Here is a 72,089-nt window from a genome sequence, read left to right on the forward strand (position 1 = left end):
TTTAGTTCTTTACATCTAGCCAGAAATTCCAGTCAGCATTTGGGTTCATATTGTGTAAATAGTGGCATCTAGTGGAAAATAGCAGTAGTTGCATCAGTGAGTTCTTTGACTTTAGTGTTTGATTTCTTTTGAACCAATCAGTGTCAGCCACTATAATTGCTCTACAGTTGGCAGAAAAAAGTATCTTTCCCAAGTAGTCTTGCCTTGAGTAGAAAAATTATATTGGAAAATTAGATTTTCTATTTTCTCTCAATTTGAGAGTTTTGTGGGAGCTTTGTGCAGACCAGAAGGGAATTCTATGTTCAAATTCATACTGAGCTATTACAAGTCCAGTATGTTTATGGAAATTCTCAATCATCCAGATCATGATTATCCCAATGGTGTTTTTCAGAAGGCAATGGGCTTTCTTTTTTTCCTCCTTGAAAATGTTTTGCTTCTCATCCAAGAAGCTTCTTCAGCTTCTTCAGTTCTTCTTCAATTCTTCTTCAGTTCTTCAGAACTGAAGAAGCTTCTTGGATGAGAAGCAAAATGTTTTCAAGAAAAAAAAAAGAAAGTCCAGTTGTTTTATAAAAAGTACCTTTAGTATACGTTCAGTAGTTGGAAACATTGGACAAAACCTCACTTGTCACCATAATTTGCCTCCCAGGTATATTGAATTGAACTACAACCCTAAAAGATGCTTTTTTCAAGAGGTAACTGGACTTTCTGGTTTTGAAAAAAAAGCATTTTTGGGACAACTATGACCTAGATGACTGAGAATCTCCAAAGACATGCAACCTTAGATAGAATAAGAGATCCAAGTGAGGGCACAATATGGAGATACAAAGTGTGATTTCTCAACTAGAATGTGGAAAAATCTTGATATTCCTTCCTATGCTCTGATTCTAAATAATCTTAAATTAGAGATGTGGAATAGCCCCTTCTAGAAAGTGTGGGGGCATTTTTTTCAGAGTCTTTTTTTCAGCTATTTTTCTTTTGCATTTGTTTTTAGTTTTGGGATTCAATGAAAAATTTACTTCTTAAAATCCTACAAATTTCCCACAGATGGACCTGGCCTCACGCACCTTGTGACTTAACTATTGACATACTGCAAAACAACAACATTAATGATTAAATAACAACAAAAAAGAAAAACTTAAAAAAAAAACCTACCACTGTAATATAGTCCTCAAGCCAAGGGAACTTCAAGCCTTCTAACTTAAAGGAATTGGCTGCTTAAAAGGTTACAATAATTTGGTCAATCCTATCCCAAATTGGGAAGTCTCACTATCTCCAAATACCTCTTTTGATAAACAGCTGATCACAATAGACGGCTTAGGGAGTTTGCAAATGGCAAAAAATTCTTATAAAAATGAGTCATTGGGAGAAATGTTTTCTCTCCTCATCTCTGTGTCTTTCTTTCCCTTTTTGTCTCTCAAGATATAAAACCATTAACCTTGTTTGCTTGCTAAAGTATAGATAGCAATGATTTAGTGAAAAAAAAAGATCCAAGGTCTGTTTTTTTAGGAGCTGTTGAAAATATTTGAGGATGTGGGAACAATGAATTTCAGGACCTTTGTTAAGAGTGGTTAATGATGTACCTCCACGTAGGCTCAGCCTGCCTCTACATGTATTAATCTAAATGCTACAAAATCCTATATGATTGCAAGTTGCAAACTCATTGTAGAGGGAGCAAAAATTAGAAATATACCATATACCTAAGGAAATTCTTGCTACTTAAATGTGTAAAAGGGGATAATCTTCCTTTACCTTTTATAGTTATCATAGGGCCGTGATGGCGAACCTATGGCATGCGTGCCAGGGGTGGGATTCACATTTTTAAACAACCGGTTCTGTGGGCATGGTGTAGTTGGTGGGCATGGCTTGGTGGTCATGTGACTGGGTGGACGTGGCTTTGTGGTCATGTTATTGGCTGGGCATGGCCAACTCAATATCACTCACATCGAGGCATGCATCTCTTTGCCTGGCCTCTTGTGACTGTGGGGATGCTGCAACAGTCGTAAGTGTGAAAAATGGTCATAAGTCACTTTTTTCAGTGTCATTGTAACTTTGAATGGTCACTCCACACAAGCAAAGTACCAACGAAGGAGGAAAAAAAAAAACTCCAGAGAAGTTCCTGAGACAGGAAGTCTAGTTCTGCCAAGAATGTAATAAGGGTTAACGGAGAGACAGTTTCTGTAAGCAACACCAGAATGTTTCCTTCCTGCCTTCCTTACAGGATTAGGCTAATAATTTCTTCTAACAACCGGTTCTCTGAACTGCTTAGAATGTTAACAACCGGTTGTAGCGAATAGGTGTGAACTGGTAGAATCCCACCCCTGATGCGTGCCAGAAATGGCATGCAGAGCCACTTCTGCCAGCACGCGAGAGGTCGCCCAGAAGTGCCCCACTGCGCATGCGCGCACACCACCCACCCAACAGCTGATTGTTGGGTATCTGGTACGCATGCACAGGGTGCATGGGAGATGCACAGGGTGCACAGGGGGGTCACGTGTGTATGCACAGGGGGCATGGGGCCCCTCCGCATGAATTGCCTTCTGGGTGCTGGCACTCAAGCATGCGCATATGAGCACGCATGCAATTTTCGAAATGGGAGATGAAAAAGGTTAGCTACCACTGTTGTAGGGGTTTGCATTAGTACCAAAGCTCAAATTTAGCTCTGCAGAGTTGTGCTTGGACAAGCCTAGATTATGAACTAGAAATGGGACAGCCCAGACAGCAGGTAATTTCCCAATCTGCCACAATGTTGGGGGGATTCTGGGAAAGAAGCTAAAAAATAAAGACAGATGTCCTCTATTAGAGTGAAAAAGGAATGAAATCACAGCCATGCCTGGCATTTCATTTAATCTCCCTATAATAGACAATTCCTTCTCTCCCCTCCACCCCATCCTGAATGCCATATAGGTTTGTTTCAACTCATACGTGTGGATATTTTTATGCAGATTTCTTTTTGTGTGGAATAGGTCATTTTGCAGGCTGCATGTTCCTGCCAATGACTGCCTTCCTCATCTGTGAATAGTCAGAGGGTGGGAAAATATTGTCACAAGTAATCTCATTTTCGATATTTGATACAGAAAATGTATTGAATGTATTGTGTTGATAAAAATGGCAGAACTGGACAGTGACAAATCTCCAGTTTTTATACCAGCCTCTGGAGAGATGAAGATGGGGATAAAAGTGAAGGAAAATAAACATGAATCTTGATTCTCCACTGTTAAACATTTAAAGTCAGAAACAGGACTGTTGTCATCAAAAACTGTTTCCAAGTGTCAGAATCCTTTGCTTCTTTTGCACAATTGTTTAATATCATGGTTTTGTATATTCATATCCATTTCATTGTACAGGAAAATTGTCAATGTAAGTTTGTTCACATTGCTTCGGGAAAAAATTAAGAACTGAGCCTGCACACTTCAGTATGTGAACCAACCATGGCCTCTTCAGGTGAAGAACTTCTTACCATGTTTCATAATGGGTTATGAGTGCAGCAAAAATAAACAATTCTCTGAAATTTGGTGCACAAAACAAGGTCCACTGGTGAGTTGCAATTCCCTTAAAACAATATTGACCTTTCCCCACAACAACTCATTTGGCTCATGTTCTGTCTAAAATTCTAGATAACAAACAATCCATTATCTCTATTTTTCAGGATCTCCTGGGTTTTCTGGGTTACAAGAAGCCCTGAGTGCCATCAACCACATAATGCACAATTACTGAATAGAAGTGTTGGGAATTCATGTAAAAAAACCCAAACCATCCAGAAATCTACAGTTTGTCCATATGTATATTGAAAGAGGAGGTGATTGCATATAGATATAAAACAATGTTTGACAATTTAAAAATCATCATTGCAAACTTATTTTTCCTCCATTTTAGGAATAAATTTAATACCATTTACTGTAGTAATACTGGAAAATTGATCGTGTTTTTATTTAGTGCCAGAAATATGCTTCTTCTTTGCTTAGAATCTGTTTCCTGCAAAGTGTTTCTCTGTCAGGAGTCACATACATTCACATTTTCTTAGCTTTCTTGTGGTTCTGAACATTCTCTGGGCTCTTCCAGACTGCTGTGCCAAAGTGTTACTCACTAGTTTTAAAACAGTTCTAAATTGTGCTATCTCAGTACTGATCCCTATTCTACAACAGTAACATGATAGGTAAAAATGGCTGTGCATATCTTCCTATTGTGGATCATATTATGTGTTGGTCTTCCAGAAGAGCACCAAACTTGTGTTTATAAAAAAAATGACATCTATCACAATAAGCACTATGGAATATTTTGGATTCTAGGATTTTCAGGGGAAAGTTACAATATTTAATTTAATGGAAAGGCTATCCAATTTCACAAGTGACTTGGGTTAATAGAGGGAAAGTAAATGGTGATAGATTGGTGGGGAGATTCCATGAAAAATATCCACACAAACCAAAATGATTACATGATGCCTTTGCAGAAATTTGGCTTTTTTCCTGCAGTAAAGTTAAATGATCACGAAGGAATGGGGTAGTTGCCAAGGCAACCTAAAGTAGTGAAAAGAGAGATTGATACATAATAATGCTTAGAAGAGCCCGCACAAGACAAAACCCAGGGGTGGGATTCAAATTTTTTAACAACCGGTTCTGTGGGTGTGGCTTAGGTGGTGGGCGTGGCTTGGTGGTCATGTGAATGGGTGGACATGGCTTGGTGGTCATGTTATTGGCTGGGTATGGCCAACTCAATATCACTCACATCGAGGCACACATCTCCTCCCCTGGCCTCTCGTGACTGTGGGGATGCTGCAACAGTTGTAAGTGTGAAAAATGGTCACAAGTCACTTTTTTCAGTGCCATTGTAACTTTGAATGGTCACTCCACACAAGCAAAGTACCAACGAAGGAGGAAAAAAAAAAAACTCCAGAGAAGTTCCTGAGACAGGAAGTCTAGTTCTGCCAAGAATGTAATAAGGGTTAACGGAGAGACAGTTTCTGTAAGCAACACCAGAATGTTTCCTTCTTGCCTTCCTTACAGGATTAGGCCAGTAATTTTGTTCTAACAACCTGTTCTCCAAACTGCTTAGAATGTTAACAACTGGTTCTAGTGAATAGGTGCGAACTGATAGAATCCCACCCCTGACAAAACCTTATGATAGATGAGAATAAATGTAGCTCAGGGTTGAACTGTGAAGTCCTTGGTGTTCTCTGAGCTTGGCTGGGTTTTTTTGGCAGACATTTTGTTAATGAACTTGAGTAATGAAACAACTACAAAAAAAAAAAAAAAAATCAAGCTCAGAGACCACCAAGAATTCCACTAAACCTTGTATTTGCTCCAGTTGCAAAACTAGTGTCTCATCTCCCTCCCCTTGCATTTAATGGAGGCACTGTTTGCTTGCAGCACTGAAATTCCACAACATCATGTGTGCACCCCTCTACATGGGAAAAGTTGATGTTGTCTGTACATATAGAGGTCTTAAGAAAACATTAGCACAGCAAAGCTGGAGGAAACAAGCTGGAGATTTGGTTACTTTGGCAATAACTTCCTGTTCTGCATAACATCACTGGCCCAGACTTCAGATGAAAAATCTCAAAAGTTGCTTTTTCAGTAGTTCCTTGTTTTCCAACAGGAGGCTTATCTTTACTGATGACCTTGGTGCAATCCCAGCATGTCGTAATGGTGGCTGGCTCTGTGGTTAGTGTCATTCATTCGTTCTCTCTTGCTCTGCCAAACTCCTGAGGGAGAGTGCTGGCCAATGAAAATAGGTCAGAATGTCATTTGTGTGAAGAAAACTCTGGGCCACTTTAATAAAGCTTCAGCTGAATGCTGGCCAAGAGGGCCACAAAATGATTCCAAACTAAGCTGAGCAGAAAATTGTCAGTTTGCCATACTACTGATCTCATGTCCTGCTTGGGGGCTTCCCAAAAACATCTGTTTTAACAGTGGGAGAATAGAAGGTAGACTATGAGGCTTTTGGTCTAGTCTAGCATGGCTCTTATCTTCTGCTTGAAGAAATCAAGCAGACTGGTTTGTAAGGGTGTCCTCTAACATCTACTTGATAGCACAATTGTTTCCTAGAGGTCTGTATCTCACAGTCATGGGAACAAACTCCAGGTAGAGTGAAATAGAGCATTATTTTCTCACCATCCTCTAGTGTCCTTTGTTGCCTTTGCATGATAATGATTCTTAGAATGCATATACATGCTTTGGATGTATCTGTGTCTTACATCTCTAAGACAAACCAACATAGTTAATCCCATTTGCAGATGTGGAGAAAGGAGGAGATGGACAAGCAGTTATCTATTTTAGGGAAAGAACTTGAGCCAAGAGACTAGATTTATAGCTCAGTATATGAATAGTTACACAACTATTGATACTAAGAAGAAGTGGGAAAACAGCCATGAGTGCAATTGGGAAAACTCTGCCTTAGGTGAGTCATCATCCTTGAGGCTCTATTTGGTATATGTTTTATTTGTAGTTTTCCTTTAACTCAGGGGTCCCCAACCACCGGGCCGCGGACCGGTACCGGGCCGTGGAGCACTCTTTACCGGGCCGCAAAGAAAAAAATAAAAAAAAATGGCGGCTTTCTTCGCCTTCGGTGAATGCTGCTGGGATCGGGGATCAAGGACACAAATGAAAGAAGGGGAGGGAGGAAGCAACCGAAGCCTGTCCTGCTCTCTGGCTCAGCTCTCTCAGTCGCTTTCTCGCTCCTCCACCAGCCCAGGAAGAAACTGCTTCAAAGAAGCCGGGCGGGGGTGGCTTTTCCTGTCGCCGCAGCTTCCCGAGCGCCCGTTTCATCCCACCCGCCCGCCCGCCCGCTCGCGTTCAATCCACAGTGCTCCGTTCTGCCTGCCTGCCTGTCTGGTTGTTTAGGAGCAGCTTGCTGAGAATAATAACTATTCGCCTCTTTTTATCAGCCGAAGCTGCTCCAAACGAAGAAGGCAGGCAGGCAGGCAGGTAGAACGGAGCACTGTGGATTGAACCGCGAGCGGGCGGGCGGGCGGGTGGGGTGAACGGGCGCTCGGGAAGCTGTGGCGACAGGAAAGCCACCCCCGGCTTCTTGGGCTGCTGGAGGAGCGATAGAGTGACTGAGAGAGGAACGAGGCAGACACCTGAGGGAGGGAGGGAGGGAGACACCTGAGGGATGGGGCTGAGGGAGGCAGGGCCGGCGCTCCCTGAACTTGGTGGTTTGCTGGCAGACGTTTTATTACCCGACTAGGTAACAACATCAGATGTTACCTAAGTCAGGTAATGAAACGTCTGCAAGCAAACTACCAAACTCGGATTCTCTCCCCGGTCCTTGAAAAAATGTTTCTGCTTGAAACCGGTCCCTGGTACAAAAAGGTTGGGGACCACTGCTTTAACTTAACAACCAATGTTTTTTGTGGACAGGCTGTATTTGTAATGAGTATTGATTGGTCCTATTGCAATGTTGTTCATACTTCAGCAGTGAGATAATCCTCTTTTAAATCTCCCCTTGAGCCCAAGTTTGATGTTTCTATTAGAATGTTTAAAAGAGACATTGGGCTTTTCCTCATGGCTGAATCTTTAACTGCCACCCACCTATCCTTTTCCAGGCAGAAAATTATATCAGCAGAACATTTATTTATTTCATCAGCAATCCCTATTCTGCCATATTGCTCAACTTATTTGCAGTGCACCTTATTTGCAAATGTATTAAGTTGATGAATTCTCCAACTTTGTTTCTCTCCTCACTCACAAAACACCATCAACAGATGAGAAAATAGTCACCAACCAGTATCCTTAACATGAAATAGGATGTTAAGGGTATGGGGAATGGGAAAAGGAATGAGAAAAAGGCAACTGTTGATCAGGTAATACCATTTGTCAAAATTCACATTACTATAGATTAATGCATGCACTTTGTAAGTATGCTCAAAGGGGCATGACTATTAGTTGATATCCTATCCCTCTGGAAGGGGATTAGTGCTGTTTTGGAATAATATTGTTCTGGTATAGCATATATACCCTATCCCAAAGGAATCTGCAAGCCTACATTGAATTCAGAATCACAGTCAATTCTTGGGTTCCTTTTGGACACAGATTTAGCATTATTCTTTTTTTGGTCAAGTTTTTTATTTTATTTTACATATACACATAAATGTGTGAACAGTGTAGCATCTGGGTATCATACATGTTGGTGCAATTAAGAATAATAACATTAATAATATTTGTTACGATATTGCTTCCGGTTTGCCAGGCTTCGGCGGCGGCAGGGATTCGCGATCCTGCGCAATCCCTGTAGCGCTAGCCGTCTTGGTGCCTCTGATCCCGACGGGTCTGGAGGATAAGGCTGCCCCGTAGAGGCAGCCAAAGATAGAGGGGATCCGGAAAGGGTTTGGGGGTATTGCAGACCCCCTCCCCAGCTGGCAAACCCCCCTTTTCTCAAGGCGGTGGAGCGGCGGTCAGCAATGGCCGCCACAAAGAAGCCGGCAGCTGGACAAGATAGTGCTGGAGGAAGAAGGAGAAAGTTTTGAAGTGAAAGTTCTTTGGCTGAACCGGGATCTTAAGATACATCTAATATCCTGAAAACTCTGATTTTTTGAAAGATACTTTGTTTCTAGAGGAGTTTTTTAAAACGGCGAATGGAAGTGCTGAAAGAGAAAGTTTACTCTCCTTCCCTACGGAGTTAACAAATGGACATTGAAAAACCTGCTTTTTTATAGAAGGTAAAAATTTAAAGCTTTTTGTTACAAGTGGGAAGGGAGAGGACAAAAAAAAATTTATATTAAGATCTTGTTGGAGGAGATGCCTGGAAGATTTTGAGACTAGAAGCTAATTGCAATAAGGCTTTAAAATACAGACTGGGTTTTTTTCCCCCAATTGATATTACCCCAGGAAGAGAAAGTGTAAAGGGAAGAACTTTGTGCTCTGTTTGGATTGCTTGATGACTCTGGGACTTTGGGGAACTGTTTTAAGCTTTGAAATATCTTGGTTGTTTTAAGAAGAAGAAGAGGAAAAAAGAAAAAAGAAGAAAAGGTTTATAATGGCTTTAGGTTTATAATGGCTTTAGGTTTATAATGGCTTTAAGGACGCTTTGGAAGAAGCCTTTCACTTTTTAGAAATGGCGCTTGCTCTTTATCAGCAAACACAACAACTGATGGAGGAAGCAGAAGAAGAAGCCATCTTTAATGAATCCAAAATTTTGATTAAGAAAGAAAGGAGAAAGAGAGGACAGAAAATGAAGGACTTAAGACCTAAAAAAACACCCAAGAAAGAGAAAAATAAGATGCAAAATCAATACAATGTTAGAAAACAAAAGAAAAGAGGAATACAACAGAGAGGTGAAGCTAAAAAGGCGGAGGTTAGGAGAGGGGGGGGGGTAAAAAGGCTAGGTGGGATAAGAAAGGAAGGGAAAAGGGGGGAAAAAGCCAGAAAGGTATGAAACAAGATGGGAAAAAGCAAATTTTTTTTAGGGATAAAGGGTAATGTATAATTTTTTTTAAAAAAAAGATTCTGCAAGGTACATAAGATAGTATTGTAGTATTTGTATTAGAAATAGAAAATTAGAATTCTATAAGATCTAAAAAAATATTAAAATATTAAAATGCTTAATAATGATAGATTTTAAGATTTAATAAAATATTAAAGAGAATGTTTAAAATACTTAGTTCAATTATAGAGTTCAATTGACTATTGTGTTGATGTTATTATTATTGCAGCATTTGTCTTTGAAATAGATAATTGGAATGTTACAAGATTTAATATTTAATTATGTACTTAATTATTTTATAGATTTACTATTTTCTCTTTTTCTTAAAATTTAGCAGGTAGAATATACTAAGCAGAATCAGATTGGGAACTAGGTGTTATTTTAAATGTCAATTTAAGAGAACGATAGAAAGGCATCATACTTCGATTAGTGATTTCAGGAGAAATCTTTTTATTTTATTTTATAGGGAATGAGATAAATAGATAATTGGAAAAGAATGGACAAAAGATACAAGTATAATGATTTAAACTAAGATGAAATAAATAAAATAGAATTAAGAAGAGTGAAAAGCGGGGAGAAGCTATATAGAAGATATAGAATGGTAAACAAGATAGGTAATGGTATATAAGATGAGCATGAATTTAATTGAAGTCCATATAAAGAGAGGTAATCCGGGGCCAAGCCACTTTCTAAAAAGAAGTTTTATGTTTTTGTGTTTTGTGTGTTTATGTTTGTTTAAGAATTAATAAAACCTTGGAGGAATGTCAGATGAGAATAATTGTAAACAAGTCAGAGGGAAATATGAATATGATGACTATAAAATGAATAAATATAGAAAAGAAATGTAATTGAATAAGAATAAGGAGAAATAATGAGAAATTTGCTAAAAGATATTTATGTGTCCATATGGAAATGGGATAGATTAGAATTATGTTGTATAAAATAATGTTTTATCTGCCTTGTAAAAATTTATAATGGAAAGAGGTTTTATGTGTTTAATGTTTAATGATGTTTTGTTTGTCTTTAAAATTAATAAAATTTGTCTCAATAATAATAATAATATTTGTTACATTCATTATTCTGTAAGAAGTCTATTTTCAAAAGCTGTTAGATCCACACTTGACTGGCACAGGGAGTTGAACCATGAAAGAGTACAGAGAGCTGGTTTACTTTTGTTTTAATCTCCCTCTACTGGATCAATTGGTGTTCAGGATGAGTCAGGCTTCTCAGCCAGAGACTGGATTGGAGACTTTGTAATACCGTCCAAAGTAGAATGGCCTTGGAAAATAGTGACCTGGTCTGGAAGGGAGGAGATATTTCTGTGTCGGTCTATTGGCCAATTGGTACCAAGTGGATCCTATCCCCTTGAGGTCATGTTTTGAACACTGATTGAATGGTCTCAGAAAAGGTTGCTTTGGGTATGGGTTGGGGATCAGATTGGGGAAAGACCTTTGGAGAATATTATATCACCACAATATTCTTTTGGGACAGAAATAACTGGACTACAGTCTCATGATCCATATTTGTTGCTGGGTAAAGTCTTGCACTCATAGACCATAGAACAATAGAGTTGGAAGGAACCTCAGATGTCTTCTACTCCAACCTCCTGCTTGAGCAGGAGACTTATATCATTTCAAACAAATGGTTGCCCAGTCTCTTTTTGAAAGCCTTCAGTGATGGAGCACCCACAATTTCTGAAGGCAAGCTATTCCATTGGTTAATTGCTCTCACCATTAGGAAATTGCTTCTCTCCTTGGTTAGTTTCTGTTGTTTATTGTGTTGCTTTTTGGTGCTTTGGAAAATAGTTTGACTCCTTTGTAGGAGCCTTTCAAATATTGGAACAGTACTATCGTATCCCTCCAGTCCTTCTTTTCATTAGACTACACATACCCAATTCCTCACATATCACACTGGCTGGAAAGTGACACTAAAATGCACAAAATTGGATTCTGGTCTCCACTTATAGCATCCATGTCTTCTTTGTATCCCTATCCCAGATATTATCACTTGTTGGGTTTTCTCCTCTTATCTTTCTTTCTCCAATTGTAAGAAAAGCTGACTGCTGCACTTACTGCATTGTTTGCTCAGAGAGAAAATAAGCTGTTTTGTTGCTTAGAATGGAAACTGCTAGTAGTGAGGGGAAAGCAGTTCAGTTTTAGCAAATTTTGGGAATATTTTGAAGATGTATGAAGGAGTTCCAAAAAGGAATCACATCCTCCATTACTTACTGCAAATTGCTATAATATAAACATTCAGTTAGTACCCATCCCTTTCCTAGAAGAAAAATATTTTGAGAAATATTAAAAAGGCAGAATATTATATTTCCCTGGAAACATGTTTTCTTAGAGGCAGGAAGCAGACTCACTCTTAATAACTCCCACCTTTCTTAATAGCCCTAAGCAGATATCAGCATTTAAGAGATAAAGAAATAGCTAGCTTAAGCAAATTCCCTGCAGCAAGGTCTGAACAAAGGTAGGGTTAGCACTCAGCCACAATAGGAATTGCCCAACAAGCCCCTTCATTGCATCACACTCCAAACTTCAACAAAACTTAGCTCAGACAACCTACAGAGTTGGTTGACCACATGACCCCTACAACAACCAATAGAACAGAACAATAGCACAGGAACAGGAAGCTCAAGTTCAAAGCCCAAGATAAGGTATAAATACCCCCACTCTCAACCCCAGGTGGTCAGCTGCCCAGAACTCATGTGGTTCTGCTTCATCAATAAATGGACCCTCTTTCCAATCAGCCTTCAGTCTCCATTTTGTCTCCAGTGCCTTTCTCCCAGCTTGGAACTGGATCTGGATATTTATTCCAACACATTTCCTCTGGAAATGAAATGAGATGAGGAAAATCCTGGCTGGTTGGAATCTTGAACTTGAGTTCACTAGAGAGCAACTTCATATGTTCTTAAGCAATAATTGTGTACAGTGGGACCTTGCTTCTCAGTAAATAGGAACCATCCAATCTTTTTGTAATTTGGAAGTATATAAACATTAGGAAATAAATTAAAATCACTAAATAGCCCCAGAGCCAAACTACACTGCCTGTGTTTATCAGCAGAGATTGTAATACAAACTTGGATTGTTAGACTTCTGGTCAGCTCCAAAGTCCAAATCTTGTGGTTCTTACCATCCTACCTCAATACAAGAATGAGAGATAAGAAGAGCAGCCACAGAATAATGAACATCCTCATATACCCAATGCTGACCAGGATGGGATACGAATCCACGCACAATGGATTAGCAGTTCATTACCTTAACCATTCATCCACCTCATCCACTTATTTACCATCAAAGAGATGGGGTGAATAATGCATTTTCAAAAAGCCTCTTTCACTCACCTGGTGATTTGATGGGTAGGCCTATGTAATTACGCTGCCTATGTATAGAAATGGACTTGCCATTGCCTTCTTCCAGAACAATTTTCATTTTAAAACTTCCCAGTGTTGATATTCTCAGGAGGACTAACTAGAGCCAATCCAGGTACTTTCTAAGTCCAGAAAAAGATTAGCCAATTTCAGTAAGATATACAACATCATTTAATTGTTAAAGTGGTTTCTTGAATATATAAAACTGTACGGTTGAAAGATATTGAATAATATTGCTGTAGGAATAATTGTTCTCATGAGAAAGCCTCTCTCCTCCCCCTCCCAGAACAGACAATTTAAAGTAGAAAATCTAAAGTACACAGTTTAGAGTAGGAAGGCTGGAGAGTGGAAAGAAGATGCAGACCAGGGCTATCAAAGGGGAGGCATGGTGGAATCATGTCTTTGAACGCCACACTTTTTTTAGCTGCTTTGTATGTGTAACAAAAGATGCATTTAGAAAAAACATCAGGGCTTCAATCAATCTTGAAGGCACCACACACACACACACACACACACACACACACACACCACTTACTACTTTACAACATTGTTCATTCTAATTAATGTTTTGATTTTTATTAAAGATGTTGCTTTCCATAATTTTAGCTGAACACAGAGGTCACCTTGTATTAAAAATTTGACTTGGAATAATTTTCAGAAGGCTAAAATAAACTGGGTGAATTGTGCCACCTGCTGGTTCTACATTCTGCCTGAAAATTGTTTGGAAAGTCAGAGAGGCACAAAATCATTTTCTATCCTATTCTCCACAAATATAAAGAAATACAATCATTGAGAAGCAATGGCTAGTTTTCAAAATATTCAGACAGTAGCAAACAGTCATGATTTTTCTGTTCCATTGGATGTGCCAATTATAATACATGTTTCAGAGGCAATATTTAGCTTCTGCAATATTCCAGATGCTTTTAGTCATTGTTCCCTCTGCAGCTTCTTTGCAGTTCCTTTCATTTGCAGCAGTGTTGCCTGCCATTTGTGCAAGTGCCAATCACTTGTTCGTGGTGGAAACAAACTCTCCGGCAATGCCCATGAATGTTGCGGCATGCCAAGCTGTCATAAAGGTTCCCCTTTGCTATTCAAAACAAAAAACAAAAAAAAGAAGAAAGACAAAAAAAAAAAAAGAAAGAAAGAAAGAAAGAAAGAAAGAAGGAAGGAAAAAAAGAAAGAAAGAAGGAAGGAAAGAAAGAGGTGTTAATTAGTCTGGAAAGAAAATTTGCAGGAACACTGGGAAAATGATTGTTCCTAGATTGTGCTGGTACTGGTGCAGAACCCAAATTTAACATCTTGTTATATAAAATATACTTGACTGTTAATAGCCTTCCTTGTGACATTCTATGGAAGTGAAAGTTGAACTTTAAACAAGCAGAATAGGAAGAGTATTGATATCTGTGAAATTTGCTGTTGAAGAAGATTCCTGAGAATATTGTTGACAACCAAAGAAACACATCCATGCACCATTGAACAAATCAACTGACAGTTCTCCTTTGAAGCACAAAGGACTAGACTCAAATTATCCCATTTCAGACACATTATGTGAAGAAAACCCAACTGTCTGGAAATGGCTCCAGTGCTGGGAAAGACAATGGAATGGGATGATTAGGCGCCAACCCAAAGCAACTAGCAGCAAAGTGGATGGACTCAATTACTTTGCATTGAATGCAAAGCTTCAATCACACAGTCGCAGTCAATGACTTGACTGTTTTGACCTTCTCCCCCATGGATATTCCTGAATGCAGCAAGAAAGATGGGGATGCAGGATTCTTCCTTCACAGCAAGTGATAGATTTGTTCCATTTAGTCTCAATTGTCTTTTAGCATCAGCTATCCCACGTATTTATAGCAGAGGGTGGAGAAGCAAGGACAAATCCATTGGGTTTTCTCTTCCATTATATGTCTGTTGTGACTTTAAGTGAACTGAATTTCCTTATTCTTACCTTTCCCCAGTTTCTTTTTTTGTAAGTGAAACCTAGTTCAACTAACAAAGCAACTGGCCTAACACCTCCTATGAAACTAATAAAATAAGAAAGCCCATCACCATCATTAATATCGAATAAAAATACAATTTACCTCCGCTATGTCTACCTACTGTTTGTCATTCCAAACCATATCCAGGCTGCAAAACCAGTGGATGGCAAGAAAGCATTGAGAATTTGCTTTATTTTCTGCAGCTCAGTTACAGTGTGGCATCTGATTAATCTAGGGGAATAAATTAGATGTTTCTAATCCTTATTTTACATCTGGAGGACAGAAGAAGCTAGACTAAAATTCTGACCTATTTACCCCATCCTGGTTGAGCCTTTGTTTCTCACCTGGAATAGGCTGGCAGAGAAAGAGGAAGAGGGCCCAAAGCATAAAAATGATCCTCATGTTGTTTTGGATGAATAGAGTCAGATGGTCTTAGCAGGAATGATCATGTGGAGTGTAACTGCTGAAAGCCTCTGCATTTATAGAAAAAGTTGGGGAAGCTTTTTCAGTGATAAGTGAGGAAGGTGGCCAAAACACTAACCATTTCAACATGGATTCAGACAAACATAACCTTTTGTGGGATGGTTTAGTCTGTTGTGACAAAGTTCAAACCAGTCTTCATGTGGATCCATGCCAGAAGTTTTTCCTCCACTTCTGGCTCTGTTTTAATCCATGTAAAACTTTAGGTTCAGCAGGTGAGTTAGCATGCAATGGAAGCATTTATGAAGGTCACTGATGCCTCCTCTGTACCATATGGATTATTTTCTTTTGTTCCCATCTGATTTCTGCTAGTTTTACTGTTCTTTTTGTCTCCTGCTGTTTTTCTTGTTTTGGACATTTTAAACAACATCATTGGGAGGTCAGGTCTATATATGCAACTTGAATCTACTTCCTTGTAATTTCAGCTTTTGGTTCTGGTTCTGCTCTCTGGGTGATAAAAAATATTTCACTTCCTTCTCTTACCTTTAGATATATGAAGATTGTGACCTTATCTCCTTTCAGTTTTCTCTCCTGCAGGCTAACATACCTGTTCCTCCAGCGATTTAAGTTTCTAATCCTTTCATCATCTTGGTAGCTGAAATCTTGTCTAGAACAGTATTCTAAATGGAGTCTGACTAAGGCAAAGTTGAGTGAAACAATTATTTCCTGGATTCTATGTTCCCATTAGTAAATATCCAAATCACACCTGCCATTTTAGCAGCTGCATCACTGTTGCTTGGTATTCACCATGGGATTTACAAGAACACCCCGTTTGTTTTCATATACAGTATGAAATCATCCTATATTTGTGCTTTTTTAGTTTTAACTGCAGATGTATGGCTTTATATTTCTTATTGATGTTCCTCTTGTTCAGTTTGTTTCACTGTTCTGTCTTATACAGATCTTTTTCAATCATCTTTCTTCTAAAATAATAACTGGTTCTAGTTTGGGTGATCAGCAGGTAACATTTAGACCAGGGGTGTCAAACTTGATTTCACTGAGGGCCGCATCAGGGTTGTGTTTGACCTCAGGGGGATGGGGTAGTTGTGGCCAGGGTGGGTGTGCCCAGCTTGATATCACTTGTGTCAGGGGCGCCTGTGGCACGAGCAATCTGCCAGCAAAAACGGAGCTTGGGAGGGCTGCATCTTCACTGGCAGAGGCACCGTGGGTCAGTCCTTCGCTATTTCCCGGGTGGCCCTGTGGGCCAGATCTAAACACCCCGCAGGCTGGATTCAGCCCCAGGGCCTTGAGTTTGACACTCCTGGTTTAGACAGTTCTTAGGCTTTAGGATAAAGCTTAAATTAACCCCGGATTAGCAGTATTTGCTGAATATTCTGCAGAAAAGGAATAATGTTGTTGCTGCTGTTGCTAATGGACAATTCCAGGACAAAGCTGATGACACTCTACTTAATACATTTTTAATCTAATATGGAATGATTTATGAGTATGTTTTGGATGTGGTCATTTATTCAGTTATGAATCCTTCCATTCAATTGTTTTATCACGTTACATTTTATTAATAGAATATCATGAGAAATGTCAGATGCTTTGGTGAAGTGAAAACGCATTGTGGGAATTGCATTTCATGGGTCTATAAAACTAGTAACTGTTTAAAAAAGGAAATCAAGCTAGACAAGGTAGGACTAGCTTGTGATTTCTTAGTTTTAGTTAGTTGCTGCCTTCTCATCCAATATATCCTGCTCCAGAAATTTGTCCAATATAGACAAGAAGTTAACAGGTTTGTAATTTCTGCTCTTTTTAAAAAGACTCTGCATTAGCTCTCTTCCACTATTCATGAGTTTTTCAGAGGTTCTCAAGCACAACAGTCAGCAATTCTGTGTTTACCTCTGCTGAGACCCTATATAATTTTGGTGTTGGTGATTTTTTTGTCCATCTCGTGATATAAAGAAATAGTGTTTCAAATATTGTTTTTGGAATAGTCTAATGTACTGCTGACTGGAAAATTATTACTGAGTTTTGAGTTCATATTGCAGGAGATGGGAAGAAAGGAGAGTTTCTGAATGGGAAAACAGCCTTTCCAATGGCTTCAGACCTCCAAGGTTGCAAATGAGTTAGACTCATAATCAAACCAAAGGAAAATCAGCTCAACTATACTCAGGTGCAAATATTAGAGTGGTGCTGAAGGTCCATATTTTGACCCAACTCATTTCTAGGACATGAGTTATCATTTTTATGCTCTCCAGATGTTTTGGATCATAATGCCTATCATCTCTAGGAAGCACAGAATTTTTATCACCTATCTAAAGGAATTAAAAGGAGTAATTAAGTAGAGAAAACAAAGTAATCTCTAATCCTTGGAGGTAAGACATGACTTATATACAGTTTAACACAGGAAAGTAGTATGAACACACTTGAAGCTACCTTCCCTATGGAATTTTATACAGTATTTATATAATATAATATTGTCTTTGCAAAAGTGCTCAAGTTAATGCCAAGAACAGAGTGTACAACTGACAAAAAGTTCAATCCTTTTCCAAGGCACATGTTGCCCTTGTTTGCCTCCTGACTCAGCTGAGATTAGATAAGAATATTAGATAGTTCAACAATTGAACCAAAGTCCTTCAACTGCAAGGTTTTTTTTTGGGTTGGTGACCAAATTTCATGCACAGGACAGAAGGACAAGTTTGGGGTGATTTTCCTGTAGACAAAGGCAATACCTTTTATAAATACCCTTGCCAACTTTCCCTGCTGAATGGGGATTAATAGTTGGAGAAAAATAATTATCAAAATAATACAAATAAAAATAAGAAGCAGTCCTTACAACTAAGTCTTGTGCAAGAATACAATATTTTGAACGTTTAATTTAGGGAAATTTTACCAGGGGGGTAACAGATAGGTGTCAAGCTGTCAAATGATGGGGAGAAAGTAGGGAGATGCTTTTGTCTCCTTTATAACACTGGAAGCTGGGCTCATGAAATGAAAGTAAAATATGGAAATACAGAAAAGCAAAAAAAATTCTTTCTTCACATGACTTTTAGTTAACAGGAAATTTGGTATCAAAAGAGTTAGTGGCTGTTATGTTTTTAAAATTATTTTAAAAAAGTAGGACTACACAGCTGCTAAATTTCCAATGCAACATAGCAGGGCTTTCTGGCTATTTATTTGGCTACCTTCTGCAGTCTTGCTTCTGCGGTCCTGTGGGTGTTCTGTGGTCAGGCCTGGGAGGGCTGCTTGGGGGATCCTGGGGCTGGGGTGGGAAAGTTGAGTGAGAATTTGTTGGTCCCTTTCCCCCAAATGACAGCTGGCAGGGGAAGAGTGGCTCTCTATCTGGTGGGTGAGAGCAACTGGGCAGGGTGCCATTTATGCATTGAGTGGACGTATTCTGAGTGTCCCCATCCCATTGCAGACTTCCCTGCTCACATACAGAGTGAAGCAACTTTTGAACAGTCTTCTTGTTGGTAATTTTCTTTTGTTATTGTTGGTATTTCATTTGTCTAATTCCAAGGGAACATGGTTGAAAGGAAGAAGCTATTCTGTAAAGCACTATGAAGTGGTATATAAGTCTAAGTGCTATTGCTATTCTACATGGGAAATCTTGCATGCGGGCTTTCAGTCATATCTGGCCCAGTATGCATTTGCTAACTTTTGGTCTGGTCTAGCACAGATTGTGCTAATCTCCTAGATCAGGAGTCCCCAATTCCTGGTCTGTGGAGTGGCACTGGTCCATGGCATGCCAGAAACTAGGCTGTGCTAACAAGTGACGCCCCATCCATGGGGTGCAGGCAGCAATGAAACCCTACCCCCTCTGGTCCGTGGAAAAACCTCTCTCCACAGAACCGGTCCCTGGAACTCAAAATATTGTTTTAGATGGTTTTGCTTGTCTCCAGTAGGTGATGTTTTTGAAACATATATAAATACAAGTCTTCATTGAACTATCATGGCTAGAAAGAAGCTTTTTATCTTTACCATTGAAACAAATGTTTCTATGTAAGAATCAGGATGAATATATTGAATCACTGGTGATATTATCCATGAATAAAGCCAAAATGGCAACAATAATATAAATTACAGTATAGCGGGGACAGTAATAAATGAAGGAATCTTTAACAAATGGTTAATTGCTTTAACTGTTTTGAATTTTATTTATATAGATTTGTTTATGTTATGTTGTTTCCACTTGTTGCTTCATTAGTTTTATTTTAGCTTGTGAACCATCCAGTCATAAATGTAAAATGGATGGCTATATACATTGCATGAAATAAAATAAAACAAATATGGAAGATACAGAGGATAAAGGAGCCATCATGGCACAGTGGTTAGAATGCAGTATTGCAGGCTAATTCATCTCACTGCCGGGAGTTCGATCCTCACCGGCTCAAGGTTGACTCAGCTTTCCATCCATCCGAGGTCAGCAAAATAAGGACCTAGATTGTTGTGGGCAATAGGCTGACTCTGTAGATGTCCTAGAGAGTGCTCTAAAGCACTATGAAGTGATATACAAGTCTAAGTGCTATTGCTTTTGCTATTGCTAAATCAGGTGATAAATATTGCTGGATTAGAAGGGAAAGGAGAAGACCTTTTCCCAGTGGATTCCTTTTTAAATTGAAGATTTGGCATCAGAATGGGCTCAATTGGTGATAAGAAAAATTTAAGTGCTCATTCCCTAGGTAGACTAGGGTATGTCATAGGGATCAGATCAGTACCTGCCACTCTAATTATTTTTTTTACTGGAAGTCCTCCAAAGAAAAAATCTGCAAGCGTGTTTTAAAATTAAATCTTCTCCCATTTTGTAATTTACAATAACCTGAAAGCAGAATCAACAGGACTGGCAGAAGCCTAGAGTTACACAAAGAACAAAACCAGAGGGTGGGAAGGATGGATTGTGTGCTACCTGGAAGGAAATAAATTAATAATCAAGAGGTATGTTGAGAGTCAGTATAGTGAGGTCAGGAAATATTGAGCTACACAAGGGGGATTGAGGTTCAATCTCCATTTATCAAGAGAGCTCACTAGATATATCTGCACACTGACTCTTCCTCTTTCTTTCCTTAGGGAAACCAATGTGAATTTGCAGGCAGAAGATGTAATTTAAATACAATATATGCATTAATGAACAAATTAAAGGGATGTTCAAATCCTTTCTCAAAAAGATATTTAGCTAATAAAATCCAGAGGTTTACATATAGTAGCAAAAATGTGCAAATCACGGCCATCTGCCAGTTATTTTGCAACCTGGATGTGGTTGCTCCAAAAACATCTTAAGGAGGAAGAGTCAAACATCACATCTTCAAACTTTTTAAAGAAAATGGCATGTGCATAAAACAAAACTTTACCAAAACATGTTAGCAAATGCATCACTTATCTATCTGTCCATGGATCTAGTGCTAATTTCTCCAGGTGGCTGTTCTCTGTAGAGCTGGTTTCGGTTTTTTACAACATATTTTTTGAATCTTGGAGCAATTCCCAATCTGTACTTCATTTTCCTTGCAGGTGTTAGTTTCACAGGTTCCACCTCGGAAAAGGCAGCCCAGTGTGACAAAATCCCCTTTGCCTGCATGGAGAGACAACACAACTATTATCCATGTCAGATAACTTCCCAGCAGTCATCAATGTTCTCTCAGTGTCCTTGGAATGATGCCTCCCCAAATTTAATTTAATCAGAATAGAGCTGGAAGGGACCTTGGAGGTCTTCTACTCATCCATGGTATCCTTGTGTTGGAAGAAATATCCATCTGGTTCAGTTCCAAGCAAGGAGAAAGACACTGGAAACATGGAGGCTGATTGGAAAGATGATTTAATGGAGCAGAACCATCAAGCACATAGTCCTGGTGCAGCTGACCACATGTCGAGAGAAGGTGGCTTTTATACCTCCTCTTGGGCTTTGAACTTGAACTTCCTGTTCCTGTGCAAGAAAATGTATTCTATTGCCTGCTGTCAGACTCCCATGGGGCTATGCAGTGGTCTAGCTGAGGTTGTCTGAGATAAGTTTGGTTGAAGTTGCTGGGTGATGATGTAATGAAGAGGCTTGTGTTCTGAAAGGGTGTTGGCCAATTTCTATTATGGCTTAATGGCTTTGTCCTGGTTTGGATCTTGAGTGAGGGCTAATCCCATCACCCTGGAGCTCAAGGTCTTTTGTTTTGTAGATAGGCTGGCCCAGTCCTGGGGCTATTAAGGAAAGTGGGGACTGCTTTCCAAGAGCATGTTTCTCCTTTAGGGAAATATAATATTCTGCCTTTTTAATATTTCTCAAAATATTTCATTCTTCTAAGAGAGGGGTGGGTGCTAACTTTCTACACTTGGGTCTGCTGTGATTCCAATTTCTAATACAGTATTTCCAGGGCTCTCAGTTCATTAATGTTGGTTGGTAATTCTTAAAGTTTTAGTCTCAGTACATTTGGAAGTGGCTGGGTTGGACATGTTACTCCATGATCCCAGGTTTTTGGGAAAACTATGGTTGTGCTGCATTTCATATGAGAAGCCCCTTGTAGAAACCTTACTACAGTCTAGGTAGTTGACTGAAATGTTAGGAGTTTCTTGAAAAAAAATACTGCGTGATTGGGATATTTCTCACCTGAACTGGCTAGGAAAGACAAGATGACACTGACAAAGAATATGCAAATCATCTTCATGGCTGTCAGTCTCTTGACCTGATTAGAATTTTGTATCTAAAAGTTGAAAACAAAACATGCTTTCATAACAGGAATTTGGATGACTCAAGCCAAAATGTAACTGTTCATTTCTAAGCAATCTTATTTCATTAGTGTTGATTATTACAAAATGTTAGTTAGGCCTTTGAAAAAAATGGACTTGGATCAGTAAAGTCTGTTCAGAAACGTGTATGTATATTTCATGTTTTCCCTACAAAAAGGCCTCTTTAAATATAGTGCATAATACAAATTATGGAGTGATTTGGCAGTAAAAACAAAATAGATAAAACGAGTTAAGAAAATGCTTCAATTAGGGAATAACATATACTTTAAAAAGAATATTTGTTTAGTGCAAACAGCTTGAGATACAACTGTCTTTTGCAAATCACATCCAGTCATGCATAAATACCATTGCTAATTGCCACATATTCATGTGTGGATGAATTTATTCTCCTTAGTGCAATTTTGAACTAATAAAATCCCTGTGTGGACCAATATATCTACTTTAGGCAATTGAACAATATTTTAATTGCTTTATTTAAAAAAATACTACTAAAGTATAGAACTGCTATATTACAATTTCAATTGTACTATATTATTCAGCTAAACCAAAAAACAACATACGTTAAAGTATAGTGACTAAAAAAATAACAATAGAAAGGCATGAATTTTAACTGAGATTTGGGGCCAAGCACCTTATTTCAGAATTCTACTGAAGGGGCAGGCAAGAGATGTTTGAGTTCTAAGCATAAAGGACATCAAAGGAAAATGGACAGAGTTAAAAGGCATACTTTGAAGGACACAAGGAAAGCAAATCCTCTCCAGGGTTTAGTGGTATTGGAGCCTGTAGGAAGGATTCAACATGTCATCCCAGCTTATCGGTTCAGTTCTAAATTCTACTATGTCATAAGAGGTAAGTTAAGAAAAATTCCACGCAGAAGGTCTAAACCAGTGTTTTGCAAATATGGTAACTTTAAGATGTGTGGACTTCAACCCACAGAATTGCCCAGCCAACCATGCTAGCTGGGTAATTCAAGAATCTAGCAGATGGAGTCCATACATATTAAATTTGCCACATGCTGGTCCAAATTTAACCATATTATGCTAGAAATCAGTTACAGATGCCGGGAATTAATTAATTACTTCCATGCTACATTTTGGGGGATACTTTCCAGCTCTGACTAAAGCAAGGGTACCTGCACCTACTCCAACTTGCTTCTTTTCACATTTCTTGCTTTGCCACCCAGTACATCTGAGCTTGCCAGATAACTACCCATGTGAACACATGGGTCTGGGCAGCTTACACCATTAAACAAATAAAATATGTACAAAGAGAAATTCAAAATAAACAAGAAGTAAAATACATAGCAGCTGAAGAATTATAAACCTAAAACTTAAAACATAGCATGGCAATGGACTCTGTCACAATCCAATTTTGTCCTGACCTTTTTTGAAATACCTGTTGTAAATGTTGCGGCTAACTGATTATCTAGGCATGCTTTGGGTTGAAAAGCTGTGAAAACTTCAACAACTTCTAGTGATGTGACTTCTCAGGCTATTCCATTGACATTTGTTATGCACTTGACATTGTACAGAATAACACTGGAGATCTTCTAGTCCAATTTCCCGCTCAAGCAAAGTCCGTATACCATTTCAGACAAGCGGTTGTCCAATCTTTTCTTAAAAATCTCCAGTGTTGGAGCAGCCACAACTTCTGAAGGCAAGCTGTTCCACTGATTAATTGTTCTTTTTTAAAAATAAAGTTTTATTGAGTTTTAACAAAACAAATAAAACATCTTATTTGAGTACAGCATGGTTCCGGGTTATCACATTTCCATACAGACACAATTTCATATGCATATTCATCTTATATATTCAGCTTCATATCTTATTACTCTTTTTCCAACTTCTCACTATTTCTCCCTTTACTTCTCTTAATTTTCTTTTATGATTATCTCATTTTCTTCTTATTTAATTGTATTTCTTTTACCTAAATTTCTATATCTTTTTATTCATTATACTTATACTTTCGTCTGTCTTGTTTACAATTTCATTATGTTCTCTTCCAACATTCTTAAAAAGCAAAATTCCCTCTATGATTGCCAATCGGAGTGCAACACCTTTAAGTCTTATTGTTATTATCATATAAAATTTCATTGAACATTAAATTTATGCATTCTAAAATTATAACATTCAAATTTCTAATATCTATTTTATATCATGTAAATCTCATCATTCAGACTCTGCTTGGTACTTCCCCTTAAAAATGTAAAAAGAAAAATTCTAAAAACATAGCAAAAACAATGTGTGTGTGTGTATACACACACATACACACACACACACACACATTAGTAAACAAAATAGTTATTCAAATTCATTCTAGTACTGGTATGAACCTTGTAAATCTTTCACGTTTCTTTTCAATATTTATCAATCTTTGAGAACAGTTAAAATATTTCCCTCCCTTCTTCATTATTACTTAACTGTTAATAAGCATACAATTGGATAATCATACAGTTTTATCTTATAAGTTATTTACTATTAATAAGCAAAATAATTATTCAAATTCATTCTAGTAACTGGTATAAATTTCCTTATAAATCTTTCACATTTCTTTTCAATATTTTATCAATCTTTAGAAACAATTACAATGTTTCCCTCTCTTCTTTATTATTGCATTAATTATAAATAAACATACCATTACATAACAATACAGTTTTATCTCATAGATTATTTACTTATTTCATTTCTAACTCATTACAGTATTCTACTGTCACAACACTATCTTTTGTACCTTTGCAGAATCCTCACTTTTAACTTAATTTAGCCATTGTCTCTATGTTTTCTAGCTGAGCAAATACCTTTAATCCTAGTACGTTTCCCCTTTTTCTTTATTTCCTGTTTTTGTCCCTCATGAGTTCTTTCCCTTTCTATCTTCCCCCCTTTTTCTCATCCCTTTTTTTATACCCTTCTCTCTCTAATTTTCTCTTCTGTGGTTTTCTTTTCTGCTTCTCCTTGCTGTTATATTCCTTTTCAGACTATTTTTCTTTTTGGCTGTTCCCTTTAATCTCAAACCTTTAACTCCTTTCCCCCTTTTTCTCTTTATTACCACACTTTGCATTATTTGATCATTGAAAATGGCTTCTTCTTTGTCCCGCCCTTCTTCTTGCTCTTGAAGCTTTTCCTTTTGCTTTTCATAGTTCAGGATCTCCATTTCAAGAAATTCAAATACGAAGCCAAAGGATCTTCCTCCCCTTTCTGCATCTTCTTTCTGTTTTTTAAGACTCACCTTCAATTCCTCCAGGAGTAATGCCATTTTAAACACTTTTGAACAACCACCCAATTGACTTTAAATAAAAACAGAAGAAGAAAGAAAAGATCAATGCCAAAGACTTTTTTTATATCACCAAATCAGACTGTTCCTTCTTGTTTCTTTCCTTTACTTTTCCTTTCTGTGGGTTACTGTATCTTTTAATAAGGTTTCAGTTACAATGTATCCTCGGGAGTCTTTTCAAAGTTTTGTTGTTAATCCTCTTTATTTTTCCAGGTGGCACTCCATTTTTCCATTATTCCAAGTTCCACCCTTTTGCCTCCACTCTTCTCCTTTTTAGGTCTTTAAAATGACCAAGGAAAAAATCTTTATTTTCCTTTTGACACTTAAATTTCAGCTTAAAGTTGCCTATTAGTGTCAAAGTAAATTAATATAGATTTCTTTCCATATCATTTGTAATTGTCAATATAAAGGTTAAAAAAAGGATTTTTAACCCCCTTTTTCTCCCTCCTTCGCCACTTAAAAGTCTTATTTCAGAAGTATCCCTCTAAGTACTTTTAGATTCAGGGTACCTTGCTTAGATGTTCTCTGTTGTTTAGCCCAGTCTGTCCTGCTTTCCTCTTTGTCTTCCTCCTGCACAATCTTATCCAGTCGGGTTCTTCTTTGAGGTGGCCATTTCTGACCACCACTGCAACCGCCTTCGGGAAGGGGAGTTTAGACCAGCCAAGGAGGAGAGATGTGGCTCCCCTCCACTTGGCTAGCAATCTCCCCCCTCTTCACTACGGAGTGGCTTCAGCCCCGAATCCAAAGGATCAGGGCGCTCCAGCAGCAAGCACAGATCAAAACCGCGCACGATCGTGGATTTTGGTTTGTCGCTGAAGAAACCCAAACCGGACTGATTAATTGTTCTGTTAGGAATTTTCTCCTTATTTCTAGGTTGGTTCTATCCTTGATTAATTTCCATCTATTGCTTCTTATTCTGCATTCAGGTATTTTGGAGAATAGGTTGACTCCCTCTTTGTGGCAGCCTCTTAGATATTGGAACACTGCTATAATGTCATCCCTAATTCTTTGCATTAAACTGGACACATTCAATTCTTGTAATCACTCTTCATATGTTTTAGCCTCCAGTCCCCTAATCATCTTTGTTGCTCTTCTCTGCACTCAATCTAAACATCTCTTTTTATATTGTGGCAACCAATACTGGATGTGATATTCCAAGTGTGGTCTTGCATTATAAAGTGCTACTAACAAGACATTATAAAGTGGTACTAATACTTCATGTGATCTTGATTCTATCCCTGTGTTAATGCAGCCTAGGACTGCCTTAGCTTTTTTGGTAACTGCAGCATAGACTCTCCATAGACACAGTACTGGCTCATATTTACAGTAAATGTTTGTCCACTAGAACTCCAAGATCCCTCTTGCAGTTACTGCTGTTGAGCAAAGTTTCACCTTGTCTGTACCTGTACATTTGTTTTTTTTTTCTTGCCTAAGTGTAGAACCTTACCTTTCTCATCATTGAATTTGATTTTGTCGGTAGGATTCAGTGTTCAAGTCTGTTGAGTTCCTTCTGTATCTTCAGCCTATCTTCTGGTGTGTTAGATAGTCCTGCTAGCTCTGTGTCATCTGCCAAGTTGATGAGTTCACCTATTCCCTCATCTAAATCATTTTTTCCGGGTAGAAAGCTCACCGGAAGCACTTTTTCATCAAAAAAAGATGGCGGCGCCAGCGCTTCCGGTGAGCTTTTCCGGGTAGAAAGCCATTTCTACCAGGAAAAGCTCACTGGAAGCGCTGGCGCCATCTTTTTTTGATGAAAAAGTGCTTCCGGTGAGGTCACCGGAAGCACTTTTTCATCCAAAAAAGATGGCGGCGCCCAGCTGATGCCGGTACCGGGCCGCGGCGCCCAGCTGATGCCGGTACCGGCCCGCGGCATAAAAAAGGTTGGGGATCACTGGTCTAACCCACATTTTTCTTTCTTTATCAAGTAGTAGGTTGTTTTCTACTTTATCAAATGCCTTATTTAGTCCAAGTAAATTATGTCTACAACATTTTGTGGTTTCACTAATTTAGTCACTTTGTCAAAGAATGCAATAAAATGTGACTGGCATGATCTGTTTTTACAAATCCATGTTGGCTTCTGGTTATAAGTTTGCTTGCCTCCAGATGTTTGCAGTTTCATTGCTTGATTATCTTTTCCAGTATCTTCTCAGGTATTGATGTCAGGCTGATAGGTTTGTAGTTTTCTCACTCTTTCAGCACTTCAATTTGAACTCATCTAGGGTGTATAGGTGTTCTCTTACCATTTTCTTGCTTATTTTGATTTGCATTTTACAGTATTATTGATAGGTTGGACTGTTTTTTCCTTTGGAGTACAGACAGATATAAAAAAATAAATCAAGCAGTTCATTTTCTCCCTGCTGCTTGTCACCGTTTTGCCATTTTTTCCCATTATGGATCAATTGTTTCCTTGATTTTTTTCCTTTTTTTTCATGTTGAAAGAAGCTTTTTAAAAATTATTTTTAACATGTTTATTTTGAGCTTAAACTTTTCCTGACTTTATCTTTGCATGTTTGGGCTCATCACTTTTTAAATGCAATATTTTATAACACGTTTCAGTGGTTATGAATTGCTGCCTGATTACATGTTTATTCTTTATACATCCTTGTAAAGCATTTTGAATATTGAATATAATAACAAAGCAGGTGTTCATGTGGATCAAATACATGGCAATGTAAACTTCATTATGTATGCATGAACTTGGCAAACTCTAGAACTGTTGGAACAAAATGCCAGATGTTAGTGGTGGGATAGGCTTAATATTGACATCACTTGTGGGGAAAACCGTAGGATGAAGGATTAGATATGTTGTCCCTTTGAGTTATTTATAAAAAATAATAAAGGCAGGATAAATTGACTATGGGCCTCACATTTATGGATTGTTAGTTTAGTATAATTAGGCCATGTGTAATTGAGACTGGATTTTAATATAGGTTTTATCTATTATCTATTATTTTATTCTAGAATTTTTAATTGGATATTCACTGAATGTTTTTATTTGTTCTGGTCTCTGGTTTATGACACTAATAAACTGAATTGAATAGAATAAAGGATATTTTTTTAAAAAGAACTGGAAAAGTCATTTTAAACAGGAAAATGGCACTCAGGAAGAACACACATAAGTTTAAGAGCAAAAAATAGCTTTTATTAGGAAGGCAGTGTAATTTTTAGCCAGGGGAAAGGGGACAGAAGAATCCTCCCTTATTCATTGGTCTTTCCATCTTGCCAGGACACTCTCTTAATTACATTACTTCATCCCGGCAACAGATCATAGTGTGGTGATAACAGGTCCCAATTTGTTCTTCACCCTCACTGCAGTCATCATACCGGCAAATCCCACCTCTCCGAAGGCAGTGGCTCACAAATCGGACCATACGTTCGCCATTTCCTGCAGAAAAGAGAAGATCTTATGAATTACTTTTTAATTTTCTTTCCAATGCAGTAATATTTGAAAGCAGTTACCACATCACGGCTTTCCTGTTTCTTTTATCCCCAACATTTGATAGCCAGAATTAGACTGTCTTTGTCTATGGAAGTTCCATGTTGTTTTTCATGACTATTGTTTGGAGTTTGTGTGAATTTGCCTATTTCTATTAGAAAATTGTCAGAAAATAATTGTCAGTCACTAGCTCTTGTGATGAATTCCATCAGATAATTTTATATATGTGAAGTAATGCTTCTTTGTAAAGCACTTACCATTTTAAAGAGACAAGTCTGGGGCTTTATGACTTCATAAAGGAAAAAAATGCTCACAATATTGTGTGCATTGGAAGAAAAAACCCACATAACACTCCCCTCCATTTTTTCCCCAGTGATGTGCCAAATGTGCCAAGATTTAAATCAAGAATCTGGAAAGGTATACTAAGTAGATTGCTGAATAAACAAGGAAATGTCATGAGTCTCTAGAACATATAACAAATATAAACTTAATGTAAACCACCCCACCCTTGATTGCAGGAAGTACGATTTCAGCAACAGAGTGGTCAATGTCTGGAACTCAATACCTGATTCTGTTGTCACCTGCTCAAACCCCCACTCCTTTACCCTCAAACTAACCTCTATTGACTTCACCCCATTCCTAAGAGGTCTGTAAGGGGTGTGCATAAGCGCACAATCATGCCTACCGTCCCTGTCCTATTGTTCCCAATTATTAGTTCCTATTTCTTATATTTAAACTTATATTTATTCTTATTTCTATTGTATTGTAAGCTTTTGACAAAATAAATAAATAAAATAAACAACTAAATCCTTAAGTCTGTTTAGTCTCTGCTGTGTAGTTTTAGTGGAAAACTACTGATCACTTTTATACATGTTCTGCTGGATTCTCCATTAATGCTACTAAATGAAGTCCATTTGAAAGTATTGTCTTTACCACGAATTTATACCTTAGGATTATGTCCCATTATCATCAGGAATTCCAAAGAATTTTAAAGCACATTTTCCTTGTACCTTGACCATAAATTATTGCTTTAGGGCAAGCAAAAGTGAGATGTTTTTCTAGTATCTGAGTGTTTCAAAGCTGGGAAATGGATCCTGAGTTTGGTTTCCTTTCTGCAATAATAATATTTGACTTCCAAGACAGAGTTGTGGCTTTGTGAGTGCATCTTACCTGAGCTCACTAAGAGCATTGCAAAGAAAAGGACAATTGCAAGGTGGCAAATCTTCATGGCTGTGTCAAACTCAGTCTGCTGGGTTAAACTGGGAGGATCAAATAAGGAAGACCATCATTGTAATCTTTTTATATGCTGACAACCGCTATTAAAATAATATTTAATTGTGATTATAAAAATCTGGGGGTTGGCAATAGAGCAAAACAAATGACTTCAGATGATTTTTATTATAATTGGCATAATATTCAGTCATCAAAGCTTGGTGGCAGTTGTGGTTATATGAAGAAATCATCAGACTGATGAAGGCTAAAATCTATAAATAATTATTTCCCCCCCTCTTCCTGCAAGACTCCATATTCCTTCTATTTTTTTCTACCCGTACAACACATTTTTTTCGAACAACAATCAAAACTTTTCCTAAAATCTTTCTGAATTATATAGTTATATATTAATTTGGAGATAAGATGCAGCTTTAAATCTCTTGTAGCATGTGGTTTAGCTTATTAGGATGTATTTTATGTCTTTTTTTACAGTAAGCCACCCAAGAATTGCATAAGCAAGCAGCATATAAATGTTGATTATTAGTGAATGACTCTATGGATGTTTTTATTACCATTCATGTCATATTTCTTGCCCACATGTGTGTTTCACTGTGAGAGGTATTCATTCTATCATTCACTTTTTCAAAAACCAATTATTTAATCCACTTTAAGAATCCAATTTATCAAGCTATTTAAATCAAGCTGTGTCTTATGTTGTTGTATTTTGGTAATAGGTAATCAGATTTAATTTGCTATGATTAAATTATATGAAGAATAAACTACTTATAGATGTTTTCATGACATTTGATACAATTGGGGATATATTAATAACAATCTAAAAATAGAAAAATGTGATATTTAATTAGAAAATAAAACATATAGGATAGGAATATGTTCTTTAATTTATTTTTACATATAAAAAGGGAAAGTCAGATCCAGAAAGGTGCCTGAATATTTTGGATTTTCTGGAAGAGAATCACTGATCTAATTTTCTGATAGTTATTTTACCAGGCCAATATGTATAGGTGAATGTATTGACCAAATTTAATACAGTTTACATTAACTAATTAGGACTTATCATTTAACTTATCTTCTAAATCACCTTCCCCAACATGGTATTTTTTGAATTTGTCCACTGTTTCCCTAACCAGAATGGTCAAACAGGCTGGTGGGAATGGAGGCTATAGTTAAATGCATCCATACAACAGCAGATTGGGAAATCCTAATCAATATCAGTAGTTCTATTCCAATGATTGGCTTTCTGGAATTATTTTGGGTGAATTGAAATAGAGGTAGGCACAAGTGTAAATGTTAAAATTGCATAGAATAATTCAACATTTCTATCAGGTTGTGACCCAACTGGTCTTACCTCTTTCTCTCTTTAGTACTTCTCTCACTGTGATTCTAACCAACTCATGCTTGGAACTTCTAGTATGACATAAGATAATGAAGACCTCTTTTGCTATAGGCTGAATAAAATCTCGGTTCCAGAGCTACTGAGCCAATCGGAGCACATATGTAAATAATTTCTTTTCAGTTATTGGCAGAGAAGTAGTTTTGTCTTTTCTAATCCAGATTTGCTCTAGATTCTGGAGTTGATTTAAAACCAGGAACTGAAAAACTGTGCAATGTGTTAGGATGCTTAACATTGGCCTTAGGCCATGACTATAAGTCACTGAAGATTAAATATCAACAGTACTTTAAAAATTTCTATGGTAGCTGGAGATGGATAATAAATGTGAAGAAACAGATTATCAAAATGGCCCAGTGGGACTAAAGCAACTGCTAAATGGTCAATCAAGATCAGCACTGATTAACTGACTATGTACCATCAAACTAGTATCAACTCCTAGGGACCACATTAGATATTTTCTTCCAGTAAATCTGTCCTTAGTCTGGTTCTATAGGTCTTCCGATAGCGTACCCTTTCACCATTATAATTGAGTCCAAACACCCTTTTCTTCTTTATTTTTTAATTTATTTATTTATTTTGATTTGTCAATCGCTTACAAGATAATAGGTATAAGTATATACATAGTTATGAATACATGAAATGGGTACATATAAGAAAAATAAAAGAAACAATAGGACAGGGACAGTAGGCACGTTGGTGCACTTATGCATGCCCCCCTACAGACCTCTTCGGAAAGGGGTGAGGTCAATAGTAGTTGTCCTTTTACCTTGCTCAGCATTATAGACTTCCCTAGAAAGTTATTGCCAGTAATTTAAACCCAGATAGGAAGGGGTTAATACCAGATTAATACCAAACAGTAAACAGTACCCTAAGACACTACTAAGGAGAAAACAATACCCTCACCAGCACTCACAGGGCAACTGCTGCAAATAAACAGACAGTTAACTCACTCAATTTTAGTACTAAAGATATTGACTATTTGGGTTCTAAAATATCTACAAGAAAACAAGCTTTGAGAGCACCAAGGACTTCGTAGTTCAATCCTAAACTACATATATTCTATTGGTACAATGGTATTTCTATTTTAAAAGTTAAAGATGCCCTAGAATGGATCATGGTTCCTGGCGATGACATGGATACATCTGCGTTGTTTCCTTGGTGGCAGTACAGGAGTGATTCTCTTCACTGAAGCAGAGGCTTAGAATTGCTGTTGCTTTTTATCTCTTATTACCTGCAATAGCCAAAAGCATTTTCCAATATTTTCATGTGCTGAGGACCCTGTAAAGCAGAGCAAAGGGGAATAACTTGGTTGCTTTTCTTTGCTCTTGGAAGCAAGGGGGCAGTGTTGCATTGAGATGCAGTTTTAGGTGGACTTTACATGAACGTTTCTTGAAGCAAAGCATGCTTTTGAAGATTTACACACCTGTAATTATACACAGCAGTCACAACTAAGGATTATCATGTGCTGTCAGACTCGATCATGGTGTCAGACTCGATCATCTCACATGACGTATCACAATGTTTTTTGCCTTTGTGGAAACTGGGGTGGGTGTGGCCTGTAGGTGACACATCCGGCCTGCAGACTGTCAATTTGACACCCCTGATCTTATTTATTTGTTAAACCAGGGGTGTCAAACTCAGGGTGCTTAAATCCAGCCCATGGGGCTGGACTTAAAATATCAAAGGACCAGCCTGCGTTGCCTCTGGCAGCTAAAATGGGCCTTATGTGGCCCTCCTGCATCTTGTTTTCACCCTCCGTGGCTTCCTGTAGCACTCTGCTGGCCATAAATGGACCAAAATATGGGCTGTAAATGGGCTGAAAAACAGGCTGAAAAACAGGCTGAAAATGGGCCTCAAAATGGCCAGCAGCATCAGATAGTCTTGGCTGATTTTGTAACAGAAAAATATTAAGTAATCTTAGACATAATTAATGTTGATTAAAAACCATCAGGAAATCTCAGCAATAGATAGGCTAGTTTGGTAAGTAAAAGAAATATCTATAAAAAGGTACTTATATGAAATCAAATTCTAATGAATTTGGATTTTAATATTTATTACTTTAATTTCGTGAAATCTGTTCAAGTTCTTTAAGCTCTATATGTAATTCTAGTTACATATACATTTCATTTACTAGCAAAGTGAAACAGTATTTTGATTGGTTGAACAATATGCATATTTTGAATGATTAAAATCTAGAATCACATAAGTCGTTTAGGGTCTAAAAAATAATCTCAGCCATGGCCAGACTATAGACCTTTCTAGTAGAAAATCTAAGACAGAAAAAAAAAAAATCAACAATGGAGCATTCCAGAGTTGTCACATGACTTGCTTTGGCCAATAGACCAACAGAATGTTTACTCTTGGTTAAGGTGAGTTTGTGGGTTTAGTCTGATGGGAGGCTAACACATTATTTCTCCATATCATTACAGATAAAGCAAATTATGGACCGAATTGGTACTATCTGACTCTTTCCCCCCTTTTCTGGCTAGCCACTGAAAAGCTTTATTTGACATTCATTTTTTATTGTTGTTGTTTGTTCCAGTTAATCGATGATTATAGGTGATGACCCTCTCAGCCATGAGTTCCTGTAAGCTGTTAGTTGTTGCTCTTTTTGCTGTCTTCCTTATCTCTTTAGGTAAGATGTGTAAGAGTTGCTGCTCTACAGAATACCTTCCAAGGGTTGTCCCCCTTGGAAAAAAAAAAAAAGACAAGTTGCCCAATATATATTACATAAGGGGAAGAGATGCCTATAGTGTCATGTCAAGGTCTGTATCTCCAGTGTAATTGCTTTGTTTTGGAGCCTTTAAGTATATGTTGACTTCTGGTGACGGCCAGGACAAATCCTTGCACATTGTTTTGACATATTTTCAGAAGTGGCCTGCCACTATCCCCTTCCTAGGGCTGAGAGAGTGACTAGCTCAAAATTACCCAGCTAGCTTTGTTCCTAAGATAGGACTAGAACTCACAGGGGACAAAAGGATTATATGTATCAGTGCTTCTTCCCTGTCTCAATTCCTGATCTAGGAAGAACTATGTTGGATTGGACCACTACAGCATTCTGTTTTCCTCAAATACCTTTGATTCAGTTACTAGAATTGAAGTGGACTATCTTTAATTCTAGATATGGTACATAGCAATCATAACAAGTAGCCATAGGTAGCCTTATTTTCTTCAAACTTTTTTCTAATCCTAGTGTAAAACCCTAATGTCAGTAATTATCAACACATTCTAGATTTGGGGGAAAAAACATTCCAATTCATAGATCCAGAATCTGATATTATTTTATATTGAGGGCTTTTTCTGCAATTGCTCATCTTCCATGCATAAACCAGCTGGAAATAAAAGCTGATTTAATAAATCTCATTATGGATTTCAGCCACTTTTTTTGGTCATTGTGATGGCTTGATGCTTTTTTCTGAACTGTGTCTGCCATGATTTCTGATTGTTAGCTTACTCTGCCTTAGCCCTCCTGGATAGGAAGGAAGGAAGGAAGGAAGGAAGGAAGGAAGGAAGGAAGGAAGGAAGGAAGGAAGGAAGGAAGGAAGGAAGGAAGGAAGGAAGGAAGGAAACCAGTTTTGCCATTTGTCCTATTACTTGGGCTAGAAGGAGAAAATGGCAGAATTCTCATCAATTTTATTTCACTTAGTTAAAGCAAGTAAACCAAACAATAGCAGGTTATTCCATCACTGAACTTGTTAAAATTCATCAATAAATTCTCAATGAACTCATAGAAAACAAAACAAACCTTTTATGTTTTCACTGTTCCCCTGGTGAAAAGTGATGGTGGATAAAAGGAAGAAAAGAATTGTTCCTGCCACAGGATAAAGTAGCCAAATGGAATAGAGAATGTTTTTTTTAATTAATTATTTATTAAAATTTTCTCTGCCCATCTCTCCTTTAAGGTGACTCTTTATTTGATTTTGCTTACAAGGAGTTGAAGAGCAGCACATAAAGCAGAGAGTAAGAGTTGATCCAGTTCAGGGTGAAAAAACATCATTTCTAACTTGGAGCCAGAAAACACAGGAATGGTTTCATATATCTGTGCTCCAGACATGGTGGCTGGCTCAGGTGTACACTGGGGCAAGCTGGATTGCTGATTTGCCTTCAGATCATCAACCATCTAGTCCATCGCTATATTCCCCAGTTGCAACAATTGTTAGATCTCTGGCAAGTTTTTTTTTTTAGTTTGCAATGTTTTACTTGAAGATATCTTTGGTTGAATTGAAAATCTATTGCATGCACAGTAGGTATTTGGGCCACTAAGCTACAAGTGATTTTCATCCTATTCTCTTAATCATTTTGCATGGGTATCACGTGGTTTTGATTACAATTTTTCTTTTGTTAAGGATCCAGTCTGAATTTATCTGCCAGACTTTGTTGGCAAAAAGGAGGAAGATGCCATCGGGCTGGTCAATGTTACGACAATGAAATTGAGATTGGAACGTGTTACCATTTCCGGCTGAAATGTTGCCGAGATAAGAGCCAAGAAGAAACACCAACATAAATGTTGCAAAATTATGAACCAGAATATCTGAAGCAATGCAATATTTCAATTTTCATTTAATACTTCTTCATGTTCAGCAGTTCAGTGATGAAATAGGACAGTTATATGGACGGTATACTAATCATTTATTCCAATACTGCTAGAAAATGATTCCTGCTCCTTCCTTTAAAAAATTGTATAGTTTTTCCAAACTGTGGATTTATTATTGAACTCTGGCACAAGCATGGAGCATGTTGAAACACAAAGGTTGCTTTAGCAATTAAAACATGTAATTTAGCCTAGTCTGTTTAATATGTAAAGTTTTCTTAAACAGGTAGTCCTTGACTTATGACCATAATTGAACTTGGCAATTACAGTAATAAATCATGGCAGATACAAAGTGGGTTATCATGTGACCAATCGGATTTTATTTTTTATGGGGCACTTTTTGCTGGAAACTGGAAATATCTGGGAGGAGTCCTTGGTGCTCTCTGAGCTTGCTTATTTTCTTGCAAATGTTTCATTACCCTAATTAGGTAACATCATCAATGCTAGTAAGGAGAACTGTTTGCTGTCATTTTATAAACAAAATAAAAATTGTTTATAAATGACAGCAAACAGCACTCCTTTACTAGCACTGGTGATGTTACCTAGTTAGAGTAATGAAACATTTGCAAGAAAATAAGCAAGCTCAGAGAGCAATAAGGACCCCCTAATTTCAACTCGGAGTTACAAATATTCTCCTTTATTGATAAATATCTGTTTCTGGCAAAACCTTTGTAAATTGTGGTCAATTTACCTCAGGAAATTGGGGTGCTGCAAATGACCATAATTGTGGGCCCGTTGCTGAGCACCCAAAATACAGTAATGTGACCAGAGGAAGGGGGATGTTGGAACTTTAAAACCAGGTCATAAGTAGCTTCAAATGATTGCTAAGCAACAATAGTTGAGAACTATTTGTACTGAATTGGACTGTTGCTCTAGTTGGCTCTGTGCTGTCCAGTGAAACACTAAAGACTTCTCACAAGCTTGTAACAAAACTCTTCCAAATGAGAAAGGTTTCTGTTTGAACATAGGATCTCTTGCATCCAAAGCATGTGCTCTGCCATTGGGCTTTAGCACTATTGAGGTTTTTTTTAAATGCAGCTGAAGCACTGCCACAAAGACGAATGGAAAACATCTGTTTGCTGCTGATGTACTAGAAGGCAGGATCTGCTGCTGATGATCTAGAAGGCAGTCTAATGACACTTGAGCTACAAAAGGACAGATTTCTGTAATGTTGAGTGAAAATATATTGAGTTAATTCTCATAAGGTAGGAGTCTCCACACTTGGGAATTTTAAGATTGGTAGACTTCAGCTCCTACAAATGGGAGCTGAAGTCCACAAGCCCTAAAGTTTAGAGACTTCTGTCGTAAGGGATGATTATTTTATTTTGCAAAGCAAGACTAGAGAATAGAGGTCTGGGCTAACAATTTTTTCTTGGGAATGTAGCAAACTGTATATTCTACAAAGCCAGTTCAATTCCATAACCACAGACAAGTAACACCTAATATACACAAGCAAAATGTCCCTTGTGAGAATGAATTGGGCCTATTAGTTCAGATTTTGATGTATATGTTAGATTTACTTTGATATATTAATTTCAATTTGCATATATTTATTAAATATTTGTAACTTGTAACAAAACAAACAAAGAACTAATAAGGCAAGAGCAAGGGAAGCAAGTGAATACCTGGGCTCTATAATATCTTTCTTTTAAAGCTTGTTTTTCCAAGCTTGCCATTTTCACTACAGAACCAACAGCTTTCCACCTAAACAATTTACTTATTCTTTGTTTTCTTTTTTCTTTTCATTCTATATCATTTCTCAAGGTAAAGACACAGGTATGTACAGATATACAAACCTTTAAATAATATTTTTGCTATAGAAGATAGATGTAAAACTGGATTTGGTTGGATTGAAGATATGAAACCAGAGTCTATGTGAGGTTTCCCCATCTTGTCCTATATGATCTGTTGATGAACAAAGAGAACATGTAGTGTATTGATATCCCCAAACTTCTTTTAGTTTGCTTTGATAGGATACGTGTATTGTCTTAGCTGTTTTTACAGCTAGTATTTTCAGTTTGACATATACAGGTATGTAGATGTTGCTAACTTATTCCTGATATCTTCAGGGACCACTAGGGAAAAATCTCCCCACCCCTTTTCCAATGTTTTCAGAGAAGCCCTGAAATATTAACCAATGGGACCAAAATTGCTGTCACTCATCAACTGGAGCAATGCAACCTCAAGACAATTCAGCAACTCATTAAACATGGAGTAGGATCTTCATCTGACATAGTGTTTTGAAAATTCCAGCTGCAAATAATGTTTAGGTTTTGAAGAAAGTAGAAAGAGACCCAGTTTGGTTCATTGATTAAGACAGCCCTAGGAAGCAAGTTCTGGCAAACTAGTTTGGAAATCTTGAGGGAGCAGGGAGTTATTCCAGCAATTGCCAAGTATTAAGACTGATTCGAAAGCAACAGAAGAAAGAAAAGGAAAGGAAAAAAGGGGATAGAAAGGAGCATTCTTACTCATGTTAGCTAGTGACCATTTGTAGCCATTTGTAGCTTTCAGGTCCATTTTTATCAACTTATCCATGAAAGTCATAACCACTGTACTTTGAGGAAAACTTCACAGAAATGAAAACATTTTTTTCTGTATAAGAGTTCAGTGTATTTTTTGGCAATGAATATAGCAGAGGGTCTTTAAATTGTGAAGAAAACCATGCAGGTGTTTGTTTTTTTAAAAAAGAAGACATTATATCTCCAGTGGAATTAATGTGTCTCCACCTCATAAATTTAACACTCTAATATTTATTTGAGGACCCACCTATAAAAAAGCAAATATATTCTGGGACTATAAGGAAGGAGCTTGGGAAATTTCTAGCAAATACAAAGATATTATTCTCCATAGTTTCCCAGGAGTTTTCTACAATTTGTCATCTCTCAAAGATATAGGTGATTGCATAAATGAGGTTGCATATTTAACAATCAAAAGGCAGCTAAGTATGTTACATAAGTTTCCATATTTGTTATTACTTCAAACACACTTATCAAATTGGCAAACATTGCCCAAATTTTAATGCTAATATTAGCTCCATCCCTGTATAATTATAATCACACATGTCAACTGAATGGATTGTTTGGCATTTCATTACAGCAAACTTTGCGGCTACTTAATCCTTTTTAGCAAAGTTGCAAGTGACATTTGAAGGTTCATCAATATGCATGTGATGAAAGCCATAGGCTTGTACATGTTACAAGAAATATCCAGTGAAAAGGGTGGGGTGCAACAGGTTTTGATAAAAAGGATAAAAAAGAAGTGGCATTTTAAGAGGAGAGTAAGAGAAAGTAAAATGTTTGCAATGTTTGCCATATCAATGATGCCATATCAGTGATCAATGATCTATCCTCCATTTCTACATTCTCATGACATCATAACTTCTTATAAATAGACAGATCTGCTGGGTTTTTTTGTGGAGTCCTCCTAATTCTTCAGTTCTGCTTCTTTGAACTAGCTGGAGAGATTTCAGAGGCAACTTCAGTCATGAAGTTTCTTTTCCTCACTTTTGCTTTGCTGCTTCTCTTCTATGTATCCTCAGGTAAGAAGAGGCTGATTAAACTGGGGGAGGTGGTGAAATAGAAGCAGAATAGGAAAAAGAGAAAGGATGAAAGAAATACATTTTTTAAAATTATTCCCACTTTGAGGATAATTCACGACTTGAATCACATATGGCTAGTTTCACAGCATCTCTATGCAACTCTAAAGAACAGATGGACAGCCTTAGATAAGTGCTTTAATCAGATCAGCTGTCCTTCTCCATCAATCTTTCTGCTAATGGACCCTTTTAGCTATTAGGCTCAGAATTTTAGTGATTGTTAGATGATGAAATAATTAATAGTGGTGTTGATTATGTGGAAACGCACTTCTGCAACCCTTTAGGCCATACTAAAAGGAATCAGTGTTCACTAATGGCAAATGCCTGGGCAGATCTCTGCAATTTTTTTTTAGCAAGATTTGGAAGTGATGTGCCATTACTTCCTTCCCATGGTTGAGAGGGAATAAGTGGCACAGGATAAGCTGAAGTTTGTTTAGTTTGTGCTGAAGACAGACCTAGAGTTTATGATCTCCAGGTTTCTAACCTGGTGTTTTAACAACCATGCCAAGGTGGCTCTCCTTGACCTATCTACTGACCTTATTTCTTTAGTTGCAGGAAGGTAGATTATTCTTTTTTAAGAGGGCTGTTAGGGATGGTGGGAAGGAAGTGTTCCCAGGAAAAGTCAAAATGGTAAGAACAATTAAGTAACCAAAAGTCTGTCTCCCTTTTTATGGGAGTTGTCCATGCCATCAAGTCCCCCCACCCACACACCAGAATAGAATAGAATAGAATAGAATAGAATAGAATAGAATAGAATAGAATAGAATAGAATAGAATAGAACAGAACAGAACAGAATCCTTTCTTTGGCCAAGCGTGACACAGGAATTTGTCTCCGCTACAAAAGCTCTCAGCAAAACGACAGAGTAATAATAATCATAATAGTGATACCAATAACAGAAAGTAGTAGAAAAGTTGAGAAGAATAACAGTAATACAGCCATAGTACACGGGTAAATATACTTAGACATATTCCAGCACCGTGAGAATTAGGTGTTCAGCAGAGTGATGGCAAGAGGGAAAAAACTGTCTCCGAATCTAATTGTTTTGGCAATACCCTATAGTTGCATCCTGAGGGGAGGAGTTGAAACAGCTTATGTTCAGGATGTGAGCGGTTTGTATATATTTTCACAAAGATGTTTTTCCCCTGGGCTTAGAGTGAACTGAGTTGTATAAAACAAGTTACATGTTGCTCTAGGGCAGCTGATTTTCTTGTTGCAGGTTGTCTGTGTCTATAGAGAGTTGCCTGATTCTTCCCAGGAATGTATTGATACATTTCCCTTGCCCCTTCTTTCTCCCAGTTTCGCTTTTCTTCCTGTTCTCTTTCATGCTGCCCTTTATCAGTATCCTTAAGTCCATAACATGAGGACTGGCCAGCTAATGCAGTTTCTGCTTGAAGTTCCCCTTCATTTTCAGTATCTTTAAAAATTGTACTTATTTGTTAGATTTTCCTGCCGCTGCAATTGCTTTAGGCTTCCTTTCCATTGCTCAACAGCCAATCTTATACATTCCCAAAAGGAAATATGAAATTATCCCCATGTTCCTCAAATTTTTTTTTTTTTGCAGAACACTCAAGCTCAACTGATTTTCTTGTTTCATGTTGACAATAGTATCATTTGCAAGAGCTAAACAGCTATGAAGTGTGCTGGCTAAATGAAGTCAATAAAATAAACTTTCTTCTCTCCTTTCACTGATTTATTGAAGGTGAAATATATCATTGTGTTTTGATGACAACTGCTCACTCAAATAATTTTTGATAAATACAGGACAAATAAAAAACTGTATGTCGGATGGTGGTTTCTGTCAGACTGGTCTTCACAAGCCATGCCAGTATGGAAGTCTCCCCTACAACTGTGGCATTAATGCCATCTGCTGCCAGCGTGGACCGGTGAGATCCATATCTTTGTTAGTTATGAGATAAGAAATATATGGGCATAGCATCTCTCTGCTGAAAAACTCGAACTTTTGGAGGGAGTTCCTGAAGTTATTGGGCTCCACCCAGGGCTTAAGCTCTGCCCACCATCCCCAAACCAATGGGGCTTGTGAGAGAACTAACGCGGTATTGGAGCAGTACCTTAGATGTTACATAAACTATCAGCAGGATAATTGGGCTGACCTATTGCCATTTGCTGAAGTGGCATATAACAATTCTGTACATAGCAGTACCGGATTTACCCCATTCAAGGTGGCATCGGGACAAGATTTTGTACCCATACCTGAACTGCCTCGTGAGAAGCCTACTATCCAGTCATTAGATGAATGGCTAACACAACTCCAGCTGAATTGGCCAGTCGCTCGTAAAGCATTAGATGAGGCACATCAAGCTCATAAGAAGTTAGCAGACAAAAAGAGAACTCCACAGAAACCATATCAAGTGGGTGACAAAGTTTTTTTGTCCACCAGATATTTACAAACCACTCAAAAGTCAAAGAAACTTGGTCCTAAGAATGTTGGTCCTTTCCCGATTGAACGGATTGTAAACCCTGTGGCAGTCCAGTTGAAATTACCAAAAACCCTTCGACGAATTCACCCGGTCTTCCATGTTAGTTTGTTAAAACCTGAACATACTTCCGATCTCAGACCAACCCAGACTGATCCTCCTATACCATTGCTGATTGAGGATGAACAACATTTTGAAGTTAGAGAAATTCTGGATTCTCACAAATGGAGGGGTTGACTCCAATATTTGGTTGCTTGGAAATATTTCCCTTCTTCCCAAGCTGAGTGGGTCAACGAAAAAGATGTTAGAGCCCCTAAGCTGATCAAAGCATTTCGTACCAAGTATCCTGATAAACCCTAGAAATATGTATATTTTATATGCCTGATTATTAATTACTACCTTTTATATTTCTCTCTCTTCTAGGACTAACATCTTTTTTCTAGGAGGGCCGAATGTCAGCCTTCAAGATCTTCTACCTTTGCTTTGCATCTTTCGGCTGCCATAAGTAACAGGGGGAGGAGGGGGGAAAAGTATGGGAAGCGAGCTGGAGGTGATACAAACTAGTATTGTATAAACTGAGGAGGGGGGAGTACATTCTTGCTTAGGTTTCTATTTCTTGCTTAGCTTTTTCTTCTCTGTGCAGCTGCAAACCTTTATCAAAGTATGCCAAGGTCAACGGACAGAAACTTCATCACCACCTGAAGATGTCCACATGATGATATTCACAACTTTTAATTGGAAGAACCATTTGAACTATTGGGGGTGGGAACATTTCCATCACTTCTTATATGTGATTTATGCACCTATTTCCTCAGATTCAGAATCCTCTTGTTGCTACCACTTCATTTCCAGTAAAAGATATCTTTTCTCTAATTAAAAGAGTCTAAGTATTTCTTTCTTGGATTTTGAATGGAGCACCAGCTGACATGTTCATTAATTTTTTCTATTTTGGAATAACCGTTTTGGACAGACTTAGCACTAAAGCACACATTGGAAATGAGGACTTCCTCACTTTATCAAGCCAGGTTTGCTATTTCAGCATAGGAAAACACCTGCATAAATCTATTGTTATGCTTATATATACTTCATGAGCTGATCCCATAAAATCATTCCCCATTCCCTTAATTTTTGCTGATTTATTCTTACAACTTGTTTTCCTTGTTACCTTCTGGGAGGAGGCTTCATGGTATCCAATGCAGGCTTCCTTTTTCCACTATGCATTCAAGATGGACAGTTATTAATATTTATATGTATTTATATATTAGGGTGTAGGGGTGTATATATATATATATATATATATATATATATATATATATATATATATATATATTTTCTGAGGTTCTGCGGGTATTTGTATGTGGATCTTTGGTTATTGGGTTTTCTCCGCGTAAGATTCAAAGTATCTAGGCAGCGTTTGGCGAGTCCCAGCCATCTTCAGGCTGGTGCTTTCGGCTTAGTGCCAGTGCAAGCAGTGCTTGCACTGGCACTGCCGAACACCAGCCTGAAGATGGCAGTGGGACCTCGCCAGCGCTGCTCTAGATACTTGAATCTTACGCGGGAGAAAACCCGAAAACCAATATATATATATATATATTATATATATATATATATATATATATATATATATATATATCTCACAGATGAACACAATACAGAAGCCTGATGATGGCAGATGAGATTCTGCCAAAATGTTGCTACAACTTTAAAAGCACAACTACAATGACGTGGGAAAATACCCGAGCAAAGCTGAATACCATACATGTAAGTACCCGCGAAAACTTAAGAATATATATATATATACACATACACATACATATACATATACATATATGGTATTCAGCTTTGTTCGGGTATTTTCCCACGTCATTGTAGTTGTGCTTTTAAAGTTGTAGCAACGTTTCGGCAGAATCTCATCTGCTATCATCAGGCTTCTGTATTGTGTTCGTCTGTGAGGCTGAATACCATACATGTAAGTACCCGCGAAAATTTAAGAAAACACACACACACACACACACACACACACACACACACACACACATGTATGTTATGTCTCACCTTTCTCCTTTCCAAGAAAGATGAAGAGTCCAAACTCAAACAAATACAGGCAGGCAAGAAGACTCGGTCTTTACAGAGTTAATTCCTTTATACAGATAATGTTCTTGCCATTCTAACACATGCTGCCTGCCAAGTCCAAAAATGATAACAAGAAGAATTAATCACTAAAGCTTCCAACGCAGACCACAAGAAATAATCATACCGAAGCCTGAAAGAAAAGCAAAACTTTGTCCCGTACAAAGTTTCCAGAGAAAACACACCCACTTTTATCCCCTGTGGGATGTGTCTCAATGACTCAGCTCACTCTCTGATTCACCCACACCTCCTATGTTGCAGCTCACATTTCTTCCTATGACGCTGCCGAGGATCATTTGTCCACTTGACTCCCTGTCAGGGGCTTCTCCGATATGCCCTCCTCCTCCTGATTAATCTCAGGCTGTTTCTCTCGGTTGTCTGCTGAAACCTGAGGTATTATCAGGGAGGAAGGCATTGCCAGAGAGAAAGGTCCTGTGGGGGAAGGCATTCCCAATTCCTCCTCCTCATCTTCCGAGTCCTCTTCCTCTAACAATGCAGGCTCAGGAATCGGAGCCACAACACTATCCCTCACCACAGGGCCCTTCCCCCGAGTCTGACAGTCAGGATGTGGTCTCAAGGGGAACTGGTCATGGAACCTCCGTATAAGGTCCGGGGCGTGGATTGTGGAAGCATTCACCCAGGAAAGGGCCTCCAGTCCATCCCCCTGCCTCTCGATCAAATACTGGAACCGTCCTTTCAGCCAGCGGGAATCCCTAATGCTGACCATGTTGCCGTCTACTGCGTCATCATCATTGGGTACGGGTGGTGGATCATCAGCTGCGGGAGGTCGGAGATCACACGAAGGGGTGTCAGGGACCAAAAGGGAATGGTGGAAGACAGGATGAATTCGCATGGAGCGTGGTAGAGTCAGTCGATAGGCTATGGGGTTGATGACCACCTCGATGGGAAAGGGGCCAATGAACCAATTGTCCAGCTTCTTTATCAGGCTATCGACCCGAAGATGTTTTGTAGACAACCACACACGGTCTCCCACAGCCAGCGGAGGCGTCGCCCATTGAGAGAGACTTGCGAACTTCTTATAGTCTTCCTTGGCCCGTATCAGTTGCTGTCGAACTAATTGCTGAACAGAATGTTCCGACAGGAACTCCTGAGTCTCGGGAACTGGGGAATCTAGAGCGTCAACAGAAAGAACCGCGGATGGAAGCCCATATTTGCATAAAATGGTGTCATGTGGGTGGAGGTGTGCTGGGAGTTGTTGAAGGCAAACTCCGCCAGAGGGAGATAAGCAACCAAATTGTTCTGTCGTTGGTTGACAAAACAACGCAAATATTGCTTGAGAATGCCAATGACCTTCTCCATCCCACCATCAGTCTCTGGATGGTGCGCCGATGACAAGCAGACCTGCACCTGTAACGCGGTCATCAGACTCTTCCAAAATTGGGCTGTAAATTGGACACCGCGTAAATTGGCAGACCATGGAGACGAAAAACATGCTGCAAGAATAACCGGGCAGTAGTACGGGCCAATGGCAATTTACGACACGGAATGAAGTGGGCCATTTTTGTCAACATGTCGACCACCACAAGCACAGGCGTAAATCCCGAGGATGATGGTAAATGAGTCAAGAAGTCCATGGAAATTGCTCCCCATGGTCTTTCCAGAGTCGGCAGAGGTTGGAGGAGACCAGGAGGCGCACCTGTCGTGGCTTTTGCTTGCCTGCACGGTACACAGGACGTGACATAGGCGTGGACATCATGCTGTACTCAAGGCCACCAAAAAGTCTGTGTGACAAGATGGAGGGTCTTAAAAAACTCAAAATGGCCGGCTGCAGGGTTGTTGTGACACTGAGTCATAATAAGGGCTCGAAGCAGCCCTGTGGGTACGTACAACCGGCCTCGATGCTTGAGTAAGCCCTCCTCCAAAGTCCATGGGGAGTCGGGTCCAATCTCCCCCATCCTCTGCTGCGACCAAACATCTAGGCGCTGCGCCTCTTGCACCTGAGTCCGCAAGTCCACCGGTTCCTGGACTGTGGCCAAGGATTCTGCTGGCAGCACTGTCCGTGGAGGAAGGGGGTCCTCGGGGCAAAGGTACTCAGGTTTGTGGGACAGGGCATCTGCCCTCCGATTGTGACCACTGGGGATATAGGTCACAGAAAAGTTGAACCGGGCAAAAAACAACGGCCACCGGATCTGCTGCTGGTTCAACTTTTGTGCCGTTGACAAGTGTTCTAAATTCTGATGGTCCGTCCGGACCTCCACCTTGTGTCGGGCCCCCTCGAGATGATGTCGCCAAGTCTCAAACACAGCCTTGATAGCCAGCAACTCTTTTTCCCAGATGGTGTAATTGCGTTCGGAAGGAGTGAGTTTCCGGGAATAGTAAGCGCAGGGAAAAAGAGTGATGCTATCCGCCGGGGCTTGCAACAACACAGCCCCAATAGCCACGTTGGACGCATCCGTCTCCACCACAAAAGGACGATGCGGATCAGGATGCCTCAGGACGGGTTCTGTGATGAAGGCCTTCTTGAGGGCTTCAAAAGCCTGTTGCTGTGGGGGAGCCCACTGGAACGTGACCTTCTTTCGAAGGAGCTGGGTTATTGGATCTGTCAGCTTGGCAAAACCCAGGATGAAGGTCCGGTAATAGTTAGCAAACCCCAATAGGCATTGAACATCCTTCACATGATGAGGGGGTTCCGAACTACACAAGGCCTCCACCTTACGCGGGTCCATGGCGATGCCTTTGGGAGAGATGATGTGCCCAAGGAAATCTATAGAAGTCTGTAAGAAGAGACATTTCTCCAGCTTCGCATAAAGTTGGTGTTCCCGAAGGCGTTGCAAAACTAGACAAACATGGTGAAGGTGGCTGTCCCTGGACCCGGAATAGATCAGAATATGGTCCAGGTACACCACCACGAACCGATCTAACATGTCCCGAAATATGTCATTCATCAGGTACTGAAAGACTGCGGGGGCATTGGCCAACCCAAACGGCATCACAGTGTACTCAAAATGGCCGTATTGGGTGCCAAATGCCGTCTTCCATTTGTCCCCCTCTCGCATCCACACCAGGTTGTAGGCCCCTCGAAGATCGAGCTTGGTGAAGATAGTGGCCTCCCGCAACCTCTCCAACAACTCCGGAATGAGTGGCAAGGGATAGCTATTCTGCACCGTGATGGCGTTTAACGGGCGGTAATTGCAGCACAAGCGAAAGTCTCCTGTCTTCTTCTTGACAAAGAGAACTGGGGCTGAGAGAGGGGATGACGAAGGCCGGATGAACCCTCGGGCCAAGTTTTTGTCCAAAACGTCCCGTAGGGCGGCCAGCTCGGGCTCAGACATGGAGTACAAATGTCCCTTTGGCAGTGGTACATTGGGCAGAAGGTCCACTGGGCAATCATAGGGCTGATGCGGGAGTAACCGGTCCGCATCCTTCTCGCTGAACACATCTGAGAAGTCCGACAGTTCAGAAGGTATGGAGACGGCAGGGGTGGGGATGTCCTGGCCACCACAGGTGTGGCGTAAGTGGTTCATGCACTGCAGACTCGGAAAAGAAATGGCGTTCCGCGACCATGCCACCTGAGGATCATGAATCCGAAGCCAAGCCATGCCAAGGACTAATGGGAAATGGAGGTCTGCGGTGACATAAAAGCGGATCACCTCCTCATGGTCTCCAATGACCAGATGCAAAGGCTGGGTAGTGAATTTAATGGGTCCTGCAATAAGTTCCCACCCATCAATAGTCTCGACCCTCATTGGAGGGTCTACCGGAACCAAGGGGACATCAAAATGGGCCGCAAAGGCCTGGTCCATAAAGTTAGTCGTGGCCCCCGAGTCCACCAGCACAGTCGCTGAAATCCCTTCTGATTGGTTAGCCAAGAAAAGCCAAGTGTCCAAAAGCAGATGCCGAGGGGGCCCAGAGTCAACCTCCGCTAATTCAGGTGGGCGTTTGATACGTGCCCGGCCGAGGGTTTCCCCCCAGGTCGGGCCTGCCTTGTTTCCCGACTGATCAGGCCAAGATTCAGGCACTGGCTTGAGTGCCCCCCTTCGCTTTATAGGACAAGAAATAGCAAAATGTCCTCCCCCCCACAATACAAGCACAAACCTCCTTGGCATCTCCACGTTTGCTCCTGGGCCGTCAGGCGAGGTCTGACCGCTCCCAACTCCATTGGTTCCTCGGCCATTGCCACGACACGTTGGGTGACCCGGGGCGCTGGTTGCACAGGGCACTGCGGTACAGATGTGGATGGCTGCTCCTGGACGGTGCGACGGGTCTTTCGCCATTGGAGTCGTGCATTGATGCGCAAGCATTGCACCACCAGAGCATCGAGGGTCGGGGCTGGTTCGACTTGAACTAACTCATCCTGCAGCTCATCTGACAGGCCATCCTGGAAGGCGTCCATTAAGGCTGTGTCATTCCAGTTGGAGTCCAGACATACAAGCCGAAATTCGGAAATAAATTCCTGCAGGGGGCGCTTCCCTTGGCGAAGGTCCTTAAGACACCTGGCTGCCGTCTGCACTCGTATGGGGTCTTCATACATGTGGTACATGTGTTGCCAAAAATCCTGGTAATCTGTTAATAACGGGCTGTTCTGGAGCAACAAAGGTGTGGCCCATCTGGCGGCCGAGCCAGAAAGGAGGCTTATCACAAACCCCACCCGAGCCCGGTCATCTGGGAAATCCTCTGGCCTCATAGCCATAAATAACTGGCACTGTCCCATGAAAGCCGGGAACATCTCAGGCTGCCCAGAAAACTTATCTGGCACAGCCACCGGGCATTTCCGACGGGGAGGGGCAGGAGGAGCTGCATGAGCCTGCAGCAAAGCAAGTTGGGCTGTTAATTGAGCCACTTGCTGTTGCAGAGTTTGATTTTCAGTTTGCAGCTGTTGTTGAAACTGCTGCTGCTGCTGCTGGTGGTGGTGGTGGTCCATCTTTGTCTGATACGGGACAAAAATGTTATGTCTCACCTTTCTCCTTTCCAAGAAAGATGAAGAGTCCAAACTCAAACAAATACAGGCAGGCAAGAAGACTCGGTCTTTACAGAGTTAATTCCTTTATACAGATAATGTTCTTGACATTCTAACACAAAATGAAAATGATAACAAGAAGAATTAATCACTAAATCTTCCAACGCAGACCACAAGAAATAATCATACCGAAGCCTGAAAGAAAAGTAAAAATTTGTCCCGTACAAAGTTTCCAGAGAAAACACACCCACTTTTATCCCCTGTGGGATGTGTCTCAATGACTCAGCTTACTCTCTGATTTGCCCAGCAGCGTTGTAGAAAGAAATGTGAGCTGCAACGTAGGAGACGTTGCAGCTCACATTTCTTCCTACGACGCTGCCGAGGATCAAGCCAACATTCATCCACTTGACTCCCTGTCAGGGGCTGCTCCGATATGCCCTCCTCCTCCTGATTAATCTCAGGCTGTTTCTCTCGGTTGTCTGCTGAAACCTGAGGTATTATCAGGGAGGAAGGCATTGCCAGAGAGAAAGGTCCTCGGGAGGAAGGCATTCCCAATTCCTCCTCTTCATCTTCCAAGTCCTCTTCCTCTAACAATGCAGGCTCAGGAATCGGAGCCACAACATACATACATACATACATACATACATACATACATACATACATACATACATACATAATATCGATATGAGTATTATGTATTGTGTATATGAGTATTATGTATTTTTGAGAGCAGGCAACTGAATTTCATTTTTAATGTGTGCCAGAGCGCCCATAGAAGAATATGACAATACAGGTTATCTTAAACCTGCGAACACCTAGAAAGAAATAAAACTACAATCAGAAACCAATAGCGATTCATTAAAAACAGATCCTATCAAACAAATCTTATTTCATTCTGTGACAAAGTGACTAAATTCATGTATCAGTGAATTTTTTTCAGTTCACATTTCACCTTCATGCAGCTGAAAGTACAAAGCTCCTGAAAGTGCCTCTGATCTGTGAAAACAAATTGGAGGTGAATGAGGTTAATTTAGAATATGCTGGGAATTATGTATTTAACTGAAGAGTAATGGCATAGCTGAGGTCAACATTGTAAATATGGAGGAGACGAACAATAGAAACAATAAGAATTAACTATCTAGATTTACCATCAAATTTTAAATTGTGCTCCCCCACACCTGGCTATACATATGGACGAGACAAAGTCACATCAGTAATATTTTCTGTTTCTTTTCTGCAGTGAAGCCACCAACGACAAGCACTTGTGAGACTCTGGGAGGTTATTGCCAGAAGCTTGCCTCTGTAGTGTGACATGAACATTGTCTCTCTAGTGTGAAAAATCCAGCTATTGTGGTATTAATGGAAGATGTTGCAAACTGTTATGTAACAGCAAGCAGTGAAACTACAGTGTAATTAAACAATTTAATGAATTTGCATAAAATATTTGAATTTTGTATTGTATTTTGAAAGCGCCTGCTGCAAATGGTGATCTGGATTTGATTACTGGGTTTGGAATTCTGAGAGATCTTTTGGGCACATTGCTATTCTTTGTCAGGCATCCAGAAATTGCCTGTTGCAAATCAATAATTCTCAGACAGGCATAATCTCCAACTGATTTATCAGGAACAAACCTGATCTTTTGGGCACATTGCTATCTTTATGAAATGATGAGCGATTCCACCCATAAGCTTTCCTATGTTTATGAGTTCATGAGAATGCCTTCATCTCATCTCCAACTTATGCATGAAGAAGCTTAAACCTTTCCTTAGCTAGTCTGATGGTTTCCCCATTGAATAGGCAACAAGACCTAGTGTACCTGTGGGTATAATCTTGACCAATTTCACAGATGTTCATGCTCAGTTGATTGAGAGGTGTGGGATAAGCTCAGGACCTACTGCCCAAATTAGCATGGATCCCTCTCTTCATCTCTAGTCTTTGGACATGACCTTCAGGGACTGCAATGTAAAAAAGAAGTAGGTTTTAGATAATGGGTATCATCTTGATTCCCCTCCCCCCACAACTCAGGAATGCCAATTGGATGGCAGCAGATTTTATGCTGATAGGTTTCTGTTGGTCAGTGTTTGGTGTGTTGCACTTTAACTTGATTGTAAGTTAAGGCCTAAAGTTACATTCCAGCTGTGCTACCACAGGTTAAATTGTTTCTACGAATGCATACAGTGTATACAGCATCTGGAGTTTCCAATGCAAAAGCCATTCTGAGTTCAAGAAGCTGATTTCCACAAGCTCTCCCAATCAGAAGCTCTCCAGCTCTTTTTGTACTCCATTTGAAACAAGCCTGGTGTGAAATGGGGAATCCAAAATGATCATTTTCACCCTCGTGTCCTTTACCAATAAGAAGAAGACCAGGTTGTGGCCACATGTGAAGAGCTTCATAATTTATAAAGAAACATCAGCCATATGTATGATTGTATCTATATCACACATTGTATGATGTAGGTGCCAGAATTTAATCTCTGATAAACTACTGAACTCAGAGCCTCTAGAGACGGATTGTTCAGAAGCTAATAGTCCTTCCCCACACTTCCTCCACAACACATTAAGCAGTCTCCTTAAGGTACAATACATGTGAACGGAACTCTAAGAATTTCAACAAACTCATTCTCTGCTGAATTTGCCTTTCTAACAACCAAGGTCCTGTCCAGCTGTAGAGGCTTACGTAGTCATCTCAGGGTGGCTGCTTGGGACCTTCCTTTTGGGCCCAGTAGATCCAGTTTCTTTCTCTTCTTGAGTCTTCTTGACTTTTCAACCCTTGATCCTTTTCCAATTGTTTTACTAGTCAATTTCATAATGATGAAGCTGCAACCTTTTCCTTTTCTCTGTGGTCCAAGTACTGTCCTCCACTTTTGCACCTCTGAGCTGCTCATCTGCCCTGTTAGCAGCAGGAAGTACTGCAATTGGCAATTGAGCAAAACTACAAACTTCACCTAGGACAAGAAGTATCCAGTGAACACGATGGGGAGCCTTGAGTTTTGGGAGGGGAGGGGAGGAGTAATTTTAAAGGAGCATAACAGGAAATACATGTTTGCAATGTTTGCCACATCAGTGATCTATACTATATTTCCACATTCCTATGATACCATAACTTATAAATAGACAGATCTGTGGGCTTTTTCTAGAGTCTTCCTAACTCTTCTTCAGTTCTGCTTCTTTGAACTAGCTGGAGAGATTTCAGAGGCAACTTCAGTCATGAAGTTTCTTTTCCTAACCTTTGCATTGCTTCTTCTCTTCTATGTTTCTTCAGGTAAGAAGAGGCTGAGGAAACTGGGGTGAATAGAAGCAGAAGGGGAAAAAAAAAGAAAGCCTGATAGAAATTGGTGTTGTTGTTGTTGTTGTTTTTAAAAAACATTCCCACTTTTTGAGGGAAATCCATGATTTGAATCACACACACATCTGGCTTTACAATAGTCAGAGGTGAATTTGAAGAACAAATGGATAGTCCTGTAATTTAGATAAGTGCTTTAATCAGACCAGCTGTCCTTCTTCATCAGTATTGCTGCTAAGGGACCTTCCCAATTACTAGGGTCCAGGTAATGGAAGAATTAATATAATAGTACATTTATTATGTGGAACTGGACTTGTGCAACACATTATATCATGGCAAAATGGTATACAGTAGGTTGTGGAAAACCATTCTTCATGTCTTGTATAAAGCTGACCTTATTTTTTTTATATCTATGGTGTCTGTAAGTTAATGTTGATTCCTGATGTCTGTGTGAACAAGTCCATGAAGTTTTCTTGGCAAGAATTTGGAAGTGCTTTCTTATTACCTCTTTCCTACTGCTGAGAGAAAGTAATTGGCCCAAGGTCAACCAGATGGCTTTCTGCCTAAGGCAGGACTAGAACTCAGAGTCACTCACTTTCTTGCCTGGTATCTTAGCCACCATATCAAACTGGCTTTCATTGATTTATTTACTAACTTTAAATATTTAGTTGCAGGCTATTAAGTGAATGCAACCACAGTTCTTTTTTAAGAGGGTTGTTGGGGTGGTGGGAGGGGAGTTTTCCTGGAAAAAATCAAAATAGTAAGAACAACCATGTGACCAAAAGCCTAACTCTTTTTTATGGGAGTTGTCCATGCCATCAAGCTCTCCCACCCCCCAAAGGTGCTTATTTTCCTGGGCTTAGTGTGAAGTGTGTTGTATAAGACAGACTGCATGTTGCTCTAGGGCAGCTGATTTTTCTTGTTATAGGTTCACAAAAAGGACTGGGTCTAAAGGGAGTTGCCAAGTTCTTCCTAGGAGCATATTGACATATCTTCTTTGCCCCTTCTCTCTTCCTATTTCTCTTCCCTTCCTGTTTTCTTTCATGTTGCCCTTTATCGGTATCCTTAAGTCCATAGAATTAGGGTTGGGGAGTTGGTGCAGTTTCTGCTTGGAGTTCCCCTTCCTTTTCAGTATCTGAAAAAAATTGCTATTTATTCATTAGATTTTCCTACTGCTGCAATTCTCTAGGCTTCATTTCCATTGCTTAGCAGCTAATCTTACACATTCTCACCAGGAAATATGAGATTATCCCCAAGTTTCTCAAATGTTTTCAGAAATGTCAGGGTCAGTATTCCATTTGTCACAAGAAATGGAGTCTCCAAACAATGTGGAAACAAAGTTTTCTGCTCTACTACTGCTCACCCTTGTGATATACCCTTGTCTCAATAGTACTACAAAGACCCAAAACCATTGCTATCTCCAAACCTGTAGGTTGAAGAAAGGGCCAGCTAACTGTGAACTTCATTAGTTACTTTGCATGATGTTTATTTTAATCTGTTTCATTTTATGAATAAATGCAAAGAAGCAATGAATGTCAAAATTGGAAAGTGAACCACAACGTCTCTTCAGCAAACCTTCTTCCATTAGGAAATTCTTTGTTTTATAACCCAAGGCAGCCACCTTATGGTCTGCTGGCTCTTTAATCATCCTGAATTTTTACTGAAAGAAAAACATTAATTTGGAAGATAGACAGTGCTCTATGAAGCAAAATTTTATCTCTTAACTAAGATTTCTTGGGTGTTATGACATTCCTTCCCCCCTCAAATGTTACATTTGGATGATAATGATATCCTGAACTTCTATACTAAATCAATTTTGGATAAATAGCTAAGTTGGTGATCTCTGCAGGAAGAAAGCCAGATGGGCAGACAGATAAAATGAGTATCCCTTTCTATGTACATTGCAATGTTGCATGTTCCCTCATAGGACAGATCTTGTGGTGAGAATTCTTTTAAAAGCAAGAAGTTCCTATGATTGCTCACTGGACTAAGCTCAGCATGGGAACCACTTCTTAAATGAAGCAAGACTTCTGTGAATTCAACCCCTGTGGTTATACATGCATGCAATGCTCTCAGAATTTCAAATGTGTCCTTCTATCCCATTTAGCAACAATTTTCAGTTTCAAAGATGATGGAAAAGTGCCTTTGTAATCAATCATCATATTCATGACTTTCTCAGGTCTGCTTGATCTAACAACCAAATTGCTGAATGTCTATGGAGATTCTCAGTCATCCAGGTCATGGTTGTCCCAAAGATGCTTTTTCAAGAGGAGTCAAAAAGGGCATCTATATCAAAATTGAATAGCCCTTTCTCAACAGAGGGGGAGGGATAGAACATCATTTATCTCTAATCTACAACACAGTCCTTTCAACAGTTCTAAGAAGGCTCCATACCCATTTGCACCAATCACGTGACCCTGATGACACAGATAAACCTCCAGGTGATCTTAATGACCTGCTAAAAGAATGCAAATGTCCCGCTGTCTAGAAAGAGTATAAATCCTTCCATTCTCCACCATCCAGTCAGAGCTGAAGAAGCTTCTTGGATGAGAAGTGAAATGTCTTCAAAGAAAAAGCATCTTTGGGACAACTAAATTACTGGTCCCAATTTGTTGCTAAATTGGGGACCACATGTAGTTGATATCCCCTCTATCAAATTAGTGTGAAACTTTAGCATGGCAGTCCAGTGATGGACTTAGTCTGGGGAGAGATTAAAAATATAACTTTGGTGAATGATTCACAAACATAAAGGCACTATCAGTGGGAGAAAGGGTGCTTTGGGGAGCTAGTGATTCAGTACTTAAACACCTGGTTCTTTTGAAGGCCCCTCTTGAATCCCTAAAATCTCTCCAAGTTACATTTTAAAAGGGTTCAGGAATCATCGAGCTGTAGATTTGAGATGACTTCAGAGACAACTTGACCAACCCTCTGCAATGCCTCAAAACCATTGAAATCAGAAGTTGTTTTTGGACATCTTTAGAAAGAAATAGATAAAAAATGCTAGACTTTCAGCATTCCATCTGGCATATTTTATCCTGGCACATGTGTAGTAGCCTCCTGTCTTTGTGCTCGAAGTCATATGTAATTAAGAGGATGAAGATGAGACTATACTGCTATCCCTCAATATCCTTTGACATATTTTCTGGGCTTCACTAGTTCCCACATGCAATATTGGGGATAATACAGTAGCATCCATGGGACAGACAAGAGGAGTACATGAAGAAAATCTATAACCATTGTGTTTTGATGATAATTGCTCAAATATTTTTTTTCCTAAATGCAGGACAACCTGATGCTTGTGTGAAGAATGGTGGCTTCTGCCAGATTGGCCTCCATAAAAAATGCGTGCATGGAAGTCTCCCATATAACTGTGGCATTAATGCCAAGTGCTGCGAGGGTTTGCTGGTGAGATCCATGTCTTTCTTAGTTGTGAGATGAGAAATATGTGGGCATTGTATTTTTCTGTTGCAAAACTCTGCATAAGTATTAGTTGCTTGCAAGATCATAAGTATTTTCTCTATTTGCTATCAGCTATTGGTCATCTGAAGTTTTATTGCTCATATCTGGAAAGCCTAATTAAGAAGCCACATTAACAATTTAAGAAAAAGGATCTAACTTCTTTATTATTAAGCTTCATACATGCTTACCTGAACCATGATAAGCTTTTCAAAGGTTCCATTTGTTAAAATTTATATTTATTGAGGATCCTACATAAAGTAAAAGACAAATTTAAAGAAAAAGAAAAGAAGAAAAAAGGAAGTGCAAGAAAAAATAGAAAGAAAAAAGTGCTAGTTATGAAATAGAATGACTTCCGACTTTCTTGTCAACAATTATTAGACAACACCATTTTTAGCTTTCTCAACACTTTTATCAACTCACATTTCACCTTCATTCAGTTGAAAGCACAAAGCTCCTGAAAGTGTTTCTGAACTGAAGTTTGTGAAAACAAATTGGAGGTGAATGAGGTTTGGTACAATAGGCTGGGAATGACTTGTTAACTAAAGGATAATGGCATGGCTGGGGTCCACATTATAAAGGCTATGAGCTAACGGTCCATTTCCTCAATTCCCAAATTTCTTACAAGATGTGTTCTGCCTGAAGGCTTCACTGAGATATATAGGTACTGTTGTTGGGTACTGGATGCTGAGCTAGCTGATGTTTTTTTTTTTTTTTGATCAAGAGAGATTGAAACAGAACCTCAATGTGACCATGCATAGCTTGTTACATTTTAGCAATTGGACAATAGAAACAATAAGAAATTAACTTACTAGATTCACAATAAAATCTGAAATTGTGGCCCCCAATCTCTTGTCTATACCTCTATCCATTATTTTGGACAAGACAAAGTCACATCAGTAATATTTTCTGTTTCTTTTCTGCAGTGAAGCCACCAACGACAAGCACTTGTGAAACTCTGGGAGGTTATTGCCAGAAGCTTGCCTCTGTAGTGTGACATGAACATTGTCTCTCTAGTGTGGAATATTCAGCAATTGTGATATTAATGGAGGATGTTGCAAACTGTTATGTAACAGCAAGCAGTGAAACAACATTGTAATTAAACAATTTAATGAATTTGGATCAAATATTTGAATTTTGTATTGTATTTTGAAAGCTCCTGCTGCAAGTGCTGATTTGAGTCTGATTAACATGTTCTTATGAAGTAATTAGCAACTTTCCTCTATGAGTTGAGGAGATGGTCTTCATCCCATCTCCACTTATATCTGAGGGAACTTAAAATTTGTTTTTAAGTAACCTGGTATTTCCCTTATTACACAGTCAACCAGTCATTGCATTCTTGCCATGGGATTAATCTTGACCACCTTCACAACCATTCAGAGGATAGCATAGTCAGTTGATTGCTGGAAATGGGAATAGTCAAGTACTTCTTGCCCAGTATATAATGGGGCTTCCCATCTCCCCCATTTCTTGGCATTAGTTTCAAGGGCTCTTCTCCTTCAGCTTGAGGGAGAGCCTGGACCTTTCAAACTAGGCTTTCCCCCTTCATCTGCCATGCCTTCAAGTCAATCTTCTGTTAGGAAAACCAGGTCAGCCTGAAGATCAGTGGGCCTGCATTGATGATGACTGAGGCTCCAGGATGAAACAGGAGGGACACAGCTTGTGTTTTCTTTGTGTGTGTGCTTCACTGGAGTGTGCTTCACTGGAGTTTTCGTTTCTCATTTTGTTCTAGTTTCTACATACCCATACATATTTAAATATGTATACTACCCAGTGATTGTACACTAGGAGAAATTTTTCTGGAAAAGTGGTTGGTGATAGTGTTGACTTAATAGATTATCTCCAGGAGGTTGGAAACTACAGAGTCAATTTTAGACTAAGACTGAGTAGGCACTGATCTCAGCGAGCACCAGTAATTGCCCCTCTTTCTGAATCTTAGAAATGCAAATCTTTCACATTGGTGAGGCATGGAACCTTCAGTTGGGGTGGCCTAGTGACACCATATTTCTCTGAGTCAGAATTCGCTGGAAGAGTTCAATAGTGATTGTGTGGGAAGGGCAAAAAGACCTCCACTGGAGGAAGTCATGGGGGCCAACTGAAACTAAATGGACATGATATCATTTCCAAATGTTCCATGGATCCTACTCATAGAAAGCCAGAAATATTTCACTGAACCAACCAGCAAATCTTGGAGCTTTCTTGAAACCTTTCTTCCAATAATTTTTGAGAAAAGAAAATATATAATAATGTCAGACAATTACGATTGTGCCCATCAAATTGGTCATTTTAAGCAATTCCAGGCTGGGCTTGGTGACTCCAGCTCTATCTTAGCATGTGAAAACAGCAAATCATAAATGGTTCATTTTTATCACACATTAGATATAATTATATGCATACAGGTTATTTTGACTTTATTGATTGTATTTTTGATAGGGTGCATTGAAAGGGCTTTTTAAATATGAAACTCTTTTTGTAAATGTTTTTGTAAGATTGAAATAAAGTTAGAGAAATGAAGTGTCAGGGTTCTGGCAGTTGCTCCAATTAACAACACTCCAACATTTCGTATACACGTTTTATAGTTGACAGAAGCATTTGGTGGAGACATATACATGAGTTTCACTAGTTGTTGCTGTTTTTTCCTTTCAGTTTGCACTGAAAAAATATTTTAATTCTTTTCAGATGCATTTATGCCCTTTAGTCTGATTATCAGTCTGAATATGACTGAAGTACTTTACTAACTGAGTGAAAATACTAAGCCCATAGATTATAACATCATTGTTGATGACATCCAGCTGACAAATGAAACAGCTTCAAATACTTAGGAAGCCTCATCTTGAGGGAAAGGTCTTTGGACAAAAACATCAACTTCAGAATCAGCAATGTCAACCAAGCACTGGGACGGCTACATACTAGATTGCTCAATCATGTGTTTTCACAAAGCTAAAAGTTTACAAGCTCTGCTTATTCCTTCCCTCCACAGTGGATGTGAGTCCTGGATGCTGTATCAAAGGCACATCAAGCAACTGGAAAAAAAATCGAACATGTGCAGTCTTCGTTCTATCCTTGGCATTTGTTGGCCAGATTGTGTCTCCAACTTGGAGGTCTTGGATCATGCAAAGTCCACCAACATTGACTTCCTAATTTTCAGAGGCCAGATAAGATAGGGACACATCAGTAGAATAGATAACTACCATATGCCTCTCTAGTTGCTCTATACTGCATTTGAGTCTGGGAAGAGACCTCAAGATCAATCATTCAAGTGCTATGAAAACACTGTGAAAGAAACTCTGTGCCACTATACCATTCAGCCTAGGGAACTAGAAGCTGTAGCTGCTGGCAGGACTCACTGGTGAGCCTTGTGTTATGAAGCCTCCACTTGTTTTAAAGAAATGTGTTGATGAAAACTGATAAAAAACCATAAACAGGATCACAGAATAACACACATATATACTACAACAATGGAATTCTGGTGGCCCAATTATTCTGGACTGCTGGACTAGACTGGGATGGCAGAGCCACTTCTGTGTCCACAGATGACATGCACAACAGAGCGTCTTCTTTGAACATGAACAACCATCATATATAATTGCCCTAAACCCACGATGTTCTCTGAGTCACTCCTTACGTCTTATAACTGCCTAAACAACTGCAGACACTTGCATTAAAACAAATATTTCTATTCAATGGAAATGATTTATGAGTAGGTACTGTAAGATTGCAGTGGATGGCTGTTGCACTCTAAGCTTCCTAGTAAAGAAAAATGTTGATCTTCCTGAAGGCAAGAAGGAAGTTCATTTTTATTAAGAAGTCTTTACATACACTTCTGCAAAGCCTTTGATTCAGTGGTACATGACAAACCACTGTTGAAACTAAGCTCTTATGGCATCTCTGGATCCCTGCATAAGTGGATAGCTGCATTCCTGTCAAACAGGCAACAAATAGTCAAAATAGGGAGGGCCCTATCAAATCTGACACCAATTAACAGCAGTGTCCCCAAGGCAGCGTTTTAGGACCCACACTCTTTCTGCTTTACATCAACAACTTATGCAATCATATTAAAAGCAGCTGCGTTCTCTTCACCGACGATGTAAAATTATTTAACACCACTGACAATGCTGCTGCCCTACAAAGTGACATTGACTATGTGTCAGAATGGTCACTTAATTGGCAATTCCAAATTTCAACTAATAAATTTTCTGTCCTACACATTGACAATAAAAATCAGAACACAAAATACAAGTTGGGCAGAAATGATCTCATAGATGACCCTCACTCTGTCAAGGACCTAGGAGTACTCTCCTCAAATGATCTAAACCCCAAAGCTCACTGTAACAGCATTGCCAAAAAGGCATTAAGAGTTGTTAACCTTATTTTGTGATGCTTCTTCTCAGGTAATATTGAATTGCTAACTAGAGCATACAAAACCTTTGCCAGACCAATTCTTGAATACAGCTCATCTGCCTGGAACCCACACTGTATATCGGACATTAACACAATTGAACGGGATCAGAGGTATTTCTCGAGAAGAATACTCCACTTCTCTACTCACAATAGAATTCCCTATGCCTCCAAGCTTGAAATTTTGGGCTTGAACAATCTGAAACTGTGCCACCTAAGGTCCGATCTAAGCATAGTACACAAAATTGTCTGCTACAATATCTTGCCTTATTCAGCTTCAACCACAATAATACAAGGACAAACAATCGATACAAACTCAAGGTAAACTGCTTCAGACTCAATTGCAGAAAATATGACTTCAGCAACAGAGAGGTCAATGCCTGGAATGCTCTACTCAACTCCATTGTTACAGTCTCAAACGCTCACAGCTTCAATCTCAATCTGTCTACCGTGGACCTCATCCCATTCTTAAGCGGTCGTTAAAGGGGGCATGCATAAGCGCACCAGTGTGCCTACCATCCCTGTCTTACTGTTCCCATTTATCTGTCTTTACTTCCTTTGTTCTTGTTTATGTTTATGCTTATACTTGTTATCTTGTACATGTTTGACAAACAAATAAAATAAATAAAAATAAAAAATACTTTGTATGTGACAAAATTTTCCTTTTTTTAAAAAAATCTAGTGATAAAATATTTTTAATATTTTCAACATTTAGCACTCTATTAATAGTTTAAAATCATATTTTCCCGTGAACTTTATTCACCATAGTATTAATGTCAATGTCAGGATTCCGGTGATTGCCCTTATTAAATCATGACCCTTGAGCCAAACTTCAAAAAACTTCAAAGAATTCATTAGGAGTGACATACTGGCATGATCTGTATGAAGCTGATTCTGGCATACATAATTACAGTCACCTGCTTCCCCCCGGGTGTGCCATAAATCAGTTTATCCAATTAAGCATGTACATGGGCCAGGTGTCATCCATCATGTTCTCCAATTATAGTTTTTCGCAAGGCAAAAGCTTCAGTAGCTTAGCTACAATATTTTTAAAGATAAAGTTGGAATGTGCTTCTAAGTTCATTTGCTGGATGCTTCTCTAGTCCCAGTCTCCCCCACTCACTTTCTTATGGCAACTTGGAAACAAGTGTAGGAATGTTTTACAAGTTGACAGTCAAACTAAAAAAAGAACTAACAATGAATGTGTCCATTGCACAAACAGTGAAGTTCCTTGGCATTTATTATATCTCTAGCATATAGAACAGGGGTGGGATTCTATTGGTTCTATCCAGTTCTATAGAACCCCTAGTTAACTTTCTAAGCAGTTCGGAGAACTGGTAGCTAGAAGCAATCTCCTTTCGTTTTTTCCATCCTTATTACATTCTTGGCAGACAGCCTAGACTTCCTGTCTCCGGAGTTTCTGAGGCTTTCTTAAAGGGGAAGGGTTGTTTTAAGATTTTTACACTGCTGTTGGGAGGAAATACTTCCCTGGACAATCAGCACTTTGAAGAAATAATTGAATAATGAAGCAAAGCTTTTGGTGACAGGGAATCAAGATGAGTGATATTCAGCAAAGCTTCTTGGCTAGCTAGAAAGATTGACATTCAAACATGAGTTTACATACCTTTTCTGAGTTTTGATCTAAAACTGGTTTTTGGTGAAGGTTAATTCTGTGCTTGGTGACGTTTAATCCCGTGTTTATTGATGGGATAATTTTCCTTATTCAGCTTCAACAAGCAATAGCTACTGTTGTGATTTAATAATTTGTATTGTGTTTGAATTTTTTTCTTGCCTCATGGTTTCTTTTTCTATCTGGGAAGGGAGTCTTCCTCACTGCTTTAGTATTATCTGGCACTGTCTTTTGGGGGGATACTTCCAAGAGGCAGGATGCAAGCTTGGCATTGATTTTTTTTTTACTGCCTTTCTGGGGGGCATGTGACCTTTCCTTAAATCTGGATGATTTCCTTAGGATATCTTGTGAGGTGAATGAGACCAGCTGGTATTTTTAAGTGGTGCAAATGGATCTAAGGATTGTTTTTTCTGGGTGTGTTTTTTCTGGAGAGCTTAAATGACCTCTCTGCTAAAGGGTTTCACTTTATGAGCAAGAGATGGCTGCTTGATAGTTATCACTGCATTTTAACTATTTTAATTCCTCAAGGTGCTCTGGCACCCTGCCTGATTTGTAACTCAGGCTTGTAGGTATTTTTAATCTAATGATTGGTATTTAGGGCAGCTTTTTGCAAGCAAAGAAGCTTTTTGTATTTTTGTACAGGTAATCCTTGACTTACAACAGTTCATTTAGTGATCATTCAAAGATCCAATGGCACTGAAAAAGTGACATGACCATTTTTCACACGTATGCATCCCCATTGCCATGAGAGGCCAGGTGAGGAGGAGCACCCCTTGACATGAGTGATGTCGAGTTGGCCACGCCCACCCTGTCACATGACCAAGCCACACCCACCAACTAAGCCATGCCCACAGAACTGGTTATTAAGAAAACCGAATTCCACCCCTGATATAGAAAGGAACCACCAACCAGCATTCAAAAGTATATTTCTTAACAATATGAGCAGATAGACTTTAGAATCAAATGCTGAGGGAGGTGGGGAAAAATTCATTTAAGAAAAACAATTCTCTCCAAGTTCTAAAAGAATCTTAATGGCGAATGTGAGGCATTTTTGTTGTTTTAAAACAGTAAGCATTGTAAAAATATGCATTAAACTTAAACCCTTCCCTTCCCTTCTCTTCTCTTCTCTTTTCTTCTCCTCTCCTCTTTCCCTTCTTTCCCCTTCCCTTCCTTTCCTTTCCTTTCTCTTCCCTTCCCTTCCCTTCCCTTCCCTCCCCTCCCCTCTCCTCTATTCTATTCATATAACAGCTTTGATAGAAATACACTATTGACAGAACAGGGAGAGATTTTTCTGTAACCTTTTCAATAATATAATAATTAGGAAAAACCCTCAGCTATTTCTGTCCTGGAACTCAAAGAAAAGAACTTTTAAGTACTCATTGCAAAATGTATTTTATTTTATTTATTTATTTATTTGATTTGTCAATTGCTTACAAGATAATAGGTATAAGTATATACATAGTTATGAATACATGAAATGGGAACATATAAGAAAAATAAAAGAAACAATAGGACAGGGACGGTAGGCACGTTGGTGCACTTATGCACGCCCCCTACAGACCTCTTAGGAAAGGGGTGAGGTCAATAGTAGACAGTCTAAGGTTAAAGTTTTTGGGGTTTGGGGAAGAAACTATAGAGTCAGGTAGAGTATTCCAGACATTGACCACTCTGTTGCTGAAGTCATATTTCCTGCAATCAAATTTGGTGCGGTTAACCTTGAGTTTGTATCTATTGTATGCTCTTGTGTTGTTATGGTTGAAGCTGAAGTATTCATTGACAGGTAGGACATTGCAATGTATGATTTTATATACCATACTTAGATCAGACCGAAGACGGCATAATTCAAGGTTTTCTAGGTCTAGAATTTCAAGTCTGGTGGCATAAGGTATTCTACAACGAGTAGAGGAGTGAAGAACTCTTCTTGTGAAATATTTCTGGACTTTCTCAACTGTGCTAATATCAGATACATAATGTGGGTTCCAGACTGATGAGCTGTATTCGAATATTGGTCTAGCAAATGTTTTGTATGCTCTAGTTAGTAGTGTGATATTACCAGAGAAAAAGCTACGTAGGATTAGGTTAACAACTCTTAATGCCTTTTTGGCTATGTAGTTACAGTGGGCTCTAGCACTTAGATCATTAGAGATGAGTATTCCAAGGTCCTTTACAGAGCTTGGATCATCAACAAGATCTTGACTATTCAGCTTGTATTTTATTTTCTGATTTTTTTTGCCAATATGTAAGACAGAGCATTTATTTGTTGAGATTTGAAGTTGCCATTTGTTTGACCATTCTGATACATAGTCAAGATCTTTTTGAAGGGTAGCAGTATTGTCTGTGGTATTGAACAGCTTTACATCATCAGCGAAAAGAATGCAGTTGCTCTTAATATGATCATAGAGGTCATTTATGTAGAGTATGAAGAGAGTTGGTTCTAGAACACTGCCTTGGGGGACACCACTATTGACAGGTACAGAATTTGATAGGACACTCCCAATTTTGACCATTTGTTGTCTGTTTGACAGGGATGCTTCTATCCAGTTATGCAGTTGTCCAGACATACCATAAGATTTTAGTTTTAGGAGTAGTTTGTCATGTACCACTGAATCAAAGGCTTTACAGAAGTCTATGCAGATTGCGTCTATTGCTTTGCCCTGATTGAGTTGTGTAGTCCATATGTTTTTGCAGTGTAAGAGTTGCAGATTACAGGATAGTTTTTTCCTGAAACCAAATTGTTTATTGGAGAGTAGGTTGTTTGTCTCTAAGTGGAGGATAATGGATTGGTTAATAATTGATTCCATGACTTTACAGGTGACGCAGCATAAGGAGATTGGTCTGTAATTTTCAACTAGGCTGTGGTCTCCCTTTTTTGAAGATGGGGATGACTGTGGCTTGTGACCATAGTTATGGCAAGGAGCTGGTCCTGAAAGGTTTTTCAAAGATTATGCTTAGAGGTTCGGCTATGGCAGTGGATAGCTTTTTTAAGAAGTAGGCACATATTCCATCCGGTCCAATAGATAGAGATGGTTTTAGATTGGTAGTGCTTTTTCAACATTGTCTTCTGTAAAATCAATATGTATTAGATCATTGTAGTTGTCTGTGGTTCAGCTAGGAAATACTGGGCATGATCCATTGCTGTTTACAAATACTGAGCCAAAGAATGTGTTAAAGAGGTTGGCTTTAATGGTGTCATTGTTGCAGTCTTTACTATTAGGTCCTATCAGGGGTGGGATGGACCTTGAGTCTTTTAGTTTGTTATTTACAAAATTGTAAAAAGCGCATGTGGAATTGGTGTGTAGAAGGTTTTCCTCTTGTTTAATGTGATAATTGGTGCATTCAGTCTTTATCTGGTGGCATAAATTTTTGTATTGGCTTTTGAAATTGGCAACATGACCAGATTTGTTTTTCAGCCAGAGTTATCTCTTTTTGGATTGAAGTTTCCTTATTGTTATGGGTAATCTGTTTTTCTGTTTTGTTTTGGGAGTTGTTGTTGGTACATATAGTTTGATGACTCTTTTGACTTCAAGTAAAAATATGTTGTAATGGTCTTCAACAGTATTGCATCCAGTGAATAGAGATTGCCAATCAAGGGATGAGAGATCATAGTCTATAAGATCATAGTTGCCTTTTTTGAAGTTATAATTGGGGATTACGTCATTCAGATGATTTTTGTGTGGGCGTATGTTGAGACAAAAGTCAATCATATTGTGGTCACTGCTGGAAAAGGGTTCTTTAGTTTGTATTCCGTAAATTAAATTCAAACTATTGCAGAAGATGAGATCGAGGCAGTTGTTTAGTCTAGTGTTGTTGGTTACTAGTTGTTCCAGTCCCAGATTTGTAACAGCATTGTAGAAGGTTGCATGTATGGGTTCAGTTGTACATTCGTTTAGACTCACAGATGATGGTCTCAGGAAGAGCAAGCTCCTGGGTAACTTGGATGTTTTTTAGATATAAGGACTTTTTATAGAAGATAGCAACACCACTTCCTCTACGAATTTCACGATCTGATCGGTAAACATGATAGTCTCTTACTGTGGTAATGGAGTCAGGGAGAGATGCGTTGAGCCATGTTTCACAGACAAATATGATGTTGAATTTAGCCATATTTAGTAAGATATTCAGCCATATTTAGTAAGATATTCAGGTATTTTATTCGCAAGGCTTCTTGCATTGAGTAGCTTGCATTTAAGGCCAGCAGTAGTTGGAATTGAGGTAGTTAGGGGCATGCGTGCCTAGTCTTGGGTGATGGTGGATTGGTTGAGGTAGGGTTGTGGTTGAAGGTTAAAGCTGAGTTGCGGGTTGTGTGCAGTTCTCTTTGAAGCCTTTCATTTTTTTTCTTTGGGTACATATTGACACCTGATTGTTGGGTGATATCTGTACTACAATCTTTACACTGCTGATCTGTGTTATTTATTTGGAAACCATCATTGGGCAATGGACTTACTTCCAAGCTAGGTTATCTATCACTAAAAAAATAAACTCTCTGTATTCTATGATAAATGTTACCTTAATATATTCTTTCTTTTTTTTTCACATGAATACTGTATAGTTCTCTGGTTTTGTTAGGAAGAAGAATGTGAGTTGATTATGTTAAACTAGACAGGGTAGAATTAAAAGTACATGCCAATGTATTGTTTAGAAAATGGTTACACAATACAGTATATATTATTTTAATGGGTGAAATTGCAAGATAAATTGCTAATATGTTTGGAAGGTGTTTGCTTGATAACCAAAAGCTAGACTGTACCAGAAAGGATGCATTCTCACTGAAATAATGAATTGACATACAGTGCTTTTGTTTTCTTTACCAGTGTACTTTATAATAATTTGTTCATTTATATGGAAGCAGATAATATTTAGGCAGTCACACCACTTAGAGAAAGATAAAGGTTCTCCTTCCATCACTCACATACTGTAAGTCATGCACCCTGGACAGACCACCTGCAAGCTTCACTGAAGCTAATAAGTGTTGGGTCTCCCATCTCAGTGGGCAAAATGAGAGACTCACTGCTGAAGGTTTTCTTGTGATTATGGCATGTTGGGTTGGAAAGATGCCTGAGGAGACTCTGGACTTACAGCATCATAACAGGAGAAGGAGAGTTTTTTTAAAAAAAGTCTATCTCCCTCTCCCCTTCCCACCAGTCATCTTTGGGTGTAATGATAAACATATCATAACATTCTGCTACATGAGTTTTGCTGGGCTCATGTATTGCAGTACAAATTATCCTAATGGTAACCAATATAAAGGAAGCATAATCTTTAAGTAGGAAAAAGTAGTTAACCACACTTCAAAGATAAAGTGATGACATTGGCTAGAATTTTAATTTATTAGGTGACAGGTTGCTTTTTTGTTATCTTCCTTTTTGGCCATACATTTTTCCAGACCAAGTTTCAAGTGTGGCCTGATCATCCATTTTTTTTCTTTAGTGCCACCTAAACCTTGTGCAGAGTTGCCGAGTTCCTGCTTTCATGAATGTTCCCCTAGGCTTCTTCCAGGCACACCTGCTACAGAATTTGAAAGGAAATGCTGCAACCAGGGATGGTCTTTTGAGATCCACACAGGGGTAGGATTCTACTGGTTTAGACTGATTCTATAGGACGGGTTGTTACGATTCTGCCCTGTTCAGAGAACCGGCAAATCATGCCCCTGGCTGGCCCCACCCCTTTCTGCCCACCCCTCCCCTCCCCTCCACACCCAGTCAGTCCTTATCATGCATGAGTGACATCGTGTGCATGTGTAACTTCACTGACTGCATTCTCCCCCACTCACCCCATTTTGCCCAATCACTCCTTAAGGTATTTCATTTTTTCCCCTCCCGATGATCAGTTGTTCCAATGATCAGCTGTGCCGGGATCCCCCTCGCTGTCTTAGTGCTTCACCCAGGAGGCTTCCCTGAGGCCCAGGAGGCAAAAAGGAGCATGGGGGTATGTGCTGCGCCCCCCCCCCCTGCACTCCATTTTTGCCTCCTGGGCCTCAGGAAAGCCTTCTGGGAGCAAAAACGGCCTCCCAGGAGGCTTCCCTGTGGCCCAGGAGGCAAAAAAAAGAGGGCCCGGGGGCCCAGCAGCGCCCTTCCTCATGTCCCATTTTGGTGCTCCTGAGGCTCCAGGGAGGCTTCCTAGGCCCAGTGGGGAAGCAGGCAGGGAAGAAAGAAAGGAAGATGAGAAAGAAGGAAGGAGAAAGAAAGCGTTTTTTTTGTGGGGAGGCATCAAAAGAGGCAGCATTCCTTGGCTGGGAAGCAGGCAAAGGCAGAAAGGGAAAGTCAATTTCAGACCCTGCAAACCAAGCACAGTTCCTACCACTCGCTGGAAAGGAAGGAAGGAAGGAAGAAAAAGGGAAGCCCAAAGCTTAAATCCCCAGGACTGACGTTGACTGGCTGCCATTTGATCTCTCCCACTCTAGCTTCCCTGCTCAATTGCTAGCCTTCTTTAGTTCAGAAGCAGCCACTTGGGAGAGGAGGAGGTGGTTTCTCCCGGAATGTTTAAAGTTGTGAGGTTTTTCTTCCTACTTGCTTCACAGTGCAGCTCTCCAGCTCTGAGGGCGCCGTTTCTGGGCTGGGAGCTTTTTCCTTTCGATTTGGAAGAAAAGGAGGTGGGAGTGAAGGAGGCAGTGACTGGGGCTTGTAAGGATCCCTTCTCTGACTTTGGATTCGTCTCCTCTGTGTATGTTTACTAAGGTTGCTAAAGTGAAGATTTTGCTAAGGATCTTTCCCACTCTGGCTTCCCTGCTCAATTGCTAACCTTCTTTAGTTCAGCAGCAGACACATGGGAGAGGAGGAGGCTGGGGGAGTGTTTTTGTTTTTGTTGTTTCATTGTCTGTGTTCCGGGACCTAAATTAATTAGCTGTGTAATTACAAGAGTAAGCCTATTTAATTTAAAAGCTTTTCTTTTCTTTCTCTGTCATCCCTCCAATTCTAAATGAAACTTGAGCAAAACTTGTCCTTAGTTATCAGGGAGTCACTTTCTGGTCAGTCCTCCTGATTTGGCCTCTTTTAGATGTAATCAGCATTAAGGTGTTGCTTGTAACATTTACTTTATATATAATATTTACCTTTCAAAGCAGATTGGGGTGTGTGAAATCTGTGGGGTTTGTGTTTGCCTACAAACAATCTCAATGGGGTTTATATAATTTGAAATCTGATTGTTTTAAATAAAGTAAGAAATGCAAATTAATATTGCTGAAAGTAGTAACAAAAGGTCATTCCATGAGTTAAATGCACAGAAATCAATTTACAATACCTAAGATATATGATGCATTCAGAGAAATGCAATGCTAATGGATTTTAGAGTGGTTCTCTTTTAATTGGTACAGTTCTCAGACTGGTTTATTGTGTGGTCTTCTGAAATATATGACCAGGAGTTATTTTGAAGGAAATCCTGTTTGTTTTAATCCTTCTTTAATGGCCTATATTTTAAGGAGCCTGAAGTTGCTGTTGTACTAAAGTTAGGCAAGTGGCAAGAAAGTTTGTGCTCTTTTCCCCTTGGGGTGAGTCTTATTAAATAGATGCCTTGGATTCAGCAAGTACAGCTTAGGAAGGACAAAAGCAAAATGTACTGCTAAACTGGCCATGTCCACCCAGTCATACGACAACTTAGCCACACCCACTTAGCCACACCCACCCAGTCATATGACCAACAAGCCACGCCTACCTAGTCACATGACCAACAAACCACACCCACCCAGTCACATTACCAACAAGTCATGCCACCAAGCCATGTCCACCGAGCCATGCCCACAGAACCAGTTGTTAAAAAATTTGAATCCCACCCCTGGATCCACAGGTATAAATATTTAATGCTCATCTCAGTTTGATAATTAAACAAGTGATATCTGGTCCACAAGATTTATCTACTTTAATGCATATTTAAACATTATGTTTCAAATTCTATTCAAAAACAACTTATTCCATAATATAATTCAGAAAAAAAATCTAATAGCAATAGCACTTAGACTTATATACTGCTTTACAGTGCTCTATTGCCCTCTCTGAGCAGTTTACAGAGTCAGCATATTGCCCCCCAAAATCTGGGTCCTCATTTTACCCACCTCAGTAGGATGGAAGGCTGAGTCAACGTTGAGCCTGGTGAGATTCAAACTGTCAAATTGCAAGTTGCTGGAAATCAGCAGAAGTAGCCTGCAGTACTGCACTCTAACCACTGCGCTACCATGGCTCTTAGGGGAAATATAGGGGAAACTAATAATGGAATATTAGTAGAAGTGCTAGAATTTAATGTGCTAGAAGAGAGAATAACAATTATGAGGAACACGAAGAAAAAAAACGTAAGTAAGTAAGTAAGAAGGAAGGAAGGAAGGAAGGAAGGGAGGGGAGGGAGGGAGGGAGGGAGGGAGGGAGGAAGGAAGGAAGGAAGGAAGGAAGGAAGGAAGGAAGGAAGGAAGGAAGGAAGGAAGGAAGGAAGGAAGGAAGGAAGGAAAAAAAGCAAGCAAACAAGTGCACCCCAAATCCTGGAGATATATCTGTTAAGTATGGAGAATAACGGAGACCAGACATCTGACCAGTGACTTCAACTCTTTAATAAAGTAATAGAACATAACAGAGCAACGCTATGGGCAGCAGTAACCCTTTTATAGGGTTAGCTGCTGCCTTATTAACCAATGAAAATGTGCAACAAGTTCAAACTACTAACCAATAAGAAAAGTCCCACAAGTGGCCAATCAGGGACTAGTTCTGGCCCAATCCCACGTTGTTGTATAAGGACCAATCAAGAGTGCAGGTTTTCAACCCCTAATTTGCATTTAGGTTATTCACTTTTATTGATTCACAACACCCCTCCCCCTTGGGTTCCGTTTGAGGGGAGCTGTAATAAAATCCTCAAGATAGGCAGGCCGTTTGGTCTGCCTGGATGATTTCCGAGGCTCCACCGGGTTTTGTCTAATGTCCGGTTCCGGTGGAGCGTTTGGATGACCTTTGTTAAATTCTATTTCGCTGCACGGCAATTCCGTGCTGCATTCACTGTGGTTGTCTCTGCTACTCCGTGTTTCTTCGGGGTTTTGCAGTTCATTTTCCCCCGTATTAAAGTTCCCTGAAAACGTCAACTCCCTCCCCGCTTCACGTTCCGGTGCTTCGCTGGGCTGTAGGGCTCCTGTTGACCTGCTATTAGTTGTATCAAAGTCAAGTCCCTCGATATTTCCTCCCCCTTGAGTTGGTGAACCGGGGAAGTCATGGCCGCTGGGTGGTAATCTCGATCGGAGCTGGTCTATGTGGCGTTTCCACACCCTCCCATCGTCTGTTAGCAGGTGGTAAGATCTAGGCCCGGTGAGGTGGGTAACGGTTGCGGGTATCCATAACGGGTCGCCGGAAAAGTTTTTGGCAAAGATTAAATCGCCTACCTTAAATTCCCGGCATTTGCTGCTGGAGCTGAAAGGTTTTTCCGGTGCGAAAGCGGGGTGGAGCCGGTCAAGGTGCGATCGTATTTTCCGCCCCATAAGAAGTTCAGCGGGTGTTTTTTCAAAAAACTTCCGGTTTGTCGGCTTCGCGAGCGGCAGGGATTTGCGAGCTGCGCGATCCCTGCCGCGCTAGCCGTTTTTGGGGCTCCGACCCACACGGGTACGGAGCTAGGCTGCCCTGCAGGGGCAGCTGAAGGTAGGGGGGATCCGGAGAAGGGACTGGGGGTGTTGCAGACCCCCTCCCTGGCTGGCAGAACCCCCTTTTCCCAGGACGGTGCAGCGGCGGTCCGTAATGGCCGCCACAAAGAAGCTGGCAGCCGGGTAAGAATGCGCAGGAGGAAGTGGAGAAAGTGATTGAGAGGAGAAAGTTTTTCTTGGCTCCTAGGACTCTAAGACATATTTAATAAAATTCCTGAAAAGTATGACTTTCTGAATAATACCTGCCAGAAGAGGAAAAAAGCGGCTGCTTGAAGGTGCTGAAAGGATAGCTTTCCCTCTTTTCCTACGGAATAAATAACTGGATATTAAGAAACCTATTTTTTTAGGTGGAAATTGGTTTTAAGCGATGAGTGGAAGAGAGAGGATTAAAAAGAAAATATTTGTATGCTAAGATTTTGTTGGAGCAGATGCCTTAAGGACTTGAAGACTAGAATATATTGTAATAAGATTTTAAACAGATTTGGACTTTCTTCCTCTTTGATTGATATTACCCCAGAAGGAGAAAGTGAGAACTCTGCCTTGGTTTGGACTGATTGATAACTTTGGGACTGTTTTATCTTTTTTATTTTCTTTTGAATATTCTGGTTGTTGTAAGAAGAAAGAAGGAGAAAAGAAAAGAAAAGATTTATAATGGCTCTTTCTGTTGAGGAACTAAGAAAAGAATATGAACAAGCAAAAAAAAATGGTAAAGATGGTGTGGAAGAAGCTTTCCTTTTCTTAGAAATGGCGCTTACTAATTATCAACAAAAATTACAACAGATGAAGACAGCAGAGGA

The 72,089-nt window shown here is 39.4% G+C and overlaps 5 long non-coding RNA genes and 1 pseudogene across 5 annotated transcripts; 4 read left to right on the forward strand and 2 right to left on the reverse strand.

Annotated features, from left to right (window-relative positions):
- Positions 1-3,066: 3,066 nt before the first annotated feature.
- On the reverse strand, positions 3,067-15,293 carry LOC113424350 (uncharacterized). The gene is made up of 3 exons (XR_003372484.2): positions 15,114-15,293; positions 12,764-12,912; positions 3,067-5,711 (listed from the first exon to the last, which is right to left on the reverse strand). It is a non-coding gene; the product is annotated as an uncharacterized LOC113424350 (long non-coding RNA).
- Positions 5,718-6,394, forward strand: LOC148132730 (uncharacterized). The gene is made up of 2 exons (XR_015748643.1): positions 5,718-5,920; positions 6,230-6,394. It is a non-coding gene; the product is annotated as an uncharacterized LOC148132730 (long non-coding RNA).
- A 156-nt stretch (positions 15,294-15,449) lies between the features above and the next one.
- Positions 15,450-36,053, forward strand: LOC148132731 (uncharacterized). Its single transcript, XR_015748642.1, has 3 exons — positions 15,450-15,464; positions 33,796-33,888; positions 35,600-36,053. It is a non-coding gene; the product is annotated as an uncharacterized LOC148132731 (long non-coding RNA).
- Positions 36,054-39,237: 3,184 nt separating this feature from the next.
- Positions 39,238-42,755, forward strand: LOC148132732 (uncharacterized). The gene is made up of 3 exons (XR_015748635.1): positions 39,238-39,382; positions 41,203-41,324; positions 42,300-42,755. It is a non-coding gene; the product is annotated as an uncharacterized LOC148132732 (long non-coding RNA).
- Positions 42,756-45,719: 2,964 nt separating this feature from the next.
- On the reverse strand, positions 45,720-46,891 carry LOC148132733 (uncharacterized; annotated as a pseudogene).
- A 5,168-nt stretch (positions 46,892-52,059) lies between these two features.
- Positions 52,060-56,790, forward strand: LOC113424360 (uncharacterized). The gene is made up of 3 exons (XR_003372488.2): positions 52,060-52,186; positions 55,491-55,612; positions 56,590-56,790. It is a non-coding gene; the product is annotated as an uncharacterized LOC113424360 (long non-coding RNA).
- The last annotated feature ends 15,299 nt before the right edge of the window (positions 56,791-72,089 follow it).

Source organism: Notechis scutatus, chromosome 1, assembly GCF_049901735.1.
Source record: "Notechis scutatus isolate UNSWTSFEM ecotype Mainland chromosome 1, rNotScu1.2, whole genome shotgun sequence".
NCBI classification, from domain to species: Eukaryota; Metazoa; Chordata; class Lepidosauria; order Squamata; family Elapidae; genus Notechis; species Notechis scutatus.